Genomic DNA, 72,089 nt, shown 5'->3' with positions numbered 1-72,089 from the left:
CAGTAAGACTAAATAGAAGGCCATGCAAATACTTTGAATTCCACCAAGGCGGATACCAGGGCGAATTTATTACAGGTGTCCAAGGCGAAGTCGATTCGTGATTTTGACATGTCTGACGTCAAGACCCTTTCCAACTCAAAGCTAATGGACAAAACAAACAAAAGGAGGAGAAGTTACATCTTTGTGAAAATTCAGTCAATGAAATTGTGATTTCTGATATTTAAATTAAGCAAAGTAATGAATTGTGAAAGCACAAGTGAATATAAAGTCTCCAAATGCATTTTTTTTTTTGCATTTTTATACGGATGATGCCGTGGCAAGAATGTGCGTATGTGTATAAATTCTTGTGTTTAAGAGTTTTTCTTGCTTTTGCCTGTTCTTTCTCTTCACAAAAAAGTAACTCCCCTTCCTTTTGTTTGCTTATTCATGGAGCTTGACGACAGAGCGTATTCGGAATGCGCAACCTTATATTCTATCATTCTTTCCCCACTTTGCCATACTTCAATAGCTTCAAGCTGCCATTTGTTCTCATTTCTTATATTTGAGTGTCCATTTTTGACGGTTATTGAAGCCAAGCAAGCAAAACCAGCCTGCATTGGCCCAGCACTTTTACCTTAGAATGACATGAAAATGTTTTGAAATCCATCTAAATCCCAACTAGACTAACAACAATGTTTTGTGCACTATCATGTTACGACAAAAGAATGTACAGGGTCCGCCATATAACTTTACGCAATTAAAAATGCTATAAAAAAGAAACTACTCAATATTTTTCCAAACTGTTTTTTTTATTTTGAAGTACAATCCTTCCGGTTAATGATGGAAGACAACTTCATTCATATGGCTGCCTCGGCTAGCCATGCACCTTTGTACGGCGTCATACCAAGGTCTTTACGCAAAATTCGTCTCAATGATGTCTCCGAAATGTCCAATTGTTGAGAACGACTGATGTTCCTGGTGATTCACGAACACTCTCGGCCACAGCAGCAATATTTTCGGGTGTACGCACGGTTTTTGGTCGGTCACGCGTTGGTTTGTCAATAAGCAACCCAGTTTCTCTTACTTTTTTCGCAAAGTAACGCACATACGCTTCATTCGGTGCTTTTCTTCTTCCCATTGCCGTACGTAATTTTCGTACACATTCTGCAACATTACCATGATTTTCAAAGTAATGTCGCAATATTTCCCAGCGTTCTTTGAGCGTATACACAACCATTTTCGTTCAGCGGAAGAATAAAACTAATTTTCTGTCAAATCAGACGACAGTTAAGTGTTACCATTCTTCAAATAATACCTAGTTCAAATCCGTAACGATAGATGGCGGGCCCTTTAAAAACGAAAGAGAAGGAGACGAACTACGAACTACAGCCGGCGTGCAGTTGGACCTGGAAGCGTACGACGAAGGCGCTTCGTCATTTACTTTTGTGCTGACAGCTAATGTAATGCTGGTGAAAATAAAAACAAATCACTTGGTTTTTTGATATAACCTTTAATAGATTCGCCTTATTTAAACACTAACAACAACAAAAAGTGAGTACTATTGGGAACTGAAAATGAAAATTTTTTTTTCAAAACTTAGGGCTGTCGGGCGCACCCTTAACAAACGATGGGACTTTTTTGCTGAGATAGAAAGCCAACTTTCTGCTGGTTTACCAAAAGCGATTCAAAAAAACAAACAGTTCGCTCCACCTTAATGTTCCTGTTATGTAGGTATAAACGATGACTGATGCCTTTTCGGTAGCTATAGTTCTGAAGGCTCTGGCGGTAGGTATGCGCGACACTCGTGCCAAATTACAACAATCACGTTACAACAACATGCAAGTGCATGTGCAACAAAGTGTTTTAAGAGTTTCATGTTGCATGTTTTCTTAATGTCTTGACATTCCTACTACAGCCAAGCGGCGGCCAAGTTTACACCGCTGGCCTTTGACTTGTCATTCATTACGAGACGAATGTGAGTGAGTCGTCGCAGCAACGATGGCGGCGGCGATATTATCAAGGCTTTTGTTTGTGCTGCTGTCACTTTGCTTTGCCAAAGCTGCAGAAATTTTTTTGTTGCGGTTGCCTGCGCATGCGCTTCCACTAACCGCTACGCGCCGTAAGAATGAAATCCATTTTCCACTTTCAATTGTGGCTACTGCAGTGATTACTTTTATGTGGTTGCTGTTGTTGCTGTTTGCATTGATGTTGCTGCTGCTCCTGGAATTTCAATGCTTACCATTTTGTGGCGCAACCACTTAACTCATCTTGTCTAGAGTGTAACAATGAAGGTATTCAAGCAGTGCAGGCGCATGCAAAATGAAGCTGGAAGGAGGTACGTGACTTGGCGATGGCCGCGTAAGGGGCATAAAGTGGCACGTGTGTATGCTATTTGTGGCAGTGAAGAGACAAGTGAGAAAAAGCGGCTGTTGTTGTTGTTTTGTCTATTACTCGCGTTTTGCGTGTCGTGCCTTCTGGTTGCGCGTACAGTGGCAACAACGGCAGCCAACTGTTGCACTTAAAAACCGTTCATCGGTAAGTGCTGTTTAAACTGTTGCAACACAGCACAACACAACACAACTAACCACATAGCCGAGTACGAAAATGTCTTACAATAAATGGCACATGGCAATATTTATGAATATCGCAAAATGCCAGTCATCGGAAAGTTAACTGCAAACATTTAGTTTTCGTTTGTGTGTGTGCCATAGTTTTATTTAAATTTCCAGTAGGAATATTAGACTCTTTTCAAAAAACTAGTATTTGGTTTCTTTGAGAAAACGGCAATTGGTGGGATTTCCTTCAAGAATTACTCCTTCATAGGCAACGATATTTGTAACGAGTGCTATTTTGAACGCAAAGTTTTTTCAAAGGAAATATATGCCATAGAAGTAAGCATACAACCCAACATTTCTGTTCAGTATACTTGAGGCAACATACAAGGACTTACGCCCTTCATCCTTTCGCGTTATAGTTTCTTCTGGCTCACGGAACCTGTATTCGATTTTAGATCTTTTTTATTTTTTTGGTGCACATATCATGAACATATGTTTGCAGTTTCAGCAAGATGGCGTATTTAGTTTGTTTTTGACAGATGCAAAGGTGGACGTGTTCTGGTGTCTTCGGCGATTGTCTGCTATAGAAGTTTTTGGCCAAAAATAATAGGACTATGAATAAGTTCGTGCGGTTTTTTTCGAAATTTGAAACTTTATTGACGTAAAATGGTTACAAATTTAATATTCAAAATATTGTCCATCGCTTACTACTACTTTTTCCCATCTTTCTGGCAATTCACGGATTCCCTTTGTGAAAAATTCGGTCGGTTTCGCCGCAATCCACGAATCGATCCATTTTTTGACTTCATCGTAATTACGGAAGTGCTGGTCAGCCAGGCCATGTTGCATCGATCGGAAGAGATAGTAATCGGATGGCGCAAGGTCTGGACTATACAGCGGGTGGGGTAGGACATCCCATTTGAGCGTTTCTAAGTATGTTTTGACCACTTGTGCAACATGTGGCCGAGCATTGTCATGTTGCAAAATAATTTTGTCGTGTCTATCGGCGTATTGCGGCCGTTTTTCTCGCAGTGCTCGGCTCAAACGCATCAATTGTCGTCGGTAGACATCCCCCGTAATCGTTTCATTCGGTTTCAGTAGCTCATAATACACAACACCCAGCTGGTCCCACCAGATACACAGCATAACCTTCAGGCCATGAATATTCTGCGCCGACGTCGATGTTGAAGCATGGCCAGGGTATCCATACGTTGCCCGACGTTTTGGATTGTCGTAATGGACCCACTTTTCATCGCCAGTCACAATTCGATGCAAAAAACCCTTTCTTTTGTGCCGTTGAAGCAGTTGTTCGCATGCCATAAAACGGCGTTCAACGTCTCTTGGCTTCAATTCATACGGCACCCAATGGCCTACCTTTCGGATCATTCCCATGGCTTTTAAACGTTTGGAAATGGTTGATTGATCAACTCCCAAAGTTTTTGCAACCTCTTCTTGCGTTTGAGCCGGATCTTGATCGAGCAATTCCTCCAATTCGGTATCCATGAACTTTGGCGGCGCACCCTCGCGTTCTTCGTCTTCCAAGCCAAAATCACCACTTTTAAAGCGTGCAAACCACTTCTGGCACGTTCGCTCAGATAGAGCATGCTCACCATAAACTTCCACCAAGATACGATGACTTTCGGCTGCTTTTTTCTTCATATTAAAATAATGAAGAAGAATTCCCCGCAAAAACACATTATTTGGCACGAAATTCGACATGTTCAAGTGTGGTAAAAATATTGTTGTTTACGCTTCAAATAAAAAACTTATACTGACGTTTGTGCCTTACGACAGTAGCTCTCCAATGAATGTTTGGAAATGTGGATCGATGGAATAATAATCAAGTTACGCCATCTGTTGTAAAACCGCACGAACTTATAAATAGACCTATTAACTACCTAAACTTACTCCAATCACCATATTCACCGGACTTGGACCTTACGACTTTTTCTTGTTCCCAAAACCGACCGCCGTAGACGAATGGGTTGATGCGTGACTACCATTCAGAATTCACAGAGAGAACGTAGGTTCGAATCTCCGTGAAGCACCAAAATTAAGAAAAAGTTTTTTCTAATAGCGGTCGCCCCTCGGTAGGCAATGGCCAGCCTCCAAGTGTATTTCTGCCATGAAAAAGCTCCTCATAAAAAATATCTGCCATTCGGAGTCGGCTTGAAACTTTAGGTCCCTCCATTTGGGACAGAAAAGACCTATGAAAAGACGGAAAAAACGAAAGACGAAAACAAATTTCGAGAAAAAAAGTTAGCTGGGGTTAGGCCAGGTTGTATGGTTGCCGATGCATGGACAAAAGGGATGGAGAAAAGTAAGGATAGAGAGGGTGTTTTATTTAAGGTTTACGGAGATCAAACTACTACTGATGAAATTCCCCAGGTATATCCGCAGGTGTAGCAAAAAAGATCGAGCCAAAGTGTGAATCTCAGCCCAGCGGGACTCCCGAAAGGAAAGTACTGAAATGATTACACCTATTCATCCAGACTGCTCCTGTAGAAAGGGCTCGAAACAATATCAAAACTTGGCAATGTCCAGTAAGGACGCTCACAAAACTGGAGAGCTGCGCCCTCGATCTACCCGTGACCAGAAGGATCTTGCGACTTTGTACGTTTGTGCATAACCCAGAGCTCACTGAGTTGGCGCGAAACCGCTAATTTTTAAGAGAACTTCAATCTTCTCATTTCGAGAGGAAACAACTTCTTGGTCCCTCTTCTAACAAACTTATACGACCAGCTATCACTGTCCCCAGAAACCCAAATGAACCGAATATCAAAGTATTCGGATGCAGTCGAGAGTGAAATCAGACATTCCCCGACTTATTTCGAATGCACTAACAACAAGCTCAGCGAGGTCAGCATCTTCGTTGGCTAGGTCATGTGGAGAAGGACTTAGCTTCACTTGCTGTGTTTAACTGGCGCTGGTTAGCACGAGAAAGAAATGACTGGCGCGTTTTGTTAAACTCGGCCAAAATTGCGTGAGCGGTTATCGCATCAATCAAGAGGAAGAAAAACGAGAAGCCCAGAGCCTTAATGGGCTGTCGGAGTAAATATTTACCTCGCTGACAGTAGTTATACAAATAATAATAAAATACTACTTCTGCTTGGAAAACACTGTGCCGGTCCGAGAGATTTAATTTGAGCTCCAAGGGGAGCTCTTCGCAAACCTTTTCAACAACCATTTTGCCCAACTCCCAGCCATCCATGGAACCACTTAGCTTTCTGAGTACACCTCGTATATTTGCAGGCTCGGAATTGTAGCATGACAAAGGCGCTGTTTGTCGTTATTTTTTCGTCGTACCTGAAACTTTGCGGCGTGCGATAGGGGTACTCTCGTACTTCTGCATATTTTAATATAGGGTTTTCGCATCTCACGTTATAGGACAATCATTCTAGGCTCAGAGAGTCCCCCTAATGTCTCAGTTAGTCGTAGTCTCTCTTCTCTAGACTCCCGAGCATAGAAAAATCAGTGAACACGCGTAAAATATGAAAAGACCTTTGAATAATTGCAAAAATAGACAAAGGATCTGCTAAATGAACCAAGAACAAAAGGACTTAGAGGTAGCCGAAAACGAAGAAACTTTCAAATATCGAATTATCGCAAAACCTGTCACAGTTGTTGCCTCGAAACTGTAAAGTAGTTCCTATGCGAATGTCTAGTACTGGCATCCATTCATAAAAGTATCGAAATTATTAATGGTTAATTATGGGATTAAACGACAGGCTAATCACCTACCCTGTCAGAAATCAACATAGATTAACGAAACCAACGCAAGACTGAGTCTTGTCGAGGTCCTATGCTCCCGAGAGGAGTAAACAAGGGGGAAAAAAACAATGGGATTAAAATCAGCGTGAAGTGCAACAATATAGGGGCCCTATGTGCTAATTGAATCCACGACGCGTGCAAAGGTTGCGCCCATCTCGTTCCGTCATTCCGCTCTCAATAAATCTGACAGAATCGCCGTTTCTGTGACGTCATTTTTTATCCTTTTTTTTATTCCTTGATAAATTATGTATTTAGATGACATTCTCAATTGAAAATAAACAAACTGCAATTTATAAGAAAAGTCATACTTTTGCAATATATTCACGGTTTATTGTGTAGTTTCTTCTTCTTCCTGCATTTCTTTGCATTTTCATTTTTCACATTTCTCTCACGCAACTCTGTCTCATTAATAGGCGCAATTTTATATTCAATCAGGCACTCTTGAAGAGCACAATTACCAACCAATCATAGAGAGTTACCGGCTCTTTCGGTATATGAATTCATCGCTCTAAATGAGGCGCGATAGGAGACTAGCAAGTTTCAATATCAATTAATACCGCAAACCATACGATTTATAAATCTCCTGGAAGCTAAGACTTTCCTACCTTGAAATTAACTTTTTCCATGTAGCTGATATTCGTTTCTTACCTTGCTATAGCTGTTCTACTTTTTCTACCCATACAATATCTGCTAAACTACTTATATATTAAGAAAGCAACAAATCCAGACTCCGATCTTCTTTTAACAGACACAAAGAGCCGATAATCACTCTAAATGTTATTAGCTCCTGTAAATTATAGTTGTTAGTATTTTTATATTCTCAGCAGAGATTTAACTGCATATTGCATGTGTACATACAAACATATGCACATACAAGTGCATTAAGGTTTGGTATTAAGCGCAATTATCACATCTGAGAATGAGTGAGAAAGTAGTAAAGCAAGCGAGAGAGTAGCCAGTACTTTCGTTGCGCTTCATCAGCAACATAAAGAGAAGTTTACTGCTACCGTTTGCAAGACCGTCATCACATTTTTAGCCAGATTCGCCAAGCTTGTCATGCCATTCGTTTTGGTGAATGCAGCTCAAGTGAAAGAGTGACTCAGTAACCTCAGCAGCCTGAACAGCCGGTAATAAAAAAAAAAAGCAGCAAGCAAGTGACTGCATTTGTACCGAATTTAAATCATCGTCTCTATTAACTAAACCCATTTAAAACGCAAATGGCAATTTTTCTTTCTGGAACTGCATATTTTCATTTTCAAATTTGCTTCTGTGCAGACGCATTAAGAGCAAGTACAACAGCGGTAGTGGTGACAACAAAAATGCACTTGAGGACTGGCAGACGTGTGGAAAGCGCATGCAATGCGCGAGTCTCTGCGCAGTTTGAGCGGCTAACCACAGATTGTCGTTGCGTTTGCGCAAACGCACAGTGAACGTTTGGCTGCTTAAATTGCAAATTGTATTCGCGGTGATGCTTGCTAAGGTTTTACTTTCCACAAAATATCAACCGCAGTTTATGGTTTTGTTTTAGTTTTTTGCAAACGTGTATTTGAGGCGCTGCTGCTTTACTACCGTTTGTAATTTACATAAGGATATACGAGTACGTGCATAGTAGGGATGGAAGTCCCGTATTCGGGATGGTGTAAATGCTGAAGTAATTTAATAGTTATTTGATTTGACTAGAGTTTTCATCAAAACTTTGAGAATTCCATTAAATTTGGCCTGGTGACCAATTTTCAAAAGTTCATAGCTACGGTTCTAAAATAAATCTAGTAGTCAAATTCAAACTGGCCGAACTGTACTTAATAGTAATCCCAATAGATAATAGCCAAACGACGTGGCGCGCTGGTTAGAAATTCGAAAATGTACTTTGTGTGGAAGAAAATTATTTATATATATAATTATTTATATATATAATATATATATAATTATATTTCTCTATTTCCTTTCGAACCCTGTTCGTATACTGCACTAAATTGTGTAACAGTAAAGCTAACGACTAAATAAATAATGCAAATAGTGTAAATTTTCCCACCCACCATCTATGGTGAAAAACTATTGTGAAACTAATTTCGTCTGGCACGTCACCGGGCACTCAGCAGCAGAATCTCATCTATTCAGTCGTTGTTCAGACGGCAACAATGCAACGTGGGCGTAGACTGTTTTGATTTTTTTTTCGTATATCACCAACCCAGTTTTTTCGTAAACAAACCGCTGTCATGACCCCTGTTACTCCAATCCATCAACTGTTTTTAGAGCCGGTTAACGGCCTGATCTTGATCAGAGCTTTGAATTTTTTCACCATGGATCTTCAGTTATGGTGAAAAACAGAATTGTGAGAGTAATAGGCCTGTCACAATGGGTCCGTTGCGTCCTCTGCGGTAGCAAATTTGACTGACAGCTAAGTAGATTATGTATTTTTGAGTCAAAGGCGCCATGTCGGTATGCAAAAAAACTGGCAACTTTCTACTTTTACCGTACGGCAAGTGTAACGAAAATGGCAATTGTTTAAAGAAGAACAATTTTGTATCGCGAAAATTTTTATCGATGATATTGTATCAAATTAAATGCAGAAATGAAATGGAATTTAAATGAATTGTGTCAATTCAAATGTACCCTTATCTTTTCGATAAATGCCTGAAAGAGTAGAAAAAGGCTCTTTCGCTTTAATAAGCATTAATTTTACAACGAATTTCACAACCAACAAAAACCTGTTTATGGTATATGTTTTCCCGAAGAGAACATCTGTTTTCTTGTTTTTTTTTTTTGTATATATGGGGCTATACTTTCTTGTGATACCACGGTACGTTTCAGACAGTCCCATTTTTTCGTAAACGAATCGCAGGGATGGCCCATTCGCCGTAAGCCCATACCTCAGCTGATACTTTAATATTCGCTGAGAGCCGGTTAACGGTCTGATCTTGGCCACGCCTCTAAAATCTTTTTTTTTTCACTATAGAAATCACCTCATGTTCGGAAATATTTATTAAGTAAAATTTCTCCAATTTGGAAGATACTGTAAAGAGCTCCGTATATATTTTTGTTTTTGGTATGTAATAAGGTAGCCCGACACCAATGGATAAGCTTATGTTCTCAGCTTTTTCACGCAACTTCACTTCTTGATCTCGCAAAATTATCTTTCGCAATCTCTTGAATATTTTCCGGAATTGGGGCCTCAGAAGGTGCTCAACAGTACTAGTACGGCGATGTTTGAGGTCCAATGTTCAGTCAGTTATTTCATAAATAACTAAAACTTTTTGAACAGAAAAATAGATATAAAAATAAAATAGATATAAATAATAATGCCTTTGAATATAAATTTTTTGAGCACCCAACCATAAAGGCGAAACGACAACTACCGTATATTTTATATTATTTATTTAATTTTTTGGTCTGATCAATCGCTGTTTATAAAGAAAATTCCGGCAATCAAAACAATTTTCAATTACATATTCCACAATCGACTTCAGTTGTCTTTTGACTTCTTCTGTACCTTATGACTTCTGTTGACTAAAAGCGGTTGTCTCGAGGTAGTAGGCAATTTGAGTTTTAAAAAGAGAAAACAATTCAGCTAAGGCATATCAGATGAACACGGTGATTAGTCGAAAAAATTCTTGTATTCTTAGGCCGGAATTCGTTCACAATTGTGGCCTTGAAAGATTGTGCGTTATCGTGGTGCAAAATCCATTAATTTCCCTGACAAATTTTTTTCGACAAATTTGCTCTCTCAAACGCGCATATTACCCTGATGGTATGTATTCTTTATTTACCGTCTGACCATTTTTTTTTGTTTTTTTGAGCATTTTCACAACCCCTTTGAAGGACATTTTTAAGTTATCACTTCGCACTTCTTTTTTGTCCGAATGGGAGTAGTAGTTTTACGTATCTTTTAAATTTAATTTTTCCAATCATATCATTCACGCATAGCCTTGCACACTACATTCACGTGCATACATACATAAATACACACACATTCCTCGCAGCTTTAAAAATAGATTCCCACATATCAAATATCAATTTCGCTGTAGTCACCCTAATCAATTGTGATTGCTCAAAGTTTTGTAATTTGCATATCCTTGTTACGAGAATATTATTTTTCCTCCCAAGTGTACTATATATCAGTACGAGTATATTGTCCATATTTTTAACGCGATGTAAATTGTGACGTCAGCAGTGGAACAGCGAAAACAGTAGCCAGCAGTAAAAGCTGCAGTAGCTAAAGTAAAAACAGGACAAAATTAAATGCCAAGTGTGAAATGCTACATGTGTGTGTGTGTAAAATGTGCATACATACATCCATACATAGGGACGTTCAACTATCTGTACATACATGTATGCTTCATATGTATATGTGCACGTGTATGTTGTAACATATTTATACTCAGCAGATATAATTTTATGGCTCCCTAACATTGTAGGCATGACGTCAGTATGCAGCAGAGCGTCAGCCGGAAAACCTCAAAGCCAAGTACAAGGTACGATGCACAGTGTCGAAAAACACATACACACAGCTACAAAAAAGGGCATACATACTGATGTGTATATGTATGTAGACACGAGTACTTGTATATGCGCTCTCAACTACTATCACCGCATGACAAGTACCAAGAAAGCAACAGTTTTCACTTGCGCTTTTCATTCAGAAGCACGATGCCCCTTAACCTCTAAATTCTCATCCGCTTTCCTTGCAGCGGCAATATGAAGGCAAGCACACACGTATACATATATAAGTATATGTACCTATATTATGTTATTTAAGCTGGTGTGTGAAGGTTTGTGTGTGTAGGCAAAATCATCAACTACACCTGTCCGGCAGGAAAAACTTGCACTGGAAAATCTCGAGTTTAGGATTTCTGATTTTTCTTCAAATTTCAAGCCATTTCATATTGATCTGGTTTTCATCAAATGAAGAGAGCGAAAATTATGTATTTTTTCATACACCAGTGCGCGTAGGTTACGTTAACCAGGTTGATAGACTAGGACAAGACACTCGGTGGTCTCAAGCCCTATTGTGGTACCTGCTTTTGATTTACATCCCCTAACTAAGTTGCTTAAGCCACTTAGATCGTTTTAAAAAGGTAGCTAGTCCTTCCAGTGAGACATTTTACAGGTTTTCCTGGTTTTCAAAGTTCGAAATAATAAGAGCGCGTCGAATTATCAAGTTTCTATCACTTGTTCTGTGTAATTTTTTTTTATTTGTATGAAAATGTAATGCATTTTACAATAAAAACCATACAACTCAAAGTTTTAAATTTGTAAAAAATTAAAAAACGAAAATTTAACAAATTTCAAGACAAAAATACATGAAAATAAGTCCCAACTTTGTATAAAGAATTTATGGGAAAATTATGGATATGCAGTTGTATAGCCATTGCAAAATTAGTATAAGAAAGCGCAAGTTTCATGCGACTCAAAAATTCTAGATAATTTTTAACAATTTTCATTTTCGACTGAGATGTTGAGCATTTTCTTCCATATAAAAAACTAGCAAATATGTAAAAAAATTGTTAAAGATTAGTAATTCATTGCGCGCCTATTATTTGTACAAATATTATTCTACAGTTCTATTGAGAGTCCTACAGTTTTATATCGGAAACGCAGATCTTATGTTTTTATTTATTGAAAAGAGTAATAATTACCGCTTAAAAGGTAAAAAAAAAAGGAACAAGCACGGGCTGCTAAATCCTTCGGCTATTGTTTTAAATGGTTAATAATATAGATAAAGAAGAAAAAAGGAAATAATTATATTATACTAAGTTTACTAGTGCCAGCTTCAATATAATAATAAATTATGCCTATACTAGAGAAAGATGAAGATAGTATTGTACAATCGAGGGAATGTTGATGTAACCACTACTTTATATACCAGATAACTTAGAAGCCTATGAAGTTACATTTTTAATTTACAGCGAGATACAAACTGATTTATGATACTCGTACTAATTTTATGGTCCGCTGTCCGCTTCAGAAGTTCAGATGGTTTCATATTTTTAAACACCGATGATCAAATATTTTGTTCTCCTGAACATATATCCATGAATTGAGATACGGTGAATTCGCTGAGTCCACAAAACGAGCACGGTGGTTTCGGCACACCATTTAACATAAACGAGTGGGTTGAAATTGTATGCCAATTCTCAGACAAACAACGGTCTTAATATTCCGACATGATGAATTTTACGGGTATTGGTTTTTGGACTTCGAGAGATTGCAGGATTTGTAGTGATGTTGGTATTGGTTCCATTTGTTCAGGGAACTTTCATAATTGATACGCCTTAACAGTTTTTTTATAATATATCCTCTGGAAGAGTGTATTCGAACATGTACAATGGCTCTTTGGATGCCTCCTTGGTTCTACTATCGGCCTGTTCGTTACATTTGATGCCACTGTGACCCGAAAACCCCATAAGTTTGATTGAACCTTTTTGTTGTGTCAGCATGTTGCACATTTTTGTGATTACTGGAGAGTTATTAGCTGGGTTCAGAATAGCCTCGATTGTTGATTTGCTGTCACTGCATATTATATTTTTATGGTTTTTTTGGGAAGGGACGCAGAAGCTTCGGCTGTGAAAATTGAGTAGTAACTTGGTAAAACTCCAACGGTTATAATATTATATATTCCGTTATTATTACAGAAATATGTACTATACACTTAGAGGTATTTTCCATTGCCTGCCGATGAGTGGACTGCTAAATAGAATTGTTTCAGTTTAAGTGTATGGGGATTGAATCCAGTACTTTCTGCATACGAGTATTTGTCTCACACAAATATATGTATAACGCTACAACGGCCACCAAATTATAGCATAGAAACTTAAATAAAGAAAAAAATATATATATTGTATATTAGAAAATGTAATTAGAAAATTAAACTAAAAAATTGTTGAAAAGCACAGCTTTTTTTATATTATAATCCTCATTTAGAAAGGAAAATTAACACAACTTTCAGGCCGGCAAATAGTTTGGTGTCATTGAACTTTCCAACTGGGTATCAAGCGCGAATGGCAATGGCTAAATATGTGCCATTTTATGTATGCAACAATATTGATATGTATTTAGGTGTACGTAGGTAACTAAAATAATTTGCAAGCTTAGCACCGACAATGACGATAAGCATCATCATGGTCAAGGCGCATGTGCCGGGCATAGGAAAAATCGATAAATTATGGGGTAACACAAAGTCAAGAGCAAGAGCAAGACAAGGAAGCAATGATCGGTGCTTTACAATGTGCTTTACGCAAACACATATACGAGTGTTCATGTATTAATGTATGTATGTATGTATGTAGGTATAAATGTAAACAAAGAATGCAAAAATAGAACTGAAGCCGAATGAAGCTTTTGCAGATAGGGAATAAGCTCTAGAAGCGCGCTTATAGGGTGTTGAATTTCATAAACTTTGCAGCACTTGAAAGTTATGAATAATTCTCAAGGCTGTTACATCATAAAGTGTTCTATGCCGCTCATTAGTTATTCTAAAATAATTCAGCGGGAAGGGTATTTCAGCTCGTAGGACCAAAAGACAAAATAAAGAAAAAGTTGTTTCCAATAGCGGTCGCCCCTCGACAGGCAATGGCAAGCCTCCGAGTGTATTTCTGCCATAAAAAATCTTCTCATAAAAATTATCTGGCGTTCGGACCCTCCATTGAAGGAAAACATCAAGACGCACACCACAAATAAGAGGAGGAGCTCGGTCAAACACCCAAAACGGAAGTAAGCGCCAATTATATTATATAATTAGGATTTTGTTTTCAATTTATTTTAAATTTGAGTTCTTAAGTTTCCTAATACCTAAATATTTTTTTTGAAAATTTGGTAACAAAATTTTAAATTATAGAAAATTTTTCATTATTTGTGTCATTTCTGAACCTCATCCAAAATCTTTGCCCATAAATTTAGTAGAGGCAGTGTATCATTATTTGCTCAAATCGATTCGTTTCAGTTTGGATTTCATCCATGAGGGTTAAGAGTATCACTACTCAGCGCAGAAACGAAACTCTCTAGTTTATCGAATTTCACTCTTCTAGCGCATCATTCATCTGACATCAAGAGTAAAAATTCTTTAGTTTGCTCGAAAGTCACTTTTAGAATGTAACTTTGAATTTTCGATGCTTCACGAGTATTTATGGAAAGTAAAATTTTTCTATTGAGTCCGTCCATCTGTTGTTCGTTGAACACTTTTCATACCCTAATGCATTTACATAATTTCCTATGGTTCCACGAGGGAACAAATGGTGACAACAATCTTATTCTGTCCGACGCTATCAGAAGCGATCTTCTTCAGACCGTTCCAGCTTTTGTTAGTTTTCCTTATCTCAATTTCTAAACTCCTCCTACAGGTCAGCGAGGGGCTGTCTACCTTTTCGTCAATTTCCTTGTGGATTTCAATCAGTTGCAGTATTGTCACTTGAGAACATGTCCATGACTTCCGTTTATATTGAAGTTTGGTTGGTGCTACTCCTCAGACTTCTTTTTGGTATTCAAAGCATTGTCCGCAGGCAGCGATTTACAAAGATTTGCAGACGTGGCATGTCTGTGCCTGCAAAGCTTCAAGTTTCGCAGCAGTGCAGTAGAACTGACTTGATATTCGAATTGAAAATTTGTATCTTGATGCTTCGTATGATTTTAGACGAGTATCATTTGTTTTTAAAGGAGCCGAAAGCCTGATGGTATTTTTTATGTGATTCATAATATCTTCTTTTGATACAACATTTGAGGATTTCATGCTGCCAAGATAAAAAAAGTTACAATAAATAAGCAGGACTTCGAATTTCTTTGAAATAAAGTAGGGAAATAAATGTTTGCTTGTCGGAACGTGTGTAGGCAAGTAAGGTAAATTTACAAAGAATATAAAAATACGCACACAAAATTGCTTCACATATATTTTTAAATAAAAAGTGGCGCTTAACAACAGTCCTTTAACTTTTACAAATGTACCCGACATAATTTGCTCTGCAGTTGGGCAAATAACAAGTCAACAGATGTAGAACTCAGCATACATTTTTCAACTTACTATAGCTTTGCTTATATTTGCTTATAAGTCATAATAAGAAGATGGTAGAAGGAATATTCTCTCCCTTTCTTTTTTATTCGATTTGATAAGTCGGTGATTTACTGCCCATCGTTAGTCAAGATATATTCTTCAGCAAAATCATGATATTTTCTGGTTATGTATATATGTACATATATTAATTTTTGGCAGAAGAAATCCATTATTTGTGTATGGAATTTTTGCGCAATTGGTTTGAAACTATTTTATGGTCGATCTTTAGCTTCTGGGCGATACTACGACTACTAATATACCGGTCAACTTCTATTATTTCTGTCTTTTTCTATCCACTTTGTTGACTTTATCGACATTTACGAAATTACCGAAATTTTTTTAACATCGCAATTGCACGTAATTTGCTGTTACTCCGATACTCCATAAGAACCGTTAACAATTTCAGCGGCCTGGCTTGCATTTTCGCCTTTATCAAAGGAAAACTGTAAAATGTACCAAATTTCTTTTTTGACTTCCATTGTTAATCCCCTCGCAACTGAATCGAATAAACAAAAAACAGCAAAAAAAATTTTGTGTAAAATGCCGCCTTGACAACGAGCATAAACTTTAAATTGTTTGATCGATACTTTACGAGATATCGATCAATATATATGTATATAAATAGGTTCCTTTAACTCCCATCTGGAGCTTAGGGCGTCTGTTTGGGAATGGTTTGAACTAATTATGTTTCCGATGCTTCGATTTCTAGAGCCTTGAAAGAATTTGATACACTTTCAAATCATATTGACCTAGACTTTACTTCCACAAAGTACTATTTCAAAATGTTACTAAATGAATTGTTTAACTGAATTTAAGGTATTCTCTAATATTATTTCTCTGCACACTATAAGACATGTTACATTTTCTTCATTAAAATGAAATAAGAAAATTATAAGTTTAATTTATTTTTGATTGATTAAAATACTGCAGATGCGGATTATTCAATAAGTAAATAAATAAATAATTAATGAAAAAAATAAAATAAATAAATAAATAATTGATACATTGTATTAATACAGAGTAAAAGTATTTCTAACGAAAAACAGCTCTCCAATCAGTTAAGTCCTCGTACGTTAGTTTTTCAAATATTAATTTTAGAATATTTTAATCCATTTTGACTTATAGACTCACCCCATTCGTAAATGTATGCAATTTGCGTCGGAGAAAACCTTGCAGCAGAAACTAGCTTCAAAATACAAAATTCATGCAAATCGTGGCCCTCCGTTAACAATTATCAGCGTACATACATATTTATCCATACTTAAATATAAACCTGCCTCAGAAAAAAAATTATAAATGCAAGCCTGAAATTACTCATAAAAAATTCTTTTGTGACAAGCATCACCCATTACGACTAAGCAAAAAGCTTCTCTTCTGGAAGCTTTTTCTTAGAAGTGCATGCAATTAATTTATAATGACAATTCGTGTAATGAGGGAGGGTCATACACATGTACATACATGCATGTATGTATTTATGCGGATGTGAGTAAATGTGCACAAGTGTTTGCTTAAGTATCCAATACAAATTTAGGTGTGTTAAGCTTAAATACGAGCTTTTTGCACACACTCATCTCATCCCCGAAATATTAGTTTATATACAGAAATGCAAAAGAGTAAACACTAGAAAAATCATTAAATTTTGGCAGCGGAATATGGCCTGGCAGCGGAAATATGGCCTTTATTGAAGGTACATACAATGGACCAATGTAAATATAAAAACATATTGGAGCAACATTTGAGGCCATCAGTAGAGTGCTTTAGTCTTGGGCAAAGTTGGGTTTTCCTACAAGACAGTTTCAAAAAAATATGAATTCCATAAAAACTATATCTACAGTTTTTTCAATTATATATCTTCTGGAAAAAAAGAAAATTTGCTTCTGTATGTAGGCTTAAGTCCTTCACTGTATGTGCATACATAAGAATGTATGTTTTTTCACAACTACTAGTGCCATAATGAAATCCACACAATTATTTAAATACTTCAATGAATCACAACTGCGGTTTCAAAGGGAAAATTAAAATACTGGGTCCAGAAAACTTTGTAGTGTCTGCACTATGGCACCGTCTCATTTATCAAGTGCCCGAATGTCGAGATTACACCGTATTAATATTTTACCGAGCCTCCTTTAGCTGCAAAACAATATTTTACATGCTCCAGCATTGATTAAATCAAACCTTTTGTCATACCGAACATCTTCGAATATCCGATCTAACTCAGATTATTGCTTGTCTCTTATGTACAAAACATACTTATTTAGGATTCAGCTTAAATATTAGTCTTAAGACTATTAGTATTTAGCCGACTGCCGTTTGCTATCATCTTGTTATTGTTGTTGATGCAGCGGTGGACCAAGCCCTGCCTGTGCGGTGTAGTCACCGATCGTCATCATCCGACTCCTGTGTAGTGGTTGTAGGGTCCAGGTCGCTTGAGTCCAGAGAAAGAGAGAGATGTTAGGTAAGTGCGTTTAAGAGGGCATGTGAATAGTTGGTTGGTATCGTGCGGTGTACCTTCACATGACCTACATATATTGAGTGCATCGGGGTCTATTCCAAATGAGTAGGAGTTTAACCTACTATTGCAGTAGGTAATTGAGACCGTAATTGAGCCAGTAATTGAAACTCTACGTCTGCAATAAATCAGCCTATAGCAAATGTCTGACAGGGGGATTCCTATGATAACACCTAAGCAAATATTGCTTGCTGAGCAATTTGCTGTATTTCTTGACCGAGATCATAGAAGCCTTGTTGTGATGTTGTTTCAGGAGGGATATCAGGGGCATACACGACTTTCTTCATAGAGGTATTTTGACATGTCTGCTGCTTTGTCTACTGCGAATCGCTTGTGCTAGGCGAGAAGGCGGGCACTGCATAATTCAGTCCCGGCCGGTCAATTTCTTTAAATATCGCCAGCAAAATTTCTTTATCTTTGTCCCAAGTGCTACCTGCTATCGAAAGGTCTTCGTGGATCTTATTGCGGTTTTGGACCTTTGCGGTTGTATACGCGGAAAAGGAGAGCAAATTGTCGAAGATGGAACCCAAAATTCGGGGGTTGTTAACTTCTCTAACAGTACGTTGAACTCAATAGCTGTTCCGTTCCAGAGCTCTATAGTTCCGCTTCTAGTGTATGATGCACCCAAAAATGTTTCATGTGAACTCATCTGAAGAAGACGGCAATTAGACATCATCAACATCGTCTGGTGCTTTGGGCCCAATTGATATGTTCATAGCGCGTTACGACAAAACAGTGTGAGACTTTCGACGAATCTTATTCGCGCACTCATTAGTTTCACAGTCTTCTATGAACTCTTTCATAATACTTTCAGCAGTTATGAATCTATTCGATTTTCTCTCGCACGACTCTTCAGACTTCAGGCTTTAAAAATATCCAAATACATATATATATCCTTAGTTTATTTAGTTCATTTTTAATTCTGCTAACATTAAAAATATAAACTCACAGGATTTTTTTTGTCCGCAACTGTATAATACTTATTATTATGTATAGCTGGTAAATATGACAGCACATGAATATGTAATGTGTGTGCACATTCACAATAACAAAATTATGATGTTATGTTATTGTTTTGAACCCGCCTGTTTATCGGTGGTCTAATATTTTGATAATACTCGTATGAGGATATTGTTTTCTGCTACAGCTATCGGTGGTGGGAGATAAGTGAGGCACGTGCTATACAGCTGATAGCACAAAAATAGATATTCAAGCAGCTGGATGCATATTTCAATACAAACGCAAAATTATGAATGAAAATATATTTAATATCACATTATTGACGTCACAATGATATGCCTTTGCAAATTTGCATAGTGTCTAATAAAAATTTGAGTATAAGCAAAATCTTCAAAAATTAAAGTTAGTTTGGGTATACAGGTGGCGCAAAATTAATCATCCTATCAATCATATTTGACACTTGGGAACAAGAAAGCTGCAGTATACAAATAAACAAACAATGGAGTGTTTAAATGTCCAAATGATGATTTCCATCAATCAAAATAATATTATTTTATTTAGCAAACAATTTATAATTATAATTACAATTAAAAATGTATATGATTAATTTTGTGCCACCTTGTACAGCATTAAAATGCCTTTCTTTGACACCCAAGCTATTATATTTCGCTTATTTTATTATTTTTACTTAAACAATTTTTCAAATAAGTGGCAACCCTTTTTAAAAAATATTTTCGAAATTAAGCTCTCTTGAACCTTTTTTTCATTTAACACCTGTATTGTAATATTTCATTGCATATTTGTACATATGTAGATGTATTTTGTTTGGTATTGCCATTATTTTTTTTTTTAATATTGAAAAAAATTTATTCAAAAACAAGATCGGATGATTAATTTTGCGCCACCTTTATATACCATACCTAAGCCCATACTCATACCCATACCCATACCCATACCCATAGCCATACCCATACCCATACCCATTTCCATTATCCCTTATACACTATTATATTTCGTTTATTTTATTATTTTTACTCAAACAATTTTTCAAATAGGTGGCAACCCTCTACAAAAATGTTTTCGAAATTAAGTCTCTTAAACCTTTAATATTTCATTGCATATTTGTATGTAGATGGGTTTTGATTGGTCTTTTTTTCAATATTGAAAAAAATTTATTCAAAAACAGGATTGGATGATTAATTTTGCGCCACCTTATACATTATCCCTTATACACTATTATATTTCGTTTATTTTATTATTTTTACTCAAACAATTTTTCAAATAGGTGGCAACCCTCTACAAGAATGTTTTCGAAACTAAGTCTCTTAAACATTAAATATTTCATTGCATATTTGTATGTAGATGGGTTTTGATTGGTTTTTTTTTTTAATATTGAAAAAAATTTATTCAAAAACAGGATTGGATGATTAATTTTGCGTCACCTTATACATTATTAAAAAGTATTTTTTGATACCCAACTATTATATATTATTTCATTTATTTTATTATTTTTACTTAAACAGTTTTTAAATAGGTGGCAGCCCTCTTCAAAAATATTTTCGAAATTAAGCTCTCTTAATCCTTTTTTCATTTAACACCTATATTGTAATATTTCATTTAATATTTGTAACAGGTGGCGCTAAAGTAATCCTCCTATCAGAAAATGCTATAAATTTTGCGATTGGCCCCTAATGTGAGTTTTGTTTTGACATTTGTCTAGTAAACACATGCGAAATACACGTTAATAAACAATATTACGCTATACTGCTCCAGAACGCGGAATATTGCTGACTATTTATTTGACCAACAATCGGTCGGTGACTTTGGCACAACGTGAATTTCGTCGCAGATTTCCTCGCCATCCAACGTCTACTGGTGAATTACTGCGACGTTTAGCCGCTCGCCTCGAAGAGACTGGCACAACTCGAGATGCTGCCAGGCGTGGCAGACCCCGGAGTAGCCGTTCTGCAGAGAATATTGCTGCTGTAGCCGAGGATGTCACGGAAGCGCCGTCGACATCGGATGTGAATGGTGAGCGCTACAGAGCAATGATCAACGAGTTCTTTTTGCCGCAACTTGATGAATTGGGATTGGAAAAATATGTGGTTCCAACAGAACGGTGCAACGGCAGACACTGCACGTGTCACAACCGATATGCTGAAGGATGCATTTCCCGGGCGCCTAATCTCCCGTTTTGGCGATTTGCACTGGCCAGCAAGATCGCCTGATTTGACCGCTCCAGACTTCTTTTTGTGGGGTTTTTTGAAAAAGTTTTGGCCAAAGTGATGGAAAATGCCATAAAAAGGACTCAAATGGCAATCAACTGTGGCGGCGGCCATTTACATGACATCATATTCTTGACTTGATGTAAAAAAAAATTTAAAGACCAAATAAAAATAATCCACAAGAAGAATCAAAGTTTTTTATTTTTTTTTTTAAATTACAGCCAAAAAACATCGCAAGGTTACTTTTGCGCCACCTGTTATGTAGATGGATTTTGATTGGTATTGCCATTATTTTTTTTTATACTCGTATTTATTTTTCATCTTTCTGTGTTCTAACTGCTTATAAAAGATATCGCACCGCTTGGTTTCTCTTCAAATCACCGATGTTTTATATAAAATAGGACGGGTTTAGCTTAGTCAACTGTACGAAATTTCGTTATTTCCTTTCAAAGTGAATGCAGGGCTGCCGTAAAACTGCGGATTTATTTGTCACTCTCGCCTGAGATATAAATTTGTTATAAAGTTCAAGTTATTGACGTATTAATTAGTAATATAATTTAACCTTGCGTTAATCGGATCAACTCAATCGAGAATTTTACTATTGTAGCCCATAGTGCGCGCATCAAGACCAGAGCATCAACTCGCCGCAGATCTTAATAACTCAACATTAGCGGCACTAGCCCGAGAATAAAGAGCTGTATAGACACCCCAGCTTATTTTTTCTATTATGTTTTACTACAATTGTAATAAAGAAGACCCACGCTTCTCCTAGGAAAACGTTTTTGTAGTACAAACAGTATGCCAGGTCGTATAAGTAACATATTTCTTATGAATGAACAGTCAACTATATATAATGACTTATTTAATGAATTAATCAACTATGAATGAATTAATTACAACAGTGTATGCATGTTTGCGCTGGAAAACGGTCTCAAATTTTACCATAAGTGTGAGATAGTAAGTCTTTCCGAATATCACTCGCTGCTCTGCTATTAAAAAGTTGCTCATAGAAACCATAGAAATCATCCGCCCTTCGGAAGACATAAAATTGTAATCCATTTGTTCCTTTTAGTTGAAATAATCGCATTTTAGGATTAGATCTGCAACTATTTATACGTAGAAAACTAACCGCAATCGTTACTATACCTCAATAAATAAATTAAAAAAAAACCAATTAGGAAAATATTAAAACAAAATTATTTTTAGTAATTTTTTATGTCAGTACAGCATCAACTATTTGCGGCATAGATAAAAAATTTATCCGGAGTACCAAGTTTACAAAAACAAAGATTTTTTAAGTTAAATCCAATGTTATTTAAATATTTCTCTTGCACTTTATTTTTTATGGGTAGGTTTAATCGGAATCCGCGATAACAGCACGTTTCCTCCTTTCCGAAGAGTTTAAAAGCACAGATTATTCTTTGTAGATGATAGTTCTGTATTTCTCTGCTCAAAGTACATTCTGAGTAAAAGTAAGAAATGAAAATCTGTTCTGCATTCCATATATTTTTTCTATAAAATCCATTATAATTTTTTTTTTAAGTACTACTATAAAACAACATCTCTATGCACATATTATCGCTCCTAGTCGTAACATAAAGCGGAAACAAAGGCGCTTAAACGATTTCTGTCAGCCGCGATGTGTCTAATTTCGTTCCAGGTGTCGTGGGAGGTGTCTCTCATTTAGAATAGCAGCGTCCAAGTTTAACGCGGGCGTCCTCTGCACCGGCTTCCTTGTGGGTTCCATTGGAACGCCATTTTGGCAACATTTTCGTCTTCTCTACGAAGGGTATGTCCAATCCAGTTCCATTTTCGTCTTTTGATTTCAAGATTGATTGAGCAGCTATTAGTGGACGAAAGAAGATCAGCATTGGAGACTGTTCTTGACCAAACATACATTAAATTAAAGTATGTTAAAATATATAAAAAATTATATAAAATTGAGTAATACTAACCCAATCAGTCACCAAAAACCTTCTTTTCTAACTATCTTGATAGCTTTCTCTTTCTAAGCTGGTTTTGACAACTCGCTTTCCTGGTATATTAAAAATTAAAAAAATTTAAAAATAAGAATATAAAAATAAAATATAGAATAAAAAATAAACTAACTAATAATAAAATAAAACAAAAACGGAGTTCAGAAGAACATGCAGTTACTTTTCCATACTTTTTGCAAATGGTGTCGCACGTCCATCATATTTGATACTTGTGAACTAGACAGCTGCAGTAAACAAACAGACAAGCAAGAGCGTAAAGGTCAAAACAAATATTTCCATGACACAAAATTGGGTGATTAATTTTGCGCTTTGTACATTATTAAAATGTTTTTATTTGACGCCCATATTATTATATTCCGTTTATTTTACAATTTTTACTTGAACTAATTTTTCAAACAGGTGACAATCCTGTATAAAAATATTTTAGAAACTAAACTCACTTAAATTTTTTTTCATTTAACACTTGTATTGTAATATTTTATTGAACTTATTAATTTAATTTGATTTAACTTTTTTCACAGGTGGCAACTCTCTTAAAATTGTTTAAATTTATTTAAATATAAATATCTTACCCCAGGCTCATCCGGTAGGTGTATTACTCACAGCTTACCGAAATTTTTTCGCAATTTAACCAGAAACATCATCAGCGGTTCCTGTTTCTCCAGTTGGAGCAAAGGGTCTTAATAAAACACCTCCATCTGCAACACCACCTTTGCAACAAACTTCATCTCGCTCCTAGTATTTTCAAATGCTTCGACTTCTTTCCGAACCGTTCTCCGCTATGATATTTTTGGACGGGCATCCCTGCGAGCACCTTGCGAATTCCAATTCATGGCTTAACGGCAGATTTCATTTGCGTTCTTGCGAAGCGTGTGTCGAATCCACCTCCACTTTCTCAGATTTATCAAATTCGCTATCAGTTAAATTTTGCATCTCTCCTACAGATCGTCGTTACTTATAGTGTTGGGCCACCAGATCTTTATTATCCTGGAGCTCGAAAAAATACTAGGTTCATTAAGGACAAATACTATAGTTGTTTAGTAATTTCATATTTTCGGTTTGATTTAGCTCATATTTAAAATAAATATTTTCTAACAGAAATAAATACCTTTTACAAAAAATATATTAGTCAACTTGTGCTTCTTCATAAATTTATTCTGGAACAAGGATACCACTTTTTATGTCAGATTCTCGTCGTTTGCGAGAGGTTTGGATTTTCTGTGTCAGTTCGAAGAAAACTGTAAGCTGTGGCTTATCAAATGCTGTTTTTTTTTTTTTTACATTTTGTATGAAAAGATAGTTGCTCTAATCTGAGTTCCAGGACATATGAACTTTAGAGGGAAATTAAATTTCTGATGAGCTTGCCCCGAAGAAGACGAGTGAACTGATCCCAGAGGTCTCCTATCCAAACATCGGCATTCCCTTGACTGTTCTTCAAGGAGAGTTGCGCAACTTATTTCTAAGAGTAGCGCTGCACAGATGGAGCTCCATTTCTACATGTGCTATTTCGAAAACCTTGTGCCCCAATGCAATAGACGCAGAACTACCATTTCAATAGACTCCCCCCATGCAATTTCTAAGCTTGTAGCTGTGTTTGCCGGTCAGTGGACGATCGGCGCACACACAGGAAGGCTAGGTTTGCCATTTAATCCCCACACTTTTCAGAGAAGGAGACTGTAAATGTCCACTTTCTCTGTACATGTCCAGGTTCGGCAGCTAGACGATTAAGGTATATATATATCAGCAGTTCAGGCTGGCTGTAGATATTTGTCTGTTGGAGATGCCAGACTGGTACTTCAACCATTTCACCTACTTACCTATGATACAAAGTGCCCTGAAGTGCCCGAGGTGGTCAATATTGCGAATCACACTTATTGGAAAAAGTTGTAATTCGTGAGGAAAACGAGGGGCACTGCTCAGCTAAGAGCCCACATCCTTTTCTTGGTACACTATTGATCGAAGTATATTCTCATCGAGAAAAATCACAATTCTGGGTACTAAGACGTAGCAAAGTTTAACTCAATCCGACTAATTTTAGCCGATATCGCACCGCTCACCCAGATCGCACCGCACTGATCAAAGGAAACGCAAAGCATTATTTGCTTCCAGCAGCAATTTGCTGTAGTTGGTGATATGATGTTGTTGTAGCCTCATAAACAGTTCCCGTACTTGTGTGCTGCTAGAATGGTCATCCTTGGTAGGATATAAACCTGGGTGGTTCCAGTAATGCCTGACAGCCGCCAGGCTGGTGTTGTTTTATAGTTTTCTTTCTTTGAAATTCTCACAATGCAACTATCATAGTTTTCAAAACCGATACATAAACTATTTTATTCTGTGTGAGCAAAGACCTAATACCATTCAGGCACTTATATGCATTAATTCGAGATAATTGCCATAGGAACAAATGCTTTGTTGTAAAACTAATTCGAAAATAAAGATAAGCAAAAATGGTGTATGATTTCGGGCGCTACATTTATATGTTCAAGTATGGTTGCATATCTACAAACTAATTTCACAATGTAACTAAAGTTTTTTCGATTGCCCTCAATTATGAATTTCTATGGGAAAATTGAATAGTTCTAATATAACGTAATACCCATCCATTGGTCCTATATTTCTAATAAATATGTAAATAAATACAGTTGAATTACATAACAACAGCAGCAACACGAACGAGTGCGTGCATGTATTGGAATAGCACACATATTTCCATATGGATTCGCATGAGAGAAATATACTCAAGTAAAAGTGAGAAGAGCAAACTTTTTGTGAAGCAAAGCAATAACAATGAATAACTTTCGCAATAACATAATCGACAAGCAATAACAAATCCAGCAACAATAATTTTATGTACGTACATATGCACGCTTGTACGACAATGGTGAGCCGACGCCCAGAAGTATGCAATATAGGAAACACAATGAAACGAAAACAGAGTCACATAGGAAGTAGAAGAAAATCGATTTCTGTGCGCTCTCCAATTTAATGAAATGAACATCTTTTTTGGGTTCTTTAGTGAATAAATAATGCGAACTGGCAAACCATATCGCTCAATGTGCGCAGCAAAAGCTATAAGTTTTGTCAAGAATACAGAATCAGGCAATGTAACTACCCAGCCGGAAATTGCATGGCCGCGAACTAAGTGGGTAAATTTCAGCTCACTCATTATGCTTAACTTCTAATTGATTTGAAAATCATGCAGAAATCATGAAGGGCTCAATTAGATTTAAGAGAAAATACTTTTTAGTTAAAATCCAACTATTACCTGAAAGCAGAATTTATATAAGGTGGAGCAAAATTAATCATCCAATTTTGTTTTTGGTTAACTCTTTTACTAAATAAAAAAAATGAGTTCGACGCGCTCCATTGCTTGCCTCTTTGTATTCCGCAGTTGTGATTAATTTTGTGCCACTTTGTCAGTAATGGGCATTCTCAAACCAGGTTTTAGCTAAACGAGACTGAGTCATCCATATAAAACGAAAATATGAGCTAAACACCACGAAGCAATTTGAATATTTTAGCAAGTCCATCCCGTGCCAGCTAATGAATGAATTGGAAGATGGTGCGGTGAGAGTTACTATATTGGAGCCTGACAGGAAGTATTTTGTGATTAGTAAATTCATCAATTTTATGGATTTCTAATAGGTAATGAATTGTTGCTTTATCGAAGCGGTCTTGGGTACATAAATACTTGAATTCCAATTCAAAACCCACGTGGCGCCTCTTTCATATTTAATAGCTAAAATATTTAGAAAGGAGTCTTCAACAGATGCTCTCGAACTCCAACTTATCAGATTCAGTGGGAAAACTTAATTAGTCTTGACACCTAACGCACGCAGGAATGCTGTAAGTTTCAAAAACGCCTTGCAATTTTGAAAATTTATTAAAAAATAAATCATTGCTCTTTGTGCCAAAAATAATTGACGGTTTCATTCATGAGGCTCACGTCTGTTTAGGTCTTAAAATTGTTAAAATTTATTAAACAAAAAAAATTATTGCTGTGACGGAAAGAAAATCATCTTCAGTGAAGATGCTCATTTCTGTTTGGGTGGTTTGGCAAACAAATAAAATTCAAAGTCACTGTTTGGAATAGCCTTTGGTGCGGCGATAGCAAAGGCCATTATTTTTTCGAAGTTGTACAAATTGTCAACAGAACTGTCAACGTGCTTTCAACAGAATGACACCACTTGTCATACTGCAGGGGAAATATGGAATTTATAAAATGAAATAGCCGATAGCCCTGGTAGCTAGTGCAGTAAACATATTATATTACTTTATAATTTTAATTATAATTTAATAAATAAATAATAATAATAATATAAAATGAAAAGTTGGACGACGGTTTCATCAACTCGCATGTCAGCGACATTCACTAACCACCAAAATGAGGATCAGATGAGCACTAGACGTTGGATGAGCTAATCGATGACGATCGATGACCACACCGCACTGGGGGTGGAAGTGGTAACTAGAACAACAACAACTCAAGATCGTGTGACTTAACGCCGCTTGACTATTTTCTGTGGGACTATGATAAATGCAGTCGCTTCTAGGCAGACAAGGGCAGACCTCCGAGCGTTTTCTGCCATGAAAAAGCTCCTCAAAAAAATCCATTCGCCGTTCGCAGGCGGCAAAAAACTGTAGATCCCCCCTTTTGTAGAAAATTATCGAGATGCACGCCACAAATAATACTAGAAAGACTTCGGTCAGGCATTTAAGAAAGGGATGGTTGTGTAGATAAACAACAAATGTTTTTCGCTTCTTGAAACTCGGACGCTCTTACTGAAGAATTTTATATACAAATAAGAATCAATAAAAGCAGAGTGTAGTCCATCACAAGCCTACTTAAAATAAACAGGCAGAGGGTCGTTTGAAAATTTCATCCAAATATAAAAACTACTTAATATTTTTGAGGTAACCCGTTTTTATTTTTCGACATAGCCTCGTTTTAGTCTTACCCTATGATCTGAAAGTACCGGGAATGTTTAAATAAAACAAAACAGACGTAACGAAACGTTTCACCCGCTCCTCGCATCCCTGGTAGGCCGACGAAGGGATGGCCCTCAGCTCCTTCGTCTCATTCTCTTTGATCTCCTCTATCGACCGAAATCTTCTTCCACGAAGTGGTAACTTTAACTTGGGAAACAAAACGAAGTCGCACGGGGCCATATCAGGTACTTGCACGATGGTATTTACTTGGTGTTTGGTCAAATAATCCAGCACAATTTGGGCTCGGTGCGATGGCCCGTTATCATCATGCAAAATCCAAGAATTGTTTGCCCACCTTTCCGGCCAGCCAGTCAGTCACTAATGATCCGATGGCGCTAGAAAGTGACAGATGTGTGTCTTATAGTCCTACCAACATAAGAAAAAAATATGGACCGCTTCCCACGTGCGCGGTTCGTTTAAATTAAATATTCCCGGTACTTTCTGATCATAGGGTATATTTTATAAATTAGTCAAATTAGTGGGAAGTTTGCGAGAAATACTGTTTTTAAAGTGATCTTAAGGTAAGTTGAATTCGCTACTAGGCACTTATTTATATCAGATATCAAATACATATCGACATATGTATGTATGAATGTGTTCAGAGACATGCTGCAGCTTCAAGCACTCAAGTTGCACCTCATCGGTTAGCTCCACCGCTTTTCAACTAGCTGGCTGGCTGACTGCCTACCTATATAACGCTTGACGGCCTTGAATGTTGGGGAAAAGTCACACAAAAAAACTCAAGGCTGCTAACTGCGAAATTCATTGACGACCGAAGCAAGTAATTCATACAAATTTCAAGAAGGGGAAGGCGAAGCATGCGCTGTGTGCACTCGTTGTACGAAGTAATATTTTCGAATATCGAAAAGTCTGCAAAGTAAATTTCGCGCAAGCGCATCAAAGCGGCCATCCAGCTTGGCACCTTCTCCACTGCCACGGCCAACACTCAAGGTCAGCGTAAAATTTTCATTCATAAAATCTAGAAAATCATAGAAGCGGGGGCGAAGACGTGTACGTAACAGGCTCTAGAACACATGTGCCGGGCGGGTGGGAATAGACCGGTTTGCCCGCAGTGGTGAGTGTCATGGCTACCTTTCATTCAGAAGAATTGGCTAACGAACGTTTTCCAGGTTCGTAAATATTAGTACAAAGTTACACGCATACGATGCATTCACACGCGTGTGTACGTACTGTACGTCTATATCCTTATACACGCACACACGCGTATGTATGTAGGTGTATGTCGGTATGCGCGTTTGTTTGACTTCATTCATGAATTGGCGTGTGGTTAGTATTTACTTAGTATATATGGACATGCACATATGTATGTATGTAGCTAAATTTTCCGCGTAGCAAATCGGCAGGGAAGGTGTAGGTGCGCATATATGTACACATACACACGCATATAAAACATGAAAAGGCTTACATAAGGATGCGTGTTACTTCGACGCCTGCATATGCAATAACAGTAAACACACAAATACAAACAGTTGTGCTTGTTCTGTGCATGAGTCTGTGCACTCGCATGGTATCAGTAATGCTTTAGTGGCGCTGAAGATTTCACGGTTTTTGTGCGTACATAGTATGCAGCGTAGGTAGATCTAAACTGGAGCGAAATGTGTTACAGCATTTGTGAAAAATTGAAGGAATAAAATGTACGCTTGCGAATTTAACTTGCCGGGCGTTTATTTCGCAGTGTGTCCACTCCCTCCGCTGGCTAACGACTGATTTTTTAAGTTGAACCAGTCATTAACGCAGCGGCAAAATCGGCGAAGGACACACGATATTTCATATACAAATTAGCGCTAATTCTATATATGCGCGTTTGTACATATGTACGCGAACAAGAAACAACGAAATAGGAACTCTGCATTGACCGTTACCTATTGTGCGGACATACTAGTTGTGTACAAACAAGCATACACAGAATTAGCGGGAATCAAATACATAAAGTATATAGTACAACAAATAATTTTACAAGTATTCAAGGGTTCCCAATATTTTTACAACTAATCAGGGGTTCCCAACAGCATTTTAAAGCCGCTCTAACGTGACAATTTAAGAAGTGAAAAATATCATAGCATCCCCAAATGATTACCTAGAAAAAGAGTAATAAAATCAATATTTAAAAAAAAAATTTTATTGGAAGAAGTAAAACACGCAATTTGACATGGAACACAATTCCATGCAACCAACTTCGCCGACTGACATTATAATCTGGCGCAAAATTAATCACCCTATCGAAAGATGTATAGTTTTTGCAAATGACGTCGTAAGTAAATCATACTTCACAAGTGCCAAGAACCAGACAGCTGCAGTTCGTTTTTCTTTTTGAAGGCCAATTCGGCTAATTCTACCCCGGGACCACAAAAGTATAAGATCTGGGTACAGCCGCGTTTTGTCCGAAGACACAACTGGTACCTGCATCCAGGTTCCTCTCCTGCAGCCATATGAAGGCTATACGCCGTCGATGCTGAAGTGACAGTCCTTGGCCGGATATAAATACGGGTCGTTCCGGTTACGTAGAACCGACTGTCGTGGGAACGAAGAGGCATATTTTGTCTCGGCTCAAAAATCTGAGTTTTTCATCGGTTCGTCAGAGACCGTCCGCCTTCTCTGCTGCTGCTGCTGTAACTGTTGCTGCATTGCCTTGCGCTGCCATGCAGTATGGCGGAGTCGCGTCATGATTTTAGCTGCGCACGTTTGGGCTGCCTCCCACTTACTGCTAGTTGCGCACATATCTCATATGAGGGTGCTGGGGGTTGGTTACGGACCCAGAGCTTATTCAAGAGTAGCTCGTTTCTCTCTGAAGCGGTCGCCATGTCCGTTGAGTAACTGCGAAACGTGATAGTCGGTGTCTCCACGATTTCTTACTAACCACTCATCAAAACTTAGCATGAGTTTGTAGGTCCTCAGCCCGCTTTGTGACTGATCCCATCGGCTTATTGTCAGCAATCGCTCAGCTGCTTTTTGTACTGGGGTGAGCCGCACTCCTTGTACGTTATAGAACCGATTCATTTCATCTTCCAAGAGGTCCAGAGGTAGCTTTCAAGCTATTACACAGATTGCATCATCAGACACCGTTTGTACGCGCAAGCTACACGCAGCGCGTCTTGCCTGTATGTCCGGGTGACTTCCCGTAGACTGATAGGTACTGCAATAAAGAATTATGGAGTCAGCAACCAATGATAGTAGTCAACAGCGATTTCCTGGGGCCCTCCTTAATTAAGGCGAAGTCGAATCAGGGCCCAATGACAGAAGCCGCCTTGGAATTTGCATTTTTTAAATGCTGCCTGAAATAAAGTTTGGGTCGATCCAGACCGCAAGATATTTGATCGCTTTTTTCGAGATTATTCGGTGGCTACCTATATTCAGCTCAAAGACAGCTGCAGGCAAGAAGCAGACAAGCAACGGAGCGCTCAAAATCATTTTTTTTTTGTATTTTGTAAGAAAAGTTATTCTAAAACAAAATTGAATGATTAATTTTTCGCCACTTTGTAGTAACCAACCCAATATTTCAATACATTCTCGCAAGTTTGAACATTTATCCCACTAATGGCGATCTCGGTTCCGCGATTTTGGCCGAGTTTAAGAAAGCGCGCCAGTCGTTCCTTTCTCGAGCTAACCGGCGCCAGTTGGACACACCAAGTGAAGCCAAGTCCTTATCCACCTGATTTTTCCAAGCAGAATAATTTCAGAGCCGGTACCGCATTGAATACTTTCAAAAAGGCGGAGCGTTTGTATCCTTTCAGACGACATGCCCCAGCCAACAATGCCCCTGAATCTTTATTTGCTGCACTAAATCTATGTCGTCGTAAAGCTCGTACAGCTCATCGTTCCATCACATCCGATATGTCATTATCACCAAAAAATAGAAGTCAAATAATAGCGTTTAAGCGGCCCCAGAATTTTTTGTCTCCTCATCTTTTTGTAGTACATATAGTGGTTTCTTTTTAAAAATCAAAAAAATAATTAAGAAAAATAAATGTTTTTTGTGTATTATCAATTTATTCAAAACAGCAAATATTCCCATTATTTAAGGAAAAGGATTTCACTCATATGGCTGTTTCGGCTGGCTTCGCACTAGCGTCCCATTGATTTGTAGTGCTACCTCATTTACCAACATTTATAAACTCACAAATTTCACGCCCTTCTCTTATTCAGCACAAAAATGTTATGGAGGATCATTAAATTTGTTTCGCCTTAAATTATATGATTTTTGTAGGTAATGCGACGCGCAACTATTATGTATGTAAATTGAAAAATTATAAATAGTAATTGTAATAATCGTGGAACAAGTTATGCAAAACAGCTGGGCGTCCATTTTCTCAATAGCGGTGATGAAGCTCTCATATTTTCTGGCGCTTCTCCTCCAATTTGTGGCGTGAGTTATGTATAAGCCTCTGTTAATAACAGAGCTAATATTAATAACATGACAATAGCACAATAGTGATGTTAAACAAATGTTAAACAATATAAACGATGTTAAATGTTAAGAAGTTAAATATTGATGGAAAAACAATGTGGAGGAACCTAAATGAAACAGTTCTAGTAACAACAAATAAACAAATAGTAAAAAGGAATGTTGGATGGAAAAATACCATTGCAACTGAGCTTTTAGGTGGTGTGATGCTTTTTGTTTAATTGTTAATAAAATGCAGCTTTGTTTTAGGTAATAAGCAAATTATATATTTTAGAATGCACAGATGAGTCTTAAGTTGACGTTGAAGATTAAAGTCATGTTTCCTGCAAACTACTCACTATTTCATTTTAAATATGTAATTCGTGTATCGTAATGTTACGATACACGTACATTGTGATGTTATCTACAGTAACAAGCATGTACAGGTATGTGTACTCTTATGGCAGTATGTTACATTATTTTTCGTTGCATAGCCGAATGAATAGAGATACGGGAATCGCTTAATGGATTCGTCGCACTATTCAGAACATTTTCATGATATTAAGATACATTAAGATAGTGATATGATACATTAAGATAGTGCAAACAAAGTTGGCCCTGGGCTGGGTATAAAAATGTGTGTAAAGATATCTATTATATTAGATTTATGACTTTTCCCGTGCGAAAAAAATAAAGAATTCACGGGCTTCACGGTCGCTATTAAAAATTAACCAATTTTAAATAAAAAAAATCTACATGTGTCCTTTGCTTTTCAATATAAAACAATTCTAGAAGTGCTCTAATGAATATTTAGTATTTGGCCTTTTTGCCTTTCACTCTAAACTAACCGTCTAACTCTAAATCGTCTAAACGGACCTTTGGCTACTACGGAAAGGATACTTGATCGATGTTGGTTGATGTTGATCAATGTAAAGTTCAATATACGAAAACATACCAACCACACTGTATAAGTTCAATCAAATACCCAGGGATGATATCACTGGAGTTATTAAATTTATTATTAAATTTATTACTCGTGTAATATCATGAGATCAATCGACGGCCTCCGTAGCCGAATGGGTTGGAGCGTGACTACCATTCGGAACTCAAAGAGAGAACGTCGGTTCGAATCTCGGTGAAAGATCAAAATTAAGAAAACGTTTTTTCTAATAGCGGTCGGCTCTCGGCAGGCAATGGCAAACCTCCAAGTGTATTTCTGCCATGGAAAAGCTTCTCATAAAAAATATTTGACGTTCGGAGTCGGAACAACAGCAAGACCCAAAAAGGGTGTACGCGCCAATTATATGTATATCGTATGCAATATAAAATTTTCTTTCTTCTTTACTTTTTCAGTAATATATTGCAAAACTTTGTCATATTCACTACTAGTTAAACTATTCAACCTCTTAAAAGCACATCGCTACTGTCTTCTTAAAATATACCAGTATATGGATCTAGTTATATAGGAACTTGATATACATACATACGTCTTGCATAATTCTTCAGCGAATGTTCAAATACAAAAGTATTAAATTTCATTTCTAAAGAGATCCTCAACAAATTTTACAACGCCAGTTTGGCACTTCAACTTTAATTGTTGGGGTTATGCTGTGAGTGTAGCTCACATTAGTGCCCGTTCAATACAAGTTATATTAGTCCAGTCAAAAGAGACAAAAAAAATAGCCAACTAAGTAATTTTAGGAGTATGCGAGTTTATGGTTTTATTATGTAAAACCCATCACTGTGAACTTAAATTTGAGTTTTCGGGGTCGGGGGTTGTGTCCCGCAGCCGCCATCTTGGAAATAAGGGTGCAACTGGTTTTTTGCATTTATCTCGTGAATTCCGAAAGTTACGAACATTTTGTAAGATACTTTTTTGTAGACAATAATATTATCTACAACTTTCATTCAAAACTTTTTATTGTAAAATTAATAATAAAAAAGTTATAAACAAAATTACGCGAAAAATTAAGGGATGAATTGTTTTAAAGCGTAATAACTTCTTTTTTATAGATTTTATGGAAAATATACTTCAGAGCTTTTTTATAGAGCATTCTTTTGTGAACATTTTTGTCTATAAGTTTTTTCCGCTATCTTTATTTAGTCGTATGATTTTGAGCTGTATAATCATGTACGCGCTTCGCTAATGTATTGGTTCCTCCGCTTAGCAGCTCGCTAAACTCGCATACTCCTAAAATTACTAAGTTAAATCCTCTTTTGACTGGACTATATCGTCTTTAAGCATTTAAGAGCAGTAAAATCTCTACATGAATATATTTGTATACAAACTAATATGTGTGTATAAGTGTAATAATTTAATTTTATTATGCTTTTGTCACCTACATTTTCAACTATTTTCTTTCAACTACGCAGGTATTGGGTCAAACTAAGAACTGGAGGAGGGTCTGTTGACCATCTTTAGCGTATTTTTCTTAAAAGCCCAACCACCCACCCACCTACGCAACTTTGAATTTGATTTAATCAACACTCTCATTGCTGTTAGTTGGGTATTAAATGGTTTAGTCTCAATTTCTGTTGCTTCCGTATTTGTTGCGTTGTTTGTATGATTGTTGTTATCATTTTAACATGGTTTTGAGTACTTGTTGCCTATTTAACATTCACATTGACATGCTCGCTCTTTCATAGATTTATTCTATTACTCATACTTTGCTGAGTCAGTTGTTGCTCTTCTTGTACCATTAATGTTTCTTCTTCTTCTATTGTTTATTTAGCCATTAAAAGCATTTATGATGAATCCTTTTATGTGCAAGTTGTAGCTAGCCTTTGTTTGGGAAAACATCCGCTTACCCGATACGAGTATTCTATGTAGCAGCTCGCTTATTCACCACTTGACGTGGGCGGCTTCTTTTCTTTTCATTTCTTACGGTTTGGTTACATCTGGAAGGAGTTTATTATGGCGCTGATTTCAAGGTAATATTTTTTCAGCTTATTTTTAAAAACAAATACCTTTCTGTGTATACATACATATTTACAACAAAAATGTATAAAAATGCATATAACTTATGTATATGTACTTACATACTCGCTTATAAATCGTGTCATAAAAATTGTCTTTGTATTATGTTCTATGCAAAATATCAAAAAAATTTTTACGCAAATATATTCTAAACAAAAATATTTAATACTTTTATATACATATGTAGGTAGTGGTTAAGAATGATAGAAACAAGATTACGCCATCGTGGTTAATGGTAATCCTTCGTAAGTAGTAATCGCTCTCCTTTCTTCTTTGCCTTTCTCCTTCGAATCAGTAATTCATAAGCTCCTTCACAACTTTTTCGCAAGAACTCAATTCGCCTTGACTTTCTTGTTAAAGCAAACCCTTAAAAAAGTAAGAGTAAAAATCTTAATTGTTTCTGTTGTCAGAGCCATCAAAACATAAACAATCTTACCTTGCCCCAATAAGCCAAGTAATATCACCTTTTAGTAATTGAGCCCACAGCAAATGTCTACATAACATCAAATCTGTTATTGGGATAGTATTGATTTTCGAACAGGCCACCGAGTGTTCAATTTTATAAGAAATTCCTGCGCGACATAATTCTTTACACGGGTTATAATGAAAAAATATTAACTGCGGCCCGAAGCGAGTTTTCGCTTTATTTTAGTCATATTTATCGATAAGACCCAATATTTTTATGGAAAGTATTGTACGCAAAAAATGACTTGTCTCAGATATAGTAGATGTACTTTACTTTAGTGTGCGTATCTTTTAAAAATACTAATTTGTATCCATTTATTTCCAAAGCTGAACCACACATGTTTTATATCTCTAAATAAAATGTATAAAAATGTACTAATTGCGTTTTAATAGAAACTCCGCTTATTGATCAATTTAATTTAAGGCAGAAAAACGCCCGCAATAGTCCTAACGGACTAGAATGTGGGATTCCACTGCCGACCACATTCAATATGTGCACTTTCATATGAACCTTCATTTAAATATTTATCGACATACATATGTATGTGTACATACAGTGACTCGCAACTATTTCGTGTAAAGCCCTTTTTTATATAAAATATTCAATACTTTTCTATATAATCCGTTCCCTTACAGGAAGAAGGTTTATAGGCCTTTGCAAAATGAAAAATATCGCATGAGCTTTGCAAACTTTAGGAGTTTTACAACGATAAAGAAATGGTGAATCTAATGAAAATCCTGCTATTCTGCCAGTCCCCGTGGCAATAACAGAAAGTTCCATAGAAAGGAGGAGAAAGTGGAGAAACACTTGCCCTGCTTGGTTTTCCTAATTTGGTGCAGTTTGCTGGGGAACAAAGAAAAGTACTTATGGAGTTAAACTGTTCAGATACTATACAGCTTAAGTTATCAAACGTTGTTACTTGTACAGCTGATCATTATCCTGACAGAATCTCGAGATCTTTCAAATATCCAATATCTTTTTTTGTAGGTACTTTTAATTTTACGATTCCAAAGAATTCACTCCTTGCCATGCTCTCCAAATATCACCCACAAAGAGAGGTATTTAAGCTAGCAGTTGAGAAGCATAAGGCCATGCTAAGAAATGGGTTCCTACTGGGAAGCTACGCATTTACGACACCCAAACCTGCATCAAACATCCACTGGACTCCACGAAATATAGGCAGACTTCAAACGACGTGTTTTTTCTTCTCCTTCATTTAAGGGTTATCTGAGTAATTTCACAAAAAATGTCGTAACTTTTATAAATAAGAGAGAGAAAAAAGAGAAAAAATTATAAAGAATTGTAATTAATAAACACAATAAATCATCGAATATCTGTAACTTCGTTTCGGACTAGACGGCTTGACAAATATTAATATTTTTTCTAAACGAAACTACTTTTAGTCACTGTATTTACAATAGGATATGTATTTGTAAAAAAGTTGGAACAAATGCGAGTACAATTCGCCTGAAAAAATAAACAAATCCACATTTGCATACATATATATTCACACGTACCATACAAAAGAGTAAAGTAGAATTTAAATGTATAAATGAGCAAAATTTATTGCAGGACAGGACAGAAAAAACAAATGCCAATTCGCCCACCTGAAGCTCGTATTGGCACATATGGGCATGTGTGGGAGCTTAATGGATGCTGTAGATTTTCGCGGAACGCCTAAATACTACCACATATTAATAAATGGTCATTCGTGCCTCTAATTTGTATTTATTATTTTTATACAAACCTTTTTCAGCTATTGGGTAAATGCCTTGCTGGTTATATTGTCGAGAATTGAAATATGAACAGGTCGAGCCAAGGAACACCAAGACATTTGGTGACTCCTAAAACACTCTGGCGAAAGAGGGTAGATTTTCAAGAAGGAAAGGAAAAAAGTATCAGAGAAAGAGATAGGAAAGAATAGACACAGAGATAAAGGTAGTTAGTCCTGTGAGAATTTTCCAGATTCCTTCGCAAATCTGTAAATATCCTCCAATTTTAGAGAACGAATATTACTCATTCTCACGACATCCTGACCCTAATCTCGTAACCTCACTCACAGAGAAAGAGCAGATCAGGTCCTCAATGATTCCAATGGTGGTCATATGCTGACCCCATGGGTTTTGTCCTGTAATAATACCGACCATCAACCGAACGTCTTTCCTTCCAAGTTTTAGTAGAAAGTTTGACAGTTTTCTGTTCGGACTTTTCACAAAACACTTGGCAGTTCTGCAGCGTTCTAGACCGGACCATCCCTTTTTATATACATAAATTGCATACATAATCGCTGATTCAATTTATGATTCCTGCGTAACTGATTCCGATTACTGGCTCTGGCCCCTGGGGCGGAACCGCTGCTCCACGGTTGGCCAATTCATCGGCAATTTCGTTTCCTTGAACACCGGAGTGTCCTGGAACCCATATAAGTACAAGCCTGTTTTGTCTTGCGACAAAATTAAGCTTCTTCTTACCTTCTTGAGCAATCTTTGAGGTTTGCTTCGCGTTCTCCAGGGCCTTCAGTGCAGCCTGACTGTCCCTGAAAACTCCAATGTGTTTAACGCTCCATCTCCTATCGATTATCCATTCGGCTAATTTCAGAATGGCAAAAATTTCCGTTTGGAAAACAATTGCCATTTTCCCCATAGTATAGTGATATTTATATACTTACTATCGTTTAAGTACCATCCGACTCCAGATCCTATTTCATTCTTGGACCCATCGGTAAAGAAAATATCCGTCAAACCTCTCTGAATGTATTCTGGATTGCTCCATTGCTCACGCAGTGGAAATCTGACATCAAATTTCCCTCCAAATGAAACTAACGTTCCCGTGGCAGTTGGTTTTACGTTACCGGAACGACCCAGACACACTAGCAGTACCTGTATACCTGTACATGTATGGGGAATGTTTAAAAACATCTCTATTATGAGTAAACTCTTTGCGATTTGCTACAAAGTTGCAGAGAAACTAACACTTCTAAATATGCTCACTATAGGCGTGATTGGTTCTATTAACACTACTCTAAATAAAGCGTTTTCCCCTTAAACCACGAGAAAGAGCAGAAAGTGGGATAACTGTTAATAGTGAGCGCAATGAAAAATATATGCGTATTTCTTCTTTCAGCAAAATTACTCACACCAACCTATAGTACGTAGCCTGACTCTCACCTTGCAGTTAGTCGAAAGAGTAAACCTCTTCATGACAAATTGAAACTATATTATAACTGAAACCAGTTTTAGGTTATCTGCAAAATGTAACGCAATGTTCAATATCGTTAAAGAATAATAAGAAAAACCTAAGGAACTACCAGAAAAACACAAATTATTCCCACACTATTAATACATCAAAGCTCAAACTTTTTATTGTTTGTTTGGTGATACGTATCAATACATTTTAAATGTTATAAATTTCGCTCAATTGCTCAGAGAGGAATTTATTTTATTATATTATCTTCTCCATCAGAGAAGAGATTAAAATAAAAAGGAGGCACTGGGGGCAACTGTACATTAGGAATAACTCGAACAGCAGATTCTTCATTGCCACGGGGTAGTTACAAGATAATGATTACATATTTCAGATTTTTTACACAGTGTTGAGACGTCGCCAAGGACATGCCAAAATCTCAGCAGTGGGGCATTGCTCGGACCACTTTACAACGAATTATCCGCATTGATTTGCATTTATTCCCATATAAAATTCAATTGACGTAAAGATTGTTGTAAAACATGGGTCCGTCGAATATAGGCAACCCTGTAGCATTCTTTTTGAGATTTGGGTTCGGTGGTCGGAGTACCCCCCATGGGAGTAGCAGTGCCTAAACTTTAACAAAAGTTATATCTCGCCCCTTTAACTCCTCTATAGAATACTGGGGGGAACTTTTTTAACATTACTATGTGTCGATTTTTAACAGGAAGATTCAAATTTTTGTAAATTGCAAAATTTTTGAAAAAAGTTCTTAGAATAAATTTTAATTACCGACAAAAATAGTTTTCGCCCTTTTAAATGCGATTATCCTATCATTCCAAAAAAAAAATTCCTTTTGAATGCCAAAAACATTAAAAGGCGAATACAAATTCTACAAATTTTACGAAATTAATCTGTTCGCCAAGTTCATAGAGCAAAGTGTTGAAGAAGCCACCGAAATGTCGATTCGTCGTTGTTCTCAGCTTGTTGGCATTTGTCCTTCGACTACGCGGAAAATTTCACGTAAAGCTCTTGACTTACGTGCCTATGAAATACAACTCGTGCAAGAATTGAACCCAAATTACCGTCGTTTGGGGCGTATTTTTGCTGATTGGACTCATTTAGATTTATTATTCAGCCGTTTTGGAAAAAGTTGACTGATCGAATGGTCCATAACTCGTAGCCGCGACGGGCATATGCCGAATATCATATTAAAAAATAAATGCAATGAAATTATTTACCAGACTAAAATAACAAAAAATTTCATTTCAGCAAAATATAGGTGTACTACCATTTTAAGTTGTCAAAAGGCACAAAAGGCCATGAGTTCGAAGTTCAAGCCTCAATTAAATCTAAAATCTTAGTTTTCAACCTCTTAAAAAACACCCGATGCATATTTGCCAAAAATAGCATACATTTAAAATTTAAAAGTCATATTATCATATAATTACACATGTCTGGAAAAAAATGGGTTCGGAATGTTCTATAAAAGTGTAGTGTCATTTCCGAAGTAATTTTTTGCGTAGAATCCGAATCCGGGGTTTAAATTGCTCTATCACGTCAGGATTTTGAGATATTTTAACCCAAAAGTGCAAAAAACGCTGTTTTTGCCCATTTTTGAGGTTATGTAGCTACGCAGATTTTGCTCTTCATAAAAAAGTAAACATAGTATTTTAAAGTATAAGACTTCCTCTTTTAAATGCCGTTGAGTTTGCTCAAATATCTTAATTTTTCACTGAGATAACGCATTTTGAAGTCTTGGACCGTATCACGTCTCATGTTTCTCTCAATGGATTTTCGAATATCGAAAAATTCACAAACATGGAAACTTCAAAATGCGATATCTGACCTATTATTGCTTATTATAAAATGTAATATCGAATTTCGCATGCGTATCGCTGCCATAATTTTTTGCAACCTCACTGGACGTCGTTTACGAATTTCCTTTAACTGTCTATTACTAGCAGCAAATTGCGCAATTAAATTAACTTTTGCCTCTCTTTGCCTTTTGTTCATATCGTTAATGGTGAAACAAACCAAATGAACTGAAATATTCCAACAAACCAAATGCAATGAAGAAAAATCAAAAAAGTCTTGGCAGCTGATTGTCAATTCTGCAGCTAATCTGCCATATGTGGGCAAATAGATTCATTTTTATAGATTTATTGCTACTACTGCATATGTGAACGTACTTATTTTAAAATAACCCATCCCACAGGCTGTTTGATTTGAATTTAATGAATTCGTTGTAATATGACTGCATTATGTGACTACCAAATACTCCAATGTTACTATTGGAAGGTTTATAACTTAAGAAAAAAATATTTGCTGAATACTTATATCCGTTTTTAATTTATATATGGATATTATATAAACCTGGAATAGAGTAGATATTAAAAAAACGCATCGAGTATCATAAACACTTTGTTATCGTAGTGAGTTTATTTAACAAATTTTATGGTCTTAAGGCATGGCATAATTGAGTGTACAAATATCAGCACAAAATATCTCCATATTTCATTATTTTGCTAGTACTTCACTAATGCTTCTCGCTGAGGTCAGCATTGCGAGTATAATAAAAACATAATTAAGTGTATAAATATGCAATATAAGCATTAACTTAAGATTTTACGAAATTAACAAACTTTTAAAATATTTATGTGCTAAAGGTCTTTTTTTGTTTCTTACTGTTTAAAAATATATTACCTGCAAATAAGAGCAGCAATCGAAATTATCGTGCTGAATAAGCATATAAAATGAACATAATATAATATAAATTACCAAACTAATGCACAATTCATAGGACATCACCATTTTAAATACAAAATACAAAAGTTCAAACAAATAAATTAACTGCACCTGCACTACGCCTGCGAGTCTGTTTCGCTAACGCCTACAATGCTCTGCATGCTCGGCTCAGACTCGGAACGTTTGTGCGTTCGTTTCGGTACGCCACACGGGCGTTCCATTTGAGTACCATCCTTTACCGTATCATCGCTGGCACTTAGTGAATTTTCAACACGCTGCTGTGGTTGGAAAAGTTCGGGTTCACTGCGTGCCAACTCTTCCTCAACGAAAGCATTGGTATTGGCATTCGATTCTAACACTTTCTCATTAAGGCACACATCATCCAAGTCTACGTCACTGTTGGAAAATAGTGCCGTAGCACCCAATTCTAGCGAGTTTTTCACATCCAACTCGACTTCATTCGGATCAATCGTATTTGTCGATTTCTGTGATGCTTTCGGATTCTTTGGCGTAGAAGTGGAATTATTAGCGGTTGGCGCAAAAACACACTGATCTATAGTTATCGATCGTTGAAGACTGTGTGTCGGAAGTGTGGGTGATGTAGCAGTATCGGCGCGCGTTCGTGAACTACCTGTTGAATTTGATAATGTGGAAAAGCCAGCCATACTATTCCCGCTATTTAAGACATTACTAGCACCTGTAGCACTGCCGCTACCACCAACCGGAGGTGCATTAGTTACGGAGCTGGGTGTAGAATTACTTTTTTCATCTTGGTGATCCTTCATTAGTTTACAGGCTTTACCTAAAGCGCAGATGGTCAAACAAATACGAACGCCTAATACGAATATGCAAGCCAATCCAAATAGCACCCATGCAGCGACATTATTGAAAGAGACCGCCGAATATATGGCTTTTATTAGCACGACACCCAATGGGAAGGGAATGAAGCCCATACGCCGCGCCACCAAGTCCGAATGATCCGAAAACGCATGTTTCTGTCGAGTCTGAGTCATATCATAGGCTAAGCTGGTAGTATATTCGCGATAAATGTACTCTGGTATCTCATTGAAGCGTGTAATGAAAGCATGTTTTATCCAGTCAATTAACACTTCCGTAACTAGCACAGCAATACAATCGGGCACCATTACACAGAACTGACTCATACTCCAATCGAACTCCTTCATGGTTTGTATCACTACAATGAAAAGCAATACCGACAGATGAAAACGTTCGCGCACATCACTGCAAGTCAGTTGAAAAAGATTATTTTTGTCGAATTTCTTAAACACTGATCCTTTTAGCTCGACGAAATTGTTGGAAATCATAATTGTTAGTAGACCTTTATTATTTGAATTCACAGCCACGTTCAATGTAGTAGCCTAGAGAATAGGTACAACGTAAATTATTTCATTATTTAATATTTCATCAAAGTTTTGATGCGAATTTTAACATTAAATATCTTTACCTGGAACATAATTAAGAAACTGTGCAGCAAAACGTAAATAAGCGCAAACACAATATGCGTGACCAGTCCGAAATGTTCCCGCTTTGAATTCTTCGGTTCAGTTGCTGTCCAAAATAGCGCATCAATTGTGTCCTGCCCGAAAGCGGATAGCAAACGGTCTCCAACCTCAATCATGTTATAAAAAATGTACAACTTTATAATGGATTGAGATTTAATGATGTGGTAAATACGATTGGTATCTACGGACAGCATCAGCAATGTGCATGCAATCCATATTGTACCCTTCAGCAAATCGCAAATTTCCGCCGGCGTCAATAGACGCTGAGTGCGTCTTCGCAATCCCAAGCAACTTGCAATTGGACGTGAAAATAGTCCCCACATAGCCAAAGTGAAGCGCACAGGTAGAAAGGTGTGTATGTATAGAAAGGAATCAGCACATTGCATTATGCCGTAGACAATAAAACGCTCCAGGTCGCGTGGTATGCGCATAAAAGAATATATTTTTTGACGCCGTGCTGTGTAGCGTTCCTCATCGTGTTCCAATATATAACCTCGAGTCAGTTCGACCTTGAAAAAGTCCATGAACGAGGGTGATGCTTCTGTGAACAGAAATAAATCACATCAAATGTCAATAGTTGTATATGCCACTTGTTTGCACCGATCACTACCAACGCCCACTCACCTTTTTCCTTATGCTCTTTGTCCTCGTCATTTTGTTTTGTATTAGTTCCCTTAGCAGAACTCCCACCGCTGGACCGTTTGTGTTCGTCCGTGAATATTTCGTCGACACGACTATGGAAGTTTAACTCTCCGCGAAAACGTAGCTTCTTTGTAGGAGTCCCAGCTTCATCCTTTGCCCGAGACATATTTTCAAGATTTTTCCTCCCCAGAGATAAAGTTCCAATTACTTTTCACCGCTGACGAAGGTTTGTTTTTGTAATATTTTGTTTTGTTCCTTAGTTGTCAAAAGCAAAAGATGGAAAAAATTAAACAGCGAAAAAGAAAGCAAATATGTTAACCAGTGTTGGAGACTGTTGTATTTAGAACTGGGGAGTCAAGCGCTATGCCGCAATAAAGATGTAATTTGGTCATAATTCCACAAGCGAGGGCAGTGATTCTAATTGGTAAAGCACTTCTAAGTGCGTGGACCTAATTTCTATTTTTACTCCCCGGGTCTATGATAGAAAGTATCAAGGCGTAAAAAGGTGCAAATGTCAAATTTGTGCTTCGCCTATATTCCGAGGAAATCCGCCAAACGCCCTAAACAAAAGAGATTGATCTATTTTAACAAATAAATATAGTCAATATATCAGTTTTTCGAATCGTAGTATTTTTTTTTTATAAATAATGGTTAAAAATGCTTATTTTTTTAATAAATTTCATAATTTTAAATGTTTGCTTAAATACAAACACTGAAAAAGAACAATATTCACTTCATTTAAAACTTTTTCACTAAATAACACTTTATATTGTAATTAAAACCTATATTACAAATTTTCTTCTAAATGCTTGTAATATCGCACGTGTGGAAGGAACTGTGAATGGAACGATAGTGAGAAAAGTATAAAATTAAGTAATATAAAAAACCCCAAAATGAAAAAAGAAATCAAAAAATGGGAATATTTTTTGTAATACTATTTATTTTAAAAAATATTGAAAAAGCATTATGAAAGCAACAGGAAATATCAGTACATAATCTTTCCCACGACATTCCGTTCTACGTTACCGGAACCCCCCGGACTTAAGTCCGACCAGGTACTGCCACTCTAGCAACATGTTTATGCTGCTACAACAACAACAAAATCAATACATAATACTGATGAGAATTCTATTGATTGGGTGATATGGTCTTAGGACGACAGTGACAATATTCGTTTATTTCAATTTCAGGTTTTACATATATGTATATTTATGTAAGTAAATTTTCTTTAATAAAAATCGTGAAATGTTTTATTTCACTTTTTCGCCTGCGGTACTTCTTTTTAAGATATGCATATACAGATTTTACAATAAAACAATATTTTCATAAATATTATGAATTATAAAACTTTAATTAAATGGTTACCACCGTAGTCCAATGGGTTGATGCGTGACTACCATTCGGAATTCACAGAGAGAACGTAGATTCGAATCTCGGTGGAACACCAAAAATTAAGAACAAAACATTTGTCTAATAACGGTCGCCCCTCGGTAGGCAATGGCAAAGTATTTCTGCCATGAAAAAGCTCCTCATAAAAATATCTGTCGTTTGGAGTCGGCTTATACTTTGGAATATCGTATATATAATATATATAAAATGTATATATATTTAAATATCAAAGTGATGGCAGCTCTTAGATGCGCAATGAGACCGCTAACAGCTGATTACTACAAAGCGAATACAAGAACGTATTTTGACGTCTAAATTGTCATCAGGCGAGCGTACGAATTAGATCGATACAAAATTGCGGAAAAGTACGATAAAAACTCCTATTGGAGAAAATATAAAAAAATAAATAAATAGCCATTGCTTATAAATGTGCTAAAGAAAAGTGTTTTATCTGAAAATTGATCAGCGTAATTAGTGGAAAATGGGTGAAACTGCACCAACACCTTCGCCAATAACCGAAGAGGCCGCAAGTACGAGTGCTTCAACCAGCAGCGATGTGATTACGAAGCAACAGCAGCTGCCATCGAAGGTGAAGGTACTCATCATTGGTGCAGGAATGGCAGGACTTTCGGCTGCAAATCACCTTATATATAGTGGCTGCAATGATTTCCTTATTCTGGAAGCACGTAGCCGCATCGGCGGACGAATTGTTTCGATACCTCTCCGTTCGCAAAGAGTAAGAGTTTTATTTGTGTTTATAATGCATCCATGCGGTTCATATATGAATATTTATGGAGTAAGAGAATTTAGAAATAATTAAGCAATTATGTAAGCCGCGAGCAAGACGTTGTGGTAATGTAATATAAATATATATAGGTATATTTGTTTTTATAAATTCAGCACTCACTTCTAGCTAAATATTTTTGAAGAACACTTGCCATTTATCAATTTTAACGCCCCGTTAAAAAAACTTTGTTTCCTTTCGTATATTATGCTCTATTTCGAGCGGCTATTATTAGGCTCAAACCGATTTGCTTCTTAGAACGAAACTAATTGCAAATTGTGTGATTGCCATACATAATTATATATGCAAAAGTTTTATAAACTTCTTTTCAAATTAAATTCAATAATCATACATACGTTCGTTCATTCATATGTATGTACGTGTATGAATTAACATTTGTGTACGTGCTTGTGTACAGCACATTTCTCGTGGCATGCTTCAAAATCTATTAGACCAAAAAGGATACAAATTTGAGTGCATTCGTTAAAAATTATCATGTACATACATATGTACACATAACCTTTTCAAAAAAAGGGTATATTGTTGTTGGATTAAAGTGTGTTCAGAAAATACTATTGTCAATATGTAGGTGCACCGAAAGCAATGGGTGATACAGATATGATTTTACCTCTATTAATTGACGTGGAGGCAATTTATAATGTAAATAAGAGAATAAAACTTCAAACATTTTTTTGATAATGCCGACAGACACCCCGTACCTGAATGCATCTACTTGCAAATCAGTATCAGGGCAGCGCGGAATTCTCTGTCTTAGGAATGTCTTATCAATTTAAGTTTTATTGGGTTTATATCAAGGAAAAGGCGGAAAATCTATGCGCATATGTATATGTATATAGTAAATAGAAAAACAAGTGTTTGGTTAAGTATGTACATACTCGTACATATGTTGGTTAGCTAATTAGCAGTCCTACACGCAGCTATCATCACCTTGAATTTTTTATTTCGTCTTATTTTGTTTTATTAGGAAGCGCACATGTATATAGTAAAACGTGTGAATACATTTTTAAAGACACGCACAAAAGCAAAGCACTGCGATTTAGATACATAAATTCTTAAAAATGTACCGGCATTCGGATTGCCGGTATATGAAAAAAAAAACAAATCAGAACGTACCTCAATGCGTTTATTGCCATATCACTTAAAATTATATTAAGCGGAAGCGAAGCGGAACCAATGCACGGATTCCCAATATATGTATTGCATAACAAAAAGGCTAAATAAACAGATTTACAATAGCACAGAATAGTGCGCAGTAAATTCTCGTTATTGAGATCAAACTAAAACGAGTGGATGTTGCTATTTTTTCTGTAAAATTTAATTAGATCGGCATGATATCAACTCGAAATGATCAACCCACATTTTAGACTTGTTTGACTACGGTTTGTCGCACATACATACATATGTAATATACATATATTAGTGTGTACATACGAACCTCTTTGTGCCGTCTGATCTGGGCTGTAATTATCATAGGTTGGTGCCACATTAGCCAGACAGTCACTATTTCAAGCGAGAAACGCCACCACAACAGCTACAGCAGAGCGCGAATAAAAGAAAATAGTTACGTAAAAATAAGTAGGTCCTAACAACTTTTTACAATTATTTCTATGTACCTATGCTGGCGTCTTCCGCATCTAATTTGCAGCAAAAAATTGCTTTCTTTATATTCACTGTCAACACAAGACAATGCCATGCAATGCTTATTATTTAAAACTTTCAGTCTAGTTTCACAAGCAATTAAATTTTAATTTTATTGGTATTATTTGTGAAAGAGCCGCTGACATTAAAAAATTTTATGGGATAATAAAAATTAGCAAGGTTTGTAAAGATGTATATCTACATGCATACATACAAATGTGGGCAGTTACATATGTAGTTCTATTAACTTTTATCTGTTCCAAACAATACATAATTAAAGCTAATATTAACAAAACAAAAAAAAAATAAAATAATTCATAAATATCTTGCCAAATAATAATATTTGTGGCAAGAATAAAGTAAAAAAATATAAAATGAATTACATCGGTGCCATGCATATCTCAATGGAACCGATTCACATACCATATGTGTATATATTAACATATGTATGTATATAGGTTTCAATTATTTATACCACCTACTCGTATGAATGTTCAAAGATATTTTTGTGAGTACTTCAACATGCTCTTGTGTAAAGAAGATTCCTTGGACTAGGAAAATTGCCGGAACGTGATATCTGAAAGATATTGCCTTCACTATGCTGACTACCGCCGTAGCGGAATGGTGTATTTCCGTTATAAAAAAGCTCCTCATAAAAAACCATTTACCGTCCGGAGTCAGCTTAAAGTGTTAGTCATGGAACAGCATCAAGACGCACATCACAAATAGGAGGAACTCTGCCATACACCTAACAGAAGTGTACGCGCCATTTATGCTTAATACCTGAGCGAATAGTTTTAGATTAAATTAGGAACACGGATAATTTTCGTAATTAATCATTTTCGATGCCATCCAAAAAACAATTCCCTTTATTAATTGCACACAATCGTAATTTTTTTTGGAACAATTCAGTTACTGAAAAATTGTATTCGAAACCCCTACTTCTTGTAAAACTGCGCCAATAACCGTAAAACCGTAATAATCATTGTTTTAATATACATTGCCTGGCCCTTTATAAATTTTAAAATATACGAGTTGTTGTTGTTGTTGTAGCAGCATAAACATTCCGCATACTTACATACAGGGTATGCTGCTGGAGTGACAGTCCTTGGCCGGATATAACGCCGGGTCGTTTGGGTAACGTAACCGACTGTCGTGGAAACGTCAGTATTTTCAGTTGGCTTCTCGATGAGCATGTCAAGATTACCGTTAATTTGCATCGTCGAATTAAAATACTGATGCTGACTAATGAGCTGCTTGGCACCGTATACGCATGATTGAATGTATAGACACCCTATGATTCGGTTGCATATATGTACAGTTGTGAACATGAAAATAGCAGTACCTTTAAAAAATTATTTTGAAGTAATTTTTTTTTCTTATAAATCATAACAAAGAAAATTTTAATGCCAAATATCTGCGAAGGGTTAAGGTATTTCAGATGTGTTGAGTTAATTGAATAAATCTGACCGCTATGTGAATAGTGGTTCTTATGTTTTTAAGTGCAACATTGAAGTAGCACTTCCGTCAGTTTTTTAATATTATACAAGGAATATTAATACAATTTGGCACAGATTTAGACGAGAGTACGTTTTTTATTATTTATTTATTATGTTTCGACTATAGTGGGTCGAGTGGGTAAAAAATACGGCACTAAAAACATAAAACCTGGAATATATTTTTCAACTCCCATATTTTTATGTAAAATATCTCGCTATTCGAGTGATTAAATTTTCAGAGATAACATGGTCCGGCTCATGTTTATCCTGAGTTGAGCCATATTTTGGTAGAAATCGTAAAATATAGGAAATTTTTTCAATCAACGGTCACTTGTTTGGCGTGGCACCTCACCAGCATATACAGTGAAACCTCCCTCAAGCGGACACTCACGGTTCCACAATTTTCGTCCGCTTATGGGGAGTGTCCGCTTATGGGGGTTGAAAAAAAACTCTATTGAAAAATATATATGTATGTATGTACATTTTTATATTGGGAACAATGAATATATTTACACATTTGAATATACATATTTGATTGAACATATTTATGTTTTAGGCTTCAAAAATTCATATACCGTAGTCTGTCGTAGATTTTCCTGTTTATGTTTCAGAAAAAGGTTTTCAAGATGACATTCTAAAGTCTTGGCGTATTGGAATCTAGTAATATCGTCTCTTAGAAATTGTTTAATGCGACGCAGTTGTTCTAATTCTTCAGGATATAATTTGATCTGACATCCTGGACACATACATGATTTGAGTCTTCGCTTTCTCCGTCAGATAATTCCTCAGTATTAATTTCGTCAATGACAACGTCAATATTATTGTCTTCTGTATTAACAACTTCGTCGATTAACAAAAACTCTTCTGTATATTGACCTTGCTGGTTTTCATTTAAAATCTTTATCAAAGCCGCTAGTGTCGATATGGGAATATCATCCTCTGCCTCGAAGTCAGAACATTCAAGCGGAGCTTTTTGAAACCCGACTTTCGAAAAACAATTCTTAATTGTTTCTGCCGTTACGTTGTCCCATGAAGATTTAATAAAAAAAACAGCCTCCAAAATGTCAAAAGTTTTTGAAAGTCTGTCTATTGGAATGTCTCCTAATTTTGTCAAAATATGTTTGATTATATGGCATCTGTAATGACACTTAAAATTTTGTATTATACGCTGATCGAGGGGCTGACAAACGGATGTTGTATTAGCAGGTAAAAAGATCAACTTTATGTTATCTAGTTTAATATCTCGAGGGTGAGTTGTAGCATTGTCCAAAAATAATAAAATTTTTCTCTTCTGGCAGCCCATTTTTTTATCAAGCATTTCTAGCCACTCACACATAATTTCACGAGACATCCAAGCTTTCCGGTTTGACTTCCATTTCACTGGCAAACTTCCTATATTGCCTCTTTTAAAGGCGCGTGGGCATGCTGCTTTTCCGATAACCAATGGCTTTTCTTTATCTCCAACCATATTGGCACACAATATCACAGTTAATCTTTCTTTTGATAACTTACCGCCCACGCATTTTTCTTTCTTCAGAGCAAGAGCAAAGCACTGAAAAATAGTCCAGTTTCATCCGCGTTGTAAATATCTTTTGGGCTGTAGCCTAATAAAATATTTGGTAGTTTTTGTTTAAATTGCTGCACATCCTCGAAATTAACCTCAGAAGATTACCCACATATTCTTTTAAAAGTTACATTATGACGCCTACGCCATTTCTTGCTTTTTCCTTTATAATAATACCCGATATTGGTATATTTTGGCTTCTGGCCTTAACGAACCATTCGAAACTCAAATGGTCAATTTTTGAGCCATCCGCGTTTAAGAACTTTTTCTTTTTGTTGACGTTATCACCGCCCATCCATATTCTTTTAATATCTTCCTTTTGTTTCACGAGAGTGGCAGCTTGGGTTTTTCCAATATTGAACCTTTAAAAGCAAAACAAAAGGAAACCTGTTGAAAAAATATTAAAAAAAACAATTTTGTGTAGTACTAACCTCTTTGCTAGAGCACGAACAGATAAATTTTCCTTATCAACCACATTTAAAACTACCATTTTTTCCTTAATGGAAAGCATTTTCTTTTTCTATGACATTTTCACTATTGAAACAATTAACACAACATAAAAGTTTTGCAAAATACAAATCAAATTATTCAAACATTTCTGTTCTTTTCATGCTAAAAGCTACACATTGTTACACATACATAGATCCCGTTACACGTTCACATGTTTCAGCATGTAGATTCGTGTGTTTAGTTGAATGTATTCTTTTTTTATTTCAACTATTGTCTATCTACTATCTTTGTTGTCCGCGGATTAGAGTATCGCGTCCGCTTATGAGAGGTTTCTATTGTTTTCTTTACACATTTGTTCAGTGATATATTTTGCTTGTCCGTTACCGAGAGGTCCTCGTCCGCTTTCGAGAGGTGATGAGAACAAAAAAAAATGAGAAAAAGTGTCCGCGTCCGGTTATTAGAGTGGAATTCGTTCTAAAACCACAACATAAAGCTTGGTTCCACAGTTTTTGTCCGGTTATGGGGAGTGTCCGCTTATTGGAGGTGTCCGCAAGGGGAGGTTTCACTGTACCTACTTACATACTAATTGAACTCAATAAATTTTTTTCACAATATTCTTTTTTTAAATTTAGTTATACTTCTTTAGTTTTATCTTTATTTATTATCAGGTTTTTTATAATTTTGTTTTTTTTTTTTGTATTTTTGATTTTTATTTTTTTGAACCTTGTGAACGTTTTTTTTTTTTAATTTAGTTATACTTGTTTTATTTAATCTTATTTTATTATTTGGCTTTTATACATTTTATATTTTGTTATTTTGTTTTTGATTGAACCCAATCAAAATGTTTCAAAACTTTGCGAACATTATTGGTTTAAATTTAGTTATACTTGTTTTTGTATATTTTATTTTTCGGACTTTTTATTTATTAATTTTTTTGTTTTGTATTCGGCAGCCGCCGTAGCCGAATGGGTTGGTGCGTGACTACGGCGGCTGCCGAATACGGCATTCGGAATTCACAGAAAGAACGTAGATTGGGATCTCGGTGGAACACCAAAATTAAGAAAAACACCTCGCCTCTCGGCAGGCAAAGGCAAACCTCCGAGTGTATTTCTGCCACGAAAAAGCTCATCATAAAAATATCTGCCGTTCGGAGTCGGCTTAAACCTGTAGGTCCCTCCATTTGTGGAACAACATCAAGACGCACACCACAAATAGGAGGAGGAGCTCGGCGAAACACCCAAAAAGGGTGAACGCGCCAATTATATATACATATATATATATATATATATATATTCTTTATTTATTTTGTATTTTGTATTTTGTTTGTTTTTGTATTTATGTATTGTATATATATTTTTTTAATTTTCTTATGTTTTGTTTTTTAATTTCGTTTTAGTATATTTTATTTTTTTATATATTTATTTTTATTGTTTGTTTTTTACACACATTTATTTATCTACGCTGTCATCATTTGCGGGGTACATTCTAATACGTCCAATTTTATTCTTATTCTCTTTTTGCTAGGTTGAACTCGGTGCCAATTGGATACATGGTGTTTTGGGTAATCCTATTTTCGAGATTGCCGTTCAACACGGTCTAGTCAGTGTGGTGAATATACCGAAACCGCACACAGTTATTGCCACAACCGAGGATGGAAATCAGGTTCCTTTCAACATTCTTCAAGAGATCTACGAGGCTTACGTTTGCTTTTTGCGTCGATGTGACGAGTACTTCATGTGTCAATACAGCCCACCGCCGGACATTAATAGCGTTGGCGAACACATCAATTACGAAATTGAAATTTACTTAAGTTCTGTAAAAGATCTGAAAGAGAAACGCTTAAAGCAATTGATTTTCAATTGTTTACTCAAGCGTGAAACGTGTATTACCGGCTGTACCAGCATGAACGAAGTGGATCTCTTAGAGCTGGGTAAGTGTTGCACTGTACATATAGGAATTATAACACCGATATGATCATTCACCGACAATTTATTACCTTATAGGCAGCTACACAGAATTACAAGGTGGAAACATTGTGCCGCCGCAAGGCTACAGTTCTATTTTGCGACCGCTTTCTGCACCTATACCGAAAGAGGCAATCATCACCAAATGTCCGGTAAAGAAAATTCATTGGAAACGGAAAAAGACAATTACAGGGCTGGAAACAGTCGATGAGAATTCAGAAGATGATGATGATTCAGATGATACGGAAAAGACAGTTACTGAAGTGCCAACTGCACGCACAGCAGCCGCATCAGCAGCAACCACAACGAATGCCCCAGTACGTGAGAAATCTACTGAGTCCGATGACAACTGTGATTCGAGTGGCAATTTAATAGATGCTGCTGTGCGAGTAGACTGTGAAGATGGGCGAAGCTTTTACGCTGATCATGTGATATGCACCATACCGCTGGGTGTACTTAAATCAACACATAAAACTCTGTTTGCACCTGAGCTACCGCATTACAAGCAGGAGGCAATTGAAAATTTAATGTTTGGAACAGTAGATAAAATTTACCTAGAATATGATCGTCCGTTTTTGAACTCCTCCTTTTCTGAAATAATGTTATTGTGGGACGATGACAAATACGATGTGCATTTGTCAGATGAAGAGCGCAGTTCGACCGAGTATTTGAGCAAGAATTGGTACAAAAAGATTTATTCTTTTGCGAAAGTATCTGAAACACTACTATTGGGCTGGGTTTCAGGACGAGAGGCTAACTACATGGAGACGCTGTCTCACGAAGAAGTCGCAGAAAAATGCACAGAGATATTGCGGACATTCTTAAAGGATCCGTATGTGCCGAAACCAAAACTTTGCGTGTGGTATGCGGGTCCGCTTTCTGTGCTATTGAACATATTTTCATTTGTATTTGTATTCATTATATTTTATATATGTAGCACAAGTTGGAAGTCACAACCGTTTTCTCGTGGTTCTTACACTTCAATACCTATTGGCGCAACGCAAGAAGATATAGAGTTATTGGCACAGCCACTTTACGTGAATCCACAAGCACAGAAGGTGAGTACTTTTATGTGTCGTGACATTAGTAATTATTGATGAAATATGAAATCGAAGAGTCTCATGCTCTAGGAGAAGGAGCTCGGCCAAACACCTAACAGAAGTGTACGCGCTAATGATTTTTCTTATATGAAACTAGCTTAACCCGCGGCCCCGCTCGCGTAGGAGTAGTTTTGAGTGATTTAGGATATGTATATAAAAGAATTGCAAACAATAATTTCATAGAAAATATTTTTTTATTAATAACCATAATATTATATAATATTACAATACCCGGCATCCGTTGCTATGCCTCGTTGAATAAAATCAAAACAACCAATCAGAAAAGTATCAAGTAAAATTATTTTTATTAATTTTCTATCTCAAACCGTTTTTGAACTTTGCATTTAGGTCATAGTTGAACAGTTTATGCGGATTATGAAGTCTAGAGTGTGCTATAAATAGTGGGAAGTAGGAAAAACTAAGATTTTTTAGATTAAATTTAAGCAAATATTCGATTATTAGTGACGAATGAGAGTGGTGGCGCGGCCTGGGGGCTGTGGGAAGGGAGTTCCATCATAAAAACATGCCCATAACCTTCATTGGGGGATAATATGAATGTAATTGAAAATGGAACTAAAGATTTTCAGCATGCATGATTTTTTTCTGAAAATCGTGCTCGAACCGTCGAAGCGGCAAGGTTAGTGGTGTTGTTGTAGCAGCATAAACATTCCCCATGTACGTGGAATGCTGCTGGAGTGACAGTCCTTGGTTGGATATAAATCCGGCTCGTTTAGGTAACGTAGAACCGACTGCCGTGGAAACGGAGCTATAACAATCGTGCAAGCTATAGTCGGTTCCACATTAGCAGAATATAGACAGATATTAAACGACATTTATTGGGAGACCCTTACGAGCTTCCCAAACTCCCGACGACATTCAGCGTTATCGGAGTCCAACCCCTACCTATTACAAAGCTTCATCTGCCTCGAGGCCCGCGTAACTTTGACGCAATTACGTTCTGGATATTGCAGTAGGTTAAACTCCTACATATTTAGAATAGACCCCGATGTACTCAATATATGTCCTTAAAGTGAAGGTGCACCGCACGACACTAACCACCAATCACATGCCCCATCAAACCTACTCACCTAATACCCCATCCCTCTGGATCCAACAGCATGTTTTCGGTGACTACACTGCACTGTTACAACAACAACATTACCGGAACAACCCTGATTTGTAACCGGCCAAGAACTATCACTCCAGCAGGATTTCAACAACAATTATCAATAACCAAACAAAGCGGTTCAGCTGCCTCATGAGGCCCACATTGCATGCTGATAACCATTCCTTCGCTTCGTTGACTCTTAAACCAACTCGTCTAACCTCCCTTAACCTCAGATCCGACCCTTTTGAAGCAGCATGCCGCTTTAGCCCACCCTTAGCTGAAATCGACGATGAAAACTGAAAGAACAACCGAACTAGCAGGGCGTGATAAACCATTTTAACAATAAATTCTTCCTAATTGGCGCGATAACCGCTTTTAGCCGAGTTTAACAAAGCGCGCCAGTCGTTTCTTTCTCGTGCTATCCGGTGCCAATTGGACACGCCAAGTGAAGCCAAGTCCTTCTCCACCTGATCTGTCCAACGCAGAAAAGGCCTTCCTCTTCCTCTACTACCACCAGCTGGTACCGCATCGAATACTTTTAGAGCCGGAGCGTTTGTATCCATTCGGACGACATAACCCAGCTAACCTGGATCTTTATTCGCTGCGCTATGTCTATGTCGTCGTAAAGTTCATACAGCTCATCGTTCCATCGCCTGCGATATTCGCCGTTGCCAACGTGCAAAGGTCCAAAAATCTTGCGCAGAATCTTTCTCTCAAACACTCCAAGCGTCTCTTCATCGGATGTTGTCATCGTTCACGCTTCTGCGCCATACGTTAGGACGGGCATGATGAGAGTCTTGCAGAGTGTTAGTTTTGTTCGTCGAGAGTGGACTTTACTACTCAGTTGCCTACTTAGTCCAACCAGCTGTCCTGGAATGTTTCGCCTTCTCATTTTAGCTCACTTCCGAACGGGTGTTCGGAAGCTACCCAGAGGATACTTGGGCTAATTCCGGGAGTTGTGCGCTGCTTGAACCATATGCAGAAGCATCGTCCTGGCCACTCCCAAGTGAATGGAGATCAGTAACTTTCCCCACTTGCGTAATAACAATAAATTACTATAGCAATAATAGTAACAACAATCATCACTTACCACTAATAATTACATATTTATTTGTTTTTTAGCCCGCCGTATTGTTCGCCGGCGAGCATACACATGCCAACTTTTACTCAACTGTACACGGTGCCTATTTGACTGGTCGAACGGCCGCTCAATATATTCTCTCTAAAGACGAGCCGGTCGAGGCTATTCTGGAAGCAGATACCAGCGACTTGAGTTCTTGGATACAAGGAATTTCGCTGGAATAGGAAGTGACTAGCATTAACATAAAAGTGGAAAACAAAATACCAAAAGCAACGAATTCATTTAACAAAAAACAAGAAAAGGACGAATGTGAAATGAATTGAGGCAGTGAACTTCCATTGAGATGTGGCAATATTTTCCCGGCGTGCAGTTCAGTATCATTGGAACCATTCTAAAGCTTAAGTTAAACATTTTAAATATTTGCGAGCAAGCAACTTTAAGTGCAAATGGCTTATTTGCAAAGCTTATAATAAAGGCAAACCATATGTTTCTTGCATTTTTTGCGTTATCACAAAATTTAACCACCACTTTGGTGGCTAATTCTGTTTAAATTGTTTTATAATTTAACTTTTGTTTAATTTTATTAGCGAGTAATATTTATGCTTAGGTGCTTTTATAAAGTGCGAAATACGTGATAATCAAGTTGAGAGTATAACAGTAAAAACTACATGCAATATTTTATTGTCTTTACAAATTTGCAATAAGATTGCAAAAATAATTGACTAAACAAGTATTTTAAGTTCAATTCTAGTTTAATGCCATTTAATGATAAACTTTTTCACGCCCAATGTTTTTTTTAGCAATTTTGTGAAATTTTTGTTTATAAAATCATTTACCTATGTATTATTTATATTGCTATATTTTTTCTTACATTTTTACTGCAAACGCATTTATTAAATTATTTTGATATGTAGCACATGAATCATGGTTTTTCTCCCACAAGATCTGTTATCTTTCATATAATTTAACTCAATGTCTGATATTATAGCGAAGTAATGGAACTTTTAAAACTGATTAACAACTATTATATACATACATATATATGTATTTGACATAGAAATGCTTCTGTTTAGTATCACACAAACAATTTTTTAAATCTCTCAATCGTACCAGCAGATAAATATACAGTAGAATAAATCCCTAAATATGTAAATTGTATGTATTGTATGTAGTAGCAAGAAAGAAAGCAGATTTGTTTCATTATTTAAGTTATTTATTTATTTAAAAAGGCATGGAACATTACTCATAGCCACACATACGTATGTATGTGATAGTATTTATGCATAACTCTCAATGTCAGCACAAGAATGATGTGTAAGAAAAATGGTCCCTATGAATGCGTATTTTTTGATATATTCGTACTGAGAAAATTCTTAAGTTGAAAATGTGTGTCATGAAATGTAGTCAATGATAAGGAAATCGTAAATTTAAACTTCTTTTAAATTTAATAATAAAGATATTGACACTTGCATACGTGAATAACTGAATATCGCTTAACTTTTAATCAGAGCGTACACCGAGATATATTATATGTATGTGCATAATCGTAATCGAAGCGCTGATTATTTAAAAACACACATACATGCATGCATACAGATATTGCGATGTGTGTTTCAATCGATTGTTAATATTGAAAATACAACTTTAAAGTTGGTTTAAAGTTAGCAGGTAAGAAAAGTATATCCAAATTGTTTAAGTTGACGGAAAAATTTAGTGAAATTTGTACATTTCCAAATTATGCAAAAAAATTAAATATTTACAAATTAATGCGCATCAACTTTCGCCGAAAATATTTATGTTAACTAAAGGTAAAAATATATAATAAAGTTTGCGAATACAAATACACTAAATATAAGTTTTTATTGCTCTTCAGCGTGGAGGAGGCACAAGTGGTTTGGCAAATATTTATATAAATTTAGGGGAAAAAGAAATCCTTTACTTTTATTTCTGTGATTTTATCGACATTTTGCAGATTAGCGACTTTTTCTTTAACATCAAAAATACCTGAATGGAGTGGACGGAACCAAAATTGCGCTTAATTAGCTGTTACAGTATCTCTCAACAATCCCAAATAGATTTTAGGATTTTTTTAAGATTTTTTACACTGGAAGCCTTAAAAGTCTTGTTTTTGAAATTATGAATAAACTTCAAAAAGTCATTATAATTTACTTAGGTGCGTTGCAATTCACGTCATTCTGAAAGTTAGATGGAATGGATGACCCTACAGTTGTATGCAGCATATTTTTATGAGTAGCTTTTCAAGGTTAAGCAGGACTTTTTTCAGCGCCTCGAGACTGGTAAATCTTTTAGTTCGGACCTTGCTCTCCAAAACGGCCTAAAGAGAATAGTCCGTCAGATTCGCGTCTGGTGAATTTGCGAACTATTGTGTCGACGTTATGAAGTTCGGTACGTTGTTTTTTTAGCCATTCTTGGTTCAGTCGAGCTTTGTGAGACGGTGCCGAGTCATATTCAAACGTTCATAGTCTGCCACCGAAATGTTTGTCTGCCCACGGTTTCAAAGTAACCTCCAGAATACTTTCCCGATGATATTTCGCATTTACCTTGACGCCAGTCTCGATGAAAACGATTGGAGAGCGCCCATCTGCGGTTACAGTGGCCAAGGGGTGCTGCCTTCTGGTGGCCAATGGATGACTCAAATTCTCGTATGAACAGTCGATCAAATAAACCCTCGTTCCACGACAATCGGTTCTACGTAACCGAACGAGCCGGATTTATATCCGGCCAAGGACTGTCACTTCAGCAGCACGCCTCGTATATGCACGGGGAATGTTTATGCTGCTACAACAACAACATCAAATAAACCCTATCGTTTTGAGAGTTTATGAATTGCTTAATTTGAAATTTTTTCTTGTCAGAAAAAACAATGTTCGGAAATTTACCGCTTTCGGCCAAGCGAAGCAACAACTTCTTCGCTCTCTCAAGTCTGGCTTGTTGCTGCTTTGGTGTGAAATCATGCGCCTTTTTGATCTTGTAAGGTTTGACTTTCAGATAATTTTTCAGTATGCGGTGAATGCTACGGTCAGATATTTTCGGTTCTTTCGCCATTTGATTGGCACTTCATCGGGGATTTTCATTTTAACGAGTAATGGTGCGGTAAACAAAAACTTTATTTACTTTAAGGTGCTCGAGCACCGAACAATCGCTGGCTGTGATTTTCCAGCCAAATATAATGCAATCACACTACTACATTTGACATCCATTGCTGATTTAATTTTTTCGTGTTTACTCTCGACAAAATGCTTCCTCACGCTTGTAAACAATACAGGGTTGCCCATATTCGACGGACCCATTAACCTTGTATCTTTTGACAGAGACGTCAGATCGCTTAATGACATACTGCGTTGGAAGCGTCAGTCCAAGCAGATTTTTACCATGGAACAGTACACGCCACGCGAGCGCTCCCAAATTGTTGAAATTTACATTTAACAAAAGAAGTCAATCGTGAAAAGAAGAAGAAGAAAATTGTGATGACAATTATTCATCGAAAGCGCATGAGGCAGTTCTGGTTTCAACAAGACGGCGCTCCACCACACACAGCTCGCACCACAATCGATTTTTTCAAGAAATTGTTTCCTCGTCGTTTGATGTCGAAAAATGGCGATTTTGACGGGCCACCGCGTTCGCCCGATTTAACGTCACCTGACTTCTTCTTGTGGGGATATTTAAAATTAAATGTTTACATTAATAAGCCAACGACCATAGAAGAGCTCAAGAACAACATCCGTGAGGAAATAACCGCTATTCCAGCCGAAATGTTAGCTAAAACTATGGAAAATTCTGCAAAACGAGCACAATAAGCCGTACAGGCTCAAGGCGGCCATTTGAGAGATATCATATTCAAAAAGTGATGTCAACAAATCTACTTGAACCAAATAAAATGATTTCACTTTCAATCCATTGAACATCAAAAAAATTGTGTTTTTCTTTGATTAAAAAAAAAACACATGGGTTCGTCGAATATGGGCAACCCAGTACTCTGCACTGTCATTTAACCAACTAACAGGCAGCTGATGTCCGTGCATCAGCTGCGCTAGCGGTCTGAAGTTGGTTACACTTCGAGTGCCGGACCCTGTATATGTTTGCAAATAGGAGCATATTGTAAGAACCAGACCGCAATTCAAAAAATCGTCAGGGAAAAGAGATATCAATAATCAGCGAACATTTTGAGCAATTTCAAAATTGCACTTGGTTATAGTAAACTTAGTGGGCTATAAAACTACGTATCGAGTTTTTTTTTAAATTTCGATTAAAATTTTTGGACATTTTATGAAATTTGGCGAATTTTTAAATCTTGTACAAAGTTTAAAACTTGGACTGTTATGATATTTGCTATAGAATGAACCATATTTTTATAAAAAAATTATTGAAATTAAGAAATAGTAAATAGTCAAAACTTGTCAATATGTGGTGCCTTTATAATTATCTCGGAAGGTGTTGATATATATGTTGTTGTTGTTGAAGTGAGTGAGGTCCATTTAGTGAGTGAGGTCCAAGTATAGCAGCAAATTCTTTATCTCGATGCCTGAGATATTAATTTGCTGCAGGAAAGGCTTACCAAAGGAGCGGAGTCGTGCCCTAGCTAGCCATGGACATTCACATAAGTAGTGGAAAGACTTTCCTTCGCCCCTTCTGCTTGACAGCTTCTGCAGATAGGATTGAAGGGTAGATTGAGTCTAGCTGCATGATCCCCTACTTTCCAATGGCTTGTAAGGGTTGCACTAATGCGTGAGATGTTTGGCCGGGAGTATCCTAACAGATTGTTCGTCCTTTGGATTTTGTATGACGGTCATGTGTTTCTTGTTGTAATACATGTAGTTAGTTGCTTCCATCTTCTTGCGGCTAAAGCATGATAGTGCGAAGCAATGGATGCTTTTACTTTGTTGAGTGGGGTGGAGACTGCCACCGCCTTTCCAGTGTCGAGCCTTTTCTTGCTAGCTCATCCGCTATCTCATTACCCCGTATGTTCCTGTGACCGGGAACCCATATCAGAGTGATTTGAAGCCAAAGGCTAAGAATTTCCAGCTCCTCTCTACACTGTAAGACCAGTTTGGATGAAATGGAGTTCGAGTCCAAGGCTGCTTGACTGTCTGAGAAGATAGCTACTCTTGCACCAACTTCCTTGTAGAGTTTTAGTGATTTGCATGCTTCTCTGATCGCTAACAGTTCTGTCTGGTTGAGCGGTTCTGAGATAGGTTGAGCGACCCCGAATGGAAGCCAGCTTCCACGCCACATTTCATCTTAGAACAGTCGGTATAGATTTCGATATCGTATCTTCCAATCACCTTCCCTTTGCTCCATTCGGCTCTCGGTGGAAAACGTACTGTAAAGCCTTTCTTGAAGTTTAGTTTTTGAAAAAAAAGTTGTCTGTAAAGTCGGTTTACTGACGATAGTTTAACGTGACAACGTCATAAGAAAATACTGATGTAATGGCTGCAATTTTCAAAATAAAATTTTAATTTTATTTGTTTGATAGATATTTTGAATGGATATAGAGAAAGAGGTAAATCGAATCGCAATGGAATAGGTCAAGTTACATTTACACAAACGTGAAAAATTCCGAAACATTTATCAAATTCATGAAAGATATGTTCAATTTCGATTGTGCATCAGACGTTAATAAGTCAACAACACTAAGAGGCACCATCATCGATTTCACTTTTTCAAGAAACATTACACTCGAAACACTCCCTTTCATATTTCCTACTTTGCGTCTCATCGTCCTATTCTCAACAGAGAAATGGTTCATTACCAAGCACACAGGAAGACGGCATATGCAAATACAAATATGTGAATTTATATATATACATGCATATGCGCATATACATACATATTTATGTATGCTCACTCAAGTAGGTGTGCAGATGTCGAACGCTGCCGAATGCGGGGGCCGATTGTGCTCTTTGTCGTTCGTTCCGCGCTTTCGCTTGCAGTTCAAGCAAGGTAACGACCATGAGCAAGGTAACGACACATTTTTTCGTGCGTGCAGCCGGCTAAATGGAATTATAAGACGTTATCACGTCAAAAAATGTTTAATTAATTATATGCTTCAAATTTCAAAAAGTTAAAAAAAATCCTGACGCGAAAGAGAAAAACTAATAACACAGTTTTACCATATTTACCGCTAGTATCGATTTTTTTGTGTTCACAAAATGAATTAATTTGAAGGTTAAGAGTTTTTGAATATTTCTAGAATTTACGGTTCAGTTTGTTACGTCCAGCAGCAGTTTTGGGGGGAATCAGCTTCTGTCAGAATAGTGCAGAGGATAATTCAACAAAATATTCAGAAGCATAAACGACACGAAAACCTGCAAATGAAATTTGGGCCATTCCCACAGAAATTTGTGAGTTGAGTGAAAAACAATTATTTCTTCTAACGAAAAAAGTTCAGCTTAGATGGGCTTGATGGCTTTCAGTATTATTTTTACGATCTAGGAAAGTCTGAATAAATTTTGTCTCTACGACTTTCTGGAATTGATTTTCTAATGGCATGGACAACTTTAGTACTTTAAAATGGCCTATCTGGCAACTAATGCTTCTGTTGTGCTTAATGCCGTTGGGTGTGGCATTTTTAATGTTACAAACAACACGGAGCATTTGTTTAAAATAGAAATGCGAACCTCCTTCACCTTTGGTGAGTTGGGGGTCTTGCTTAAGGCCTTAGATATTGCGAAAGAATGCAAAATGAGTAAGATCTGTATTTTTACTGATATTCAACAACTGCTGTGTTACTCTTTTTAAACAAAAGGTAAATGAATACGGTTTTGATAGTGTTCGGATGATTTGGTCGACTGGACATGTTGGTATTCCAATTAATGAAAAGATGCTTTCCCAAAAAAAGCTATTTGCTACGGCTCAATATTGAGCGTAGAACTCACTTTTGAAGAGGCACTCAGAATTATAAGAAATTTAATATTCAGAGATTGGTATGACGGCTTTCGTTCATTCTCAGAAGAAAAACCAAACCTTTTTGCCAAACTGCATGATTGCTTGCTGCATAAAGCTTCCTTTGATGTCAAAATTATCAAAATGGTAAATAGAATACTAGTAGGATGTACTTATGACAGCGTATATCTGCACAAAATAGGGGCCAATAACACTGATCTTTGCATGTGCGTTACGTTCACAGAATCTTGAACTGTCCACTCCTTGATCACATCCGAACAAATTACAGCTTTTTTGATTCATACACGGACTTCGTTTTCATATTTAAAAACAATGAAGTCTTCAAGTCTTTTATTTCATTTCTTAGTACTGCCAACCTTTCCTTTTAAATAATGTCACTCTCAAAACTTTGATGCACCAGAGCACTTAGTTTTGCATACCGAAAATAGGTATTTTTCAATACCAAACTGGCTTTTTGTGGATGTAAAATCCCGCCAAACACTTCTTATATTCCAAAAAAAAACAAAAAACATGGCCTACAATTTTCAAAAGACTACATTGAGGTACTCGGAACGTGGGCAACTGATTTTCTGACAATTTTGTAAGCCACACAGAGTAAAGCAATGTTTTTTTCAAATAATGTTGCTTTGCTAGACTGGCGAGGGCTTTATCAAAGCAGTTGTGTCAATGAATTTGAGCAGAAGGAATAAAGCCAACCTTTCTGGGCTGGACGGCACTTTGGAATAAAGGAGAAAAATACTCAAACAATTTATTTGCTCATTGGAAGAACTAAAACTTCTTACTTATCTTCAAAATAATTTAAAGTCTCTATATAAACAAATTATTTTAAAATTGTTAAGAGCTGTGAAAAGTGACAATTGAAAAGCAGGTGCAAACTATTGTCAGGGAAATAAAAGCACTTACATACATAAACTTATATTGGGTTTAAAGCCTTTCATAAAGAGAGCTTGAGGGCTTTAAGCTTAAAGCTGCAATATTAGTTATTGAAGTAAAAACACATATAGACAAATCCGTACATACCCTGTTGGGAAATTGACTTGGTTTGCTATGAAACTCTAACGTCTACGGACCGTAAAAGTTCTAAAATTTTCAATCCTAACAGCCATAAAAAGTTGCTCGCGCACATACCATACATCATTATAGCCTCTTAGTGGTGCCAGTTAAGAAATGTTCAATTAAGGAAAATTGACGTTCTTTTGCCGAATTTTAGTAGCTAATTGCATTCACAAATCTAAATCTCCTCAGATTGAAAATAACACTGACCAATTTATAAGAAAGTGCGTTTCATACCTTGGGTATGCAATTGTCTGTCGGTCGAAATGTGGACGTGGATCGGGTACTTTTTCCCCCGGGCCCGGAGTTTTCAGAGGGGCCCGGACTCGAGGGTAATTCCAAGAAATTTCCTGCTTGAAAAAATATAGTAAATAATACTTCTACCAGAGTTCCGTCACAGACTTTTTTTGGTGTCACCATATCGAATGTTATGATCACGATTACGAAGAATAAATATAATATGGTGATACAAAAGTGTATATTATTGAGCTCTTATTAAAATGGAACATTTTATGCTACTGATTTATAAGGTAATTAATAATTATTGTGATGATTAGATTAAATTTAGATAGTTGTATTTTAAATGAAGACCAATTTTGAAACGTAGTTATTCTTTAAAGCAATTTGTCCTTCGATGATATTATAAGAGCTTTTGCCTAAGCTAAAGCAAGAAAAGCAAAATTCAACCCATCGCGGCAGTCATTTTGAAATATTTGTAAGGCTCACAAAATGAATAAAACATTTTAACTTTTTTCAGCTGCGGTTTTTATTTCAGATCTTCTAAAATTCATTTTAATCAATATTTCATAATTAATTCTATCAACAATTTTATGAATGGGGTTTTCAATGTTTAAATGTTAAACTATAACATAATACGCATTTTGTTAAAAAAAAAATTTGAAGGGGCCAGCATCTCAAGTTTCCCCCGGGGCCCGAATACTCTCTCCACGGCCCTGTATACAGTTATATATTAAAAAATAAAAAATGCAAAATTAGACAGCAATAAATTATGAAATTTGAAGTTTGACCATAATTAAAAACACTAAAAGAAGTAAATTCAATGTATTTGCTGGTTCGTTGTCAGTCCTCCGTCACGAGCTCGTTCTGTGTAGAAAACAGAAAACACTGAAATACAAAAAAACAAATATTGTTTAAAAAAATATAATTGAAAACAAGAAACAATTTCACACTTACCAACAAAAATGCCATGAAGTGAGAGGCAAGCGCACTGAGCCAGGCAGCCGCCGTAGCCGAATGAGTTGGTGCGTTACTATCATTCGGAATTTAGAGAGAACGTAGGTTCGAATCTCGGTGAAACAAAATGAAGAAAAACATTTTTCTAATAGCGGTCGCCCCTTGGCAGGCAATGGCAAACTTCCTATTGTATTTCTGCTCTGAAAAAGCTGCTCATAAAAGTCCATTCCCCGTTTGGGATTGGCTTAAAACTGTACGTCCCTCCATTTGAATAACAACATGAGGATGCAATAAAGGATACAAGACGCCAATTATATTTATAAATATAAAGTTATGGATCGACAAATAGCGCACTTCCCCACAATAGCATATTATGATTATTATTTTTAGTGCGTGACCTAGTAAAACAGGTATTTTTGCACAAATCTATTCTTTTTGAAGTGAAAACTTCTTTAGAATCGTTGGGAGTGATTTGAGACTCGATGAAACGAAAAAGCGACACTACGAAGCGTTATATGTTGATACACGTATATGTGTGTGGCTGCGTACTGCTGAGCCACGCTAGTATAGTGAGTATTGTAGTATGTACATATACTGCCTATTACTTGCTTTGGTGTTTAGTTCAAGCGTCATACGTATGTATGTTTGTATGTATGCTAGTACGTATGTGTGCGCGCCTGCTTATTACGGAGCCACGGTGAGCGAGAAGGCATTATGTATACCTATACTAACTACCTAATACTTGCTTAGACCAAGCGTCCTACGAATGTTTGTGTGTATGTTAGTACGTCTGTGTAATATACGCGTTACGACGCTCATAAAAGCAACCGCGTGTGCTGTATTGCGTCCGTATTTTTATATTCGTAAATATTTTCATTTTTAAATATTTACCGCAATTGCAGGCGGTGTTGCAATATACCACAATCAAAATGACGGTGCTCGTATTGAAACTCCACAGATAGATCTGAATGCACAGCAACTAGAATCACTGTCTGTTTAGCTCTCTAAAATGGGAGAAATATGTGCATGCGAAACCAGATTGAGCAATGGAAAAACAGTTTTAGTTGTGGCAATTTATATTTCACCGAATCAGTCAATAAATAGCATCACGGAATTCATTCACGAAAATTTAATAAAGTATACACCAGAAGTATCGCGGATACTTAGAAAAGATTACGATAAAGTTTCAATGATTTTAAGTGGCGATTTTAACGTAAATTTTGCATTGGACACAGCGGTTCCTTTAATTGACGTTCTCAATACAACATTCAATTTAAAAATGTGTAACAATTGCACTGAATCGACAACACGATCAAAAACAACAAGACGCGGTATTTCAAAGATATGTATGTTGACAACATCGAAACCAAAGCATTTGTATCATATTTTAGATATCATAAGCCACTCGTATCATTTGTTGAAATTGAAAACATTGAGGAGGAATAATAATAAAATGAAGAAAATAAAATATGAACTTTATAGCAATATTATAATGAACCTATAATTATCCCGCTCCTAATGCTGCTTTCGTCTCATTCTCTCTCAGTTTTTTTTTACGGAAGGTTTTACTTCTATCGCGTCTAACCGTTAGACTGGTATTTTTTTTTCAGTACTATAAAAAAAACGCAATAATTCAATATTCACAATTACAAAGACTTAAAAAAATCGGAATTTATATTATCACATTTTGAACTGAACACTGACATAATGTACTTTTATTGATCAGTAAGAACAGCAATTAGTTATTTGAAATTGGTTAAATTTGTTTATTTATTTCTTAACTTATTACTATTTTGTCGAGCATTCATTACGTTTTAAAACTGTTTCACATCTCTCCAAAGCAATAGAGTTCAATTCTTTTTGTACTCCTGGCCATAATTAAATGACATTTTTTAATTTTTTTCTGCGCAATCTTAACCTTAATATCATTCCACAGATTTTCAATGAGGTTGGGTCGAAGCTTTGTGCTGGAGAAGCTAGAGCTGCAATTTTTTCTTTGGAAAACCATTTCTTCACCAATTTTTTTTTTTTTGTATTTACTTGGACTCATTTCCAAACGAAATTTAGTGCTGACAGTGGGGTACATTAAAGGTAACAGCTGATTTTCTTACAACTATCATATTAAAGGCAGTTGTTTTGGTTCCTGACGTTTGTACCAGCATACTTCGAATCAGCAAATGGTTCCCTTGTAGTTCCTGCATACTTGCTCCCATCTTCATCCGTTTATTTACCCTTGGACCTATTCTTCGTAGCCAGTTGAAATTACTCACCAAGTACTTCTCTGGATTCTTTCGATCCACGAAATACAAGTGTAATCTAACCGTGTTGTTGACACCTGCCACGTTTATTTCCGTGCTGCCTCATCTGTAAAAGGAAGTTGAAGCAGGAAATGAGGCATAAAGCCCAGGTATTGTGTGGGAACTAGTGAAAGTTTGAAAACTATATTAATTCAGTCACGCTAGAATGTCGGGTGAACATCTTAACTATTTATAGCGAACAGCTTATGAAAGTTCCGTCTGTTCAGTTGAAGAATTTGACGAAAGTTAAACATATCGGTTTAGCCTTCAAGATTAAATGGTTGAAACCAAAGTTCTGATTAAATCTATACTGGTAAAACCGAGATCGGCCAGCATTCTTGAAGCTTCATTTCACAGCACTTGCCATCCGAAGACATCGCTGCCAAATTTAATAGGTAATATTATATATGTATATTAATATAATAGGTAATATAACAATTAAAGAGTTTTATGAGCTTGTTTCGAAGCCTTATGTGATTCTTAGAAATAAGGAATATAAATACGCAGCGAATGTTTAAGAGTAACTTTTTCGGTACGTTATTTTACAGGAGCTAACTATTTCAATAATGAAAAGTTAAGTTAGGCTAATATAGACATTGGAATATAATAGTAAGAAAAGAGTTTTTTGTAAAAAGAATTTAAACAAATTCACGAATACCAATTCTACAATACGGACTGTATTCTGATTTGATGTTCTGTGATTTGATTCTACGTTAATTTACGCAACTTCATTTTTACATTAAAATATTACAAATTATAAGTTTGCCTTATTACTTCTGCTTTTCTCTGCAGGGTAATAATCGGCATTTGCTCTGTTAAGCTAATGCATGTACGTTGACATTCAAACATGGATACTTTCATGCGTTCTGGAGCTGATAGTTAATGTGGGGAGAAAAATTAATCAACAGCTACAAATACAATCCAACCACCACAACTCCAAGCATTGAGTGAGGCGATTGGGCAACCGGTTAGTAGGGTAAGCTACCGACACTCTATCGTCAGTTCGCTCTTGTACGCCAGTCGCTTTGGAACGCTTAGAACGGACGTGGACGCGACGTTGTCACACATTTTTTTATATATTCTAGCCACTCTTAAATATTCAAAGAATTTTCTCTGTACATTTTCCATCAAAAAAGTGTAAAAATGTCGTACCACAAGCCTGAAGCAAATACTATTCAGCTGCTGAAAGACATCGCTCATCGTCTACGTATCGATTCTATTACATCAACACAGGCATCTAAATCGGGGTATGTGCAAAATTTATTATAAAATTAAGTTTGTGAGAGAATAATTTAAAATCATGTTAAAATATGCTTAAAAAAACTGTATGGCGTGACTTGCAAAACCGGTAAAAAAAGCCGAAAACGGCGTACCTTGCACTGCTTAATAGATATATGTGTGTATGTATGTATGCATTAATACATGTGTGTTGGGAGCAGCTTTACATTAGCGAAAGTCGATGATCAGTGTTGAAATAAAAGAAAAGGTTGAAACGAAGGTGACCGGCAAAACTAAACGTTACACTGACGCCACGTGGTTCCGCCATAAATGCATATCATATGCATATAGGTCCATACTTGAGCGTGTATGTAGTAACATACATACATAGTATGTACACTTATTATTACTTTCTTGATAACCTATAGCTTTTTTTTTTGTTCTTTCCTATTGTTGTTGGCAAAATATCAACGGATTTGAATGTGAACTGACCTTTGTTGACATTCATCAATACATACACGTAGTGCTTATTAGGTATCTGATTAGTGTGGGCATTAGTGACGAGGTGGCAATACGATGGCATGAGATTGTGGTTTTTTTGAGCAAGGTTCTAATGGAGTTGCGCAAAACAAACGACCCCTCAGATTTTTATTAAGAGAGCACTCTACCGCCCCTGTAGGCAAATGTTAGCCATTGACACATTAGAAAAGCTACGAAAGCTCTAAATTTTTTCAAGAAACTACCGATATTCTGATTCGATTTGTGTAGAGTAGTATATAGAATACATATAATTTTATTTAGACTTTTCTAAATTGTAAAGTCAAGTCAATATTGGTGGTATTATTTGACAAGAGGTGTGGGATTAGAAATTAAAATTAAAGAAACAAGTTTTGTGGGAATTTGTGTTTTTCGTTTTTTTGTTTATATATACATATATATAATTGGCGCGTACACCCTTTCTGGGTGTTTGGCCGAGCTCCTCCTCCTATTTGTGGTGTGCGTCTTGATGTTGTTCCACAAATTGAGGGACCTACAGTTTCAAGCCGACTCCGAACGGCAGATAGGGTAACTGCGGGTATTGTGGTATAGGCGGGTAATGTGGTATACCAGCTTTATTCGAAAACTAAAGATGTGGAAATAACAGGACCAAGTTAGATATTTCGGCATTCTCAGAATCTTAAGAAAACGTGATTTGATTTGTGTTTTGCAAGGCATACAATGAGTCAGTTGTAAAAAAATCGCGTGGTCGTGTGGTTGACATTTTTTTGTGCTCAGTGGAAAATTTCTGGCAAATTAAAATCCTGTGCTTTAAACTGCATTTATTCATCGGGAAGTAATAAGTGAGTTTAATACTAGTGAAGCATATAAGCAGTATTTTTGTACATTTGGTCGATATTTAATTATTCAAAATTAATTTGTTCAAACTCTAATGCGGCTATTGTGGTATAGGTAAAGGCGGCTAAAGTGGTATAGTGTACCATATCACCCTCTCGATCAAAAAAATGCCGAAGAAAGGTGAAATACGAAAATGGGAAGCAGAGGATATGAAAAAAAGCTGTCCAAGCGGTTAGAAAAGGTGAAATGGGTATTCTCTTGGCTTCCATGAAATGGGTATTCTCTTGGCTCAAGAAGCGAGAAATCCATCGAGAAGCTGTTGACAACTAAACTTGGCCGGACTCCTATTTTAACAGCGGAAATTGAAAATGACTTAGTTAAATATTTACTAGAAATGGAGTCAAGGTACTGGGGACTAACACGCGCAGACGTGCGGTCATTGTGTTATCAAATTGCCACAAGAAACAACATTCCCAATAAGTTATCCGTTATTAAAGAGTGCGCTGGCAAGGATTGGCTAAAAGGCTTCTGTAACCGACACCGAAATGTTCTGAGTTTTCGAAAGCCAACTGGAACAAGCGTCGACCGTGCACGTGGTTTTCTCGAGAAAATGTTGAAATATTTTTGAAATTGCTGTAAGAAGAAAACGCAAAACATAATTTTCCGTCTACTCGTATCTGGAACGTTGACGAAACCGGAATATCAGTACTTCCTTCGCAGCCGGCACAAATAATCGCTCGGAAAGGAAAAAAACAGATTGGAACAATGACTTCAGCTGAGCGAGGATCGCTTGTTACAGTCATCACTTGCATGAGCGCAGGAGGTGGTTTCGTACCACCATTTTTCATCTTTTCACGAAAAAACCATAACCCTCTTCTAATGAAAGACGTATCGAAACCATCTCCGTCTGAACCTCTGCTTCTTATATTAGATGGGCATTATAGCCACACACGCAATATAGAAGTTATTGATCTAGCTCCCGAACGCAATGTGACTATACTTTCTTTGCCACCCCATTCAACACACAAACTTCAACCGTTGGATAAGGCTTTTATGGGACCTTTTAAGAAGTACTATAATGACGAAATAAGACGATTTATGCGTGAACAGGGCAGAAAAGTTATACATGTTGATATCGCAGGACTATTTACTAAGGCTTATTTGAGGGTTCAAACTGGACAAATCGCAATAAATGATATTTTCACAGATGCAGATTTTATAGCTGGGAACTCATCATCATCAGGTACAATTCAGTTGTAAATATAAAAAATCTTGCTAGATATATTGTCTTCTCAGAGGATCCAGTTGAAACTATAAATTCAACGACAGAAGAAACCCCAGGCGCATCAACCATGGAAATTGAGCCTGAAATTCGTAAGTTTCGCAATAAAATCTATGGAAATTTTAGGAACGCTATTTAATTTGTTTATAGAAGCAAGCACCAGCCGAGGACTCGTTACTCCCTGGGAAATATCTCCACCACCAAAGCTACAAGATCCTCCAC

The 72,089-nt window shown here is 36.6% G+C and overlaps 3 protein-coding genes across 3 annotated transcripts in view; 2 read left to right on the top strand and 1 right to left on the bottom strand.

The window, feature by feature from the left end:
• Positions 1-41,464: 41,464 nt before the first annotated feature.
• On the bottom strand, positions 41,465-44,247 carry LOC128862640 (protein TAPT1 homolog). Its single transcript, XM_054101324.1, has 3 exons — positions 43,949-44,247; positions 43,267-43,865; positions 41,465-43,180 (listed from the first exon to the last, which is right to left on the bottom strand). The coding sequence occupies exons 1-3, from the start codon at positions 44,130-44,132 to the stop codon at positions 41,918-41,920; spliced, it is 2,046 nt and encodes a 681-aa protein (XP_053957299.1). The 5' UTR covers positions 44,133-44,247; the 3' UTR covers positions 41,465-41,917.
• Positions 44,248-45,672: 1,425 nt separating this feature from the next.
• On the top strand, positions 45,673-58,051 carry LOC128862624 (peroxisomal N(1)-acetyl-spermine/spermidine oxidase). The gene is made up of 5 exons (XM_054101323.1): positions 45,673-46,091; positions 52,836-53,241; positions 53,315-54,137; positions 54,213-54,333; positions 56,606-58,051. Exons 1-5 carry the CDS (start codon positions 45,837-45,839, stop codon positions 56,786-56,788), a joined length of 1,788 nt encoding a protein of 595 aa, XP_053957298.1. The 5' UTR covers positions 45,673-45,836; the 3' UTR covers positions 56,789-58,051.
• Positions 58,052-69,017: 10,966 nt separating this feature from the next.
• Positions 69,018-72,089, top strand: part of LOC128862608 (transketolase-like protein 2) — a 12,778-nt gene continuing 9,706 nt past the window's right edge. The window contains exon 1 of the mRNA XM_054101322.1: positions 69,018-69,279. Coding sequence (XP_053957297.1) covers positions 69,176-69,279 — 104 coding nt within the window. The 5' untranslated portion in view covers positions 69,018-69,175. The remainder of the gene's footprint in view (positions 69,280-72,089) is intronic.

The sequence above is a fragment of the Anastrepha ludens genome, chromosome 2 (assembly GCF_028408465.1).
Source record: "Anastrepha ludens isolate Willacy chromosome 2, idAnaLude1.1, whole genome shotgun sequence".
NCBI lineage: Eukaryota > Metazoa > Arthropoda > Insecta > Diptera > Tephritidae > Anastrepha > Anastrepha ludens.
This window is presented reverse-complemented; position numbering and strand designations above follow the sequence as displayed.

Bases quoted from the DNA above. Each gene is read 5' to 3' on its own strand.
- LOC128862624 (XM_054101323.1), top strand. From the start codon at position 45,837: ATGGGTGAAACTGCACCAACACCTTCGCCAATAACCGAAGAGGCCGCA. The intron at 53,242-53,314 runs GTAAGTGTTGCA...ATTACCTTATAG, and splicing joins AGTGGATCTCTTAGAGCTGG to GCAGCTACACAGAATTACAA. The intron at 54,138-54,212 runs GTATGCGGGTCC...TTATATATGTAG, and splicing joins AAACCAAAACTTTGCGTGTG to CACAAGTTGGAAGTCACAAC.
- LOC128862640 (XM_054101324.1), bottom strand. From the start codon at position 44,132: ATGTCTCGGGCAAAGGATGAAGCTGGGACTCCTACAAAGAAGCTACGT. The intron at 43,866-43,948 runs GTGAGTGGGCGT...TTCTGTTCACAG, and splicing joins CAAAGAGCATAAGGAAAAAG to AAGCATCACCCTCGTTCATG. The intron at 43,181-43,266 runs GTAAAGATATTT...CCTATTCTCTAG, and splicing joins GTTTCTTAATTATGTTCCAG to GCTACTACATTGAACGTGGC.